The 72,089-nt window shown below is 38.0% G+C and overlaps 2 protein-coding genes and 1 long non-coding RNA gene across 3 annotated transcripts; 2 read left to right on the top strand and 1 right to left on the bottom strand.

Moving 5' to 3' along the window:
• Positions 1 to 15,916: 15,916 nt before the first annotated feature.
• Positions 15,917 to 46,320, top strand: ZC2HC1A (zinc finger C2HC-type containing 1A). Its single transcript, XM_068186312.1, has 9 exons — positions 15,917 to 16,065; positions 27,488 to 27,561; positions 28,286 to 28,402; positions 28,612 to 28,747; positions 31,749 to 31,897; positions 32,769 to 32,868; positions 33,556 to 33,658; positions 45,068 to 45,175; positions 45,835 to 46,320. Exons 1-9 carry the CDS (start codon positions 16,050 to 16,052, stop codon positions 46,019 to 46,021), a joined length of 990 nt encoding a protein of 329 aa, XP_068042413.1. The 5' UTR covers positions 15,917 to 16,049; the 3' UTR covers positions 46,022 to 46,320.
• A 146-nt stretch (positions 46,321 to 46,466) lies between these two features.
• On the top strand, positions 46,467 to 48,159 carry LOC137471776 (uncharacterized). The gene is made up of 2 exons (XR_010997839.1): positions 46,467 to 46,646; positions 47,956 to 48,159. It is a non-coding gene; the product is annotated as an uncharacterized lncRNA (long non-coding RNA).
• A 5,594-nt stretch (positions 48,160 to 53,753) lies between these two features.
• IL7 (interleukin 7) lies at positions 53,754 to 65,502 on the bottom strand. Its single transcript, XM_068186302.1, has 5 exons — positions 64,736 to 65,502; positions 61,123 to 61,265; positions 57,753 to 57,839; positions 56,837 to 56,989; positions 53,754 to 54,897 (listed from the first exon to the last, which is right to left on the bottom strand). Exons 1-5 carry the CDS (start codon positions 64,743 to 64,745, stop codon positions 54,751 to 54,753), a joined length of 540 nt encoding a protein of 179 aa, XP_068042403.1. The 5' UTR covers positions 64,746 to 65,502; the 3' UTR covers positions 53,754 to 54,750.
• Positions 65,503 to 72,089: the final 6,587 nt, after the last annotated feature.

The following is a 72,089-nucleotide window of genomic DNA, read 5'->3' as shown; positions in this document are numbered from 1 at the left end:
TTACAAGAAAGACTCTCTTTAAAAGCATTTCCCCACCGCATAAAAAGAAATTTAAGTCCTTACTTACCTTCTCCTAGGTGAATGCCATAACCACTAGATTACCTCACAATGGGTCCAAAATTATACTGATTATTTTCTTTAAGAAAAAAGACTAGGATTGATAATCTCATCTTCAAAGGGAGCTACTCAAAGGAATTTGCATACTTAATAAGAGCAGTCAAGCCAAAGAAGAGAAAGGCATCCCAAGCTCAAAAAAGGAAACATTTACATCCTTGACAAGCAGGTCTTAGACATCACCTTGTGCTATTCTTATAGGCTTATGTACAGGCACATGACTTCTGTAGATCCCATTTCTATGCCATAACACAGGGTCAGTCTAGGCGTCCTCAAAGGACAAGGAATTGCAAGAGTTGCATCCTCCTCATGAACACAGTCCAAGATTTATTAACTCTTCTCACGGGAGAGATCAAAAGACACAACTGATCTGAAATGTAGATATAACCAACATTTTCAGTCCAAAAACAAGAATAATAAAACATCCTTAAACTATAACTATTCAACTAAGCATTGGTATCCAAAAGCATATTTCCTTCCAGCATAAATATTCCAGGCTAATTTTTGGAGAGGTTAGTGACAAACAGCTGTTTTTGAAGCTGTCAGTTACTCACTGCTTCTCCATCCTAGGGTCTTTAACTTAAAAACACAACCTGCCTTTTTCATGTATGATGCTAATAGTTCATAAAAAATCCCAAAACATCCTTTACCAAGAGAAATATGCATCTGGAAGAATGAAATCTGGGAACTGAAGGAAAACAAATCTACAAAATCCTTGGAGTTAGTCCTTTTCTGACCTGGCAGTTGCTTTTATAGTATTCCAAACAAATATTGTGACAACACTTTTAAAAATAAAGACCTATTCTTCACTAAGAAATGTGTGAAAATACATTTAAGACTAATAGGAAAAATAAAACTTATACAGCTGTGTTCAACAGAAAGATTTATCTCATGTGCATATAAATAGGTATATGTATGACAGAAAAATATACCATAAATCTATAAGTATGACTGGAGAAATTGATGAAGTGAGATACTGAAATTAAGTGGTCAGCTGAAAAAAGAAAATTACAAGTGGGCAATTTCCCTTGACTCCATCTCTCTAAAATCCATTGTTCCCGAGTAGATGTGAGACTGCTGAGACAAATTCAGCTCTTGTCATGTAAATTTAGGGTAATGGTATTGAAGTGAATATTACATTTATTTATTGCTTTTAGGGCAGGAGTCAACTGTACCCTGTAATTTCTGCATCAAATCCATGCTGTAAAACAGATTCATATTTTATCAGGATCTAAATCTGTGCATAGATGCATTTATTCTTAGGGCATTTGCTGAAAATTGCTACTACAAGTCCATCAGTGGAGGGGAGGGGGAAGTGTCCAGCAGTGTACTGGAGTTCCTTTTAATGCAAAATGTCTGTATTCTAGAAAAATTATCCTTAACAGAATCCAGTGAAGATATTTCAGAGCTCACTTCTTTCTTTGAACATATGACTACAAATACTGTTACTGTTTACAGCTGCATGGCTGTATCTGAGAGTAGCATGTTGTTCTGAAAGTTCAGAAGAGCAAACAATGTATTTGAAACACAAACAAAATCCTCATTCTTCAAGCAAAATCTTGATTATTTTCATTCCCCTCATATTTATTTGACATTCAGCTTTGAGACTTTAAGGAATCATGAGGGGGGATAACTATTATTATTACTATTATTATTGTTGTTGTTGCTGTTGTTTTATTATATAATACTGAGTTCATTTTTCTTCTATCATAGATTGATTATGCAAAACTTTTTCACAAAATAGTCACCTAAATCGAACAATGGTGAAATCCATATAAGAGTAAAAAATGAGATCACTTAATGCATATATTTAATACATGGCAACTAATTTAATGTAATGGTATGCATTAGCAACAGACATCTTCTACATGCCTTCAAGTTTTATCCTTAGGACCACCCCACCCTGACTGACATACCCATGAACATGAGTAATGACACCATTCTACATCATCATCACCGTTTTTTTTTACTGGGAAAGGTAAAGAGGAAGGTCTCCTATGCTAAATCCTTCTCTACCAGAAACATGGTGCTTTATTGGAACCTATTAATGCTATTTTCTGAGATCACATGATATCATCAGTACACTTGACTTTCTCATTGTCCAAAACAGGGGCTGTATAGGACAGCAGATGTGATTGCCTTCTAATGGAAATCATTAGATTGAGTGCAAACAGTGAGCTGGTACAACAGAAATTTTACTTCCCTGTAGGACCAAGGGCCCAAGGGCACAAACCTGAGTCCTACAGTTTAGCTGGTCAACACTGTATTTTAGGAGGGCTCATCCCATGCTTGCCGGACCCTACAGACCAGATCTTTTCTAAGATACGATGTCTGGTAACCATTCCGCATTTTTTGTTCACTCAAAATATGCGAAGAGGAAGGTAACCTTGTCAACATCATGTACTTCCAAGTTAGACTTCATTACAGTAAATACATGTGAGATCTATTGGAGGAATACTACATTATTTGAATGCTTTAGAAGAGATGACAGGGGACATTTGGAAATTAAAACATTGATAAAGCAGAGAATGAAGCAGATACACTCAGACTGTGCCCAGAGATTCTGGAAACATGATAAACATCATGCTTCTGGTTCAAGTTTCTGGTTTACAGCAACATTTTTAAGAAAAGAGCAGAAGAATTAGATTTCTTTGCAATGACAGGTCTTATTTGCTGCTTCTATGAGGACCCTTCCTCTGACTTTCCCAGGCTCATTCTTCTTTTTGAAGTGTGTCATTAGAAACTCTGATTCTAGAAGTCTTGGGCTTTGTCTTCAGTCCTGCTGGTCACAGAAAATATTACCTTTCTCTTCCAGCTGGGACTAGACCTCTCCAACAGCAAGTCAGACATCCCAGACTGGAGAATCTTCCAAGAATTACACAGACAAGTCAGAACTTTGTTTTCCTGATTAACTGTAAGTGAACCTTCCCTCTTTGACACTTCATCTTGTCCCATTTCATCTTTTAAGTCTTCCGAGCCTGAGTTATGGAGTGAGATCCTTTTCTTTTAGAGTTTCAGAAAGCCATTTGTAGTCACATAGCAGATGGATGCAGCATAGCATTCACAAGCTATGAAGTCACATAGCAGATGGATGCCTATTAAGATCATGACAGTCTCTTCTTCTTCCTCTTTTTTACAAAAAAACATTTCTTGTCAAGTTTCTCAAGCATTTTGCTTGACTGTATTGCACTAAGGAAAGAACATTTACAAAGCTTGTCCTGTAAGCCAGTGCTCTGTACCAAAAACAATGATAACTTCCACTTCTGGGGACCTGAGTATAAAGGTAGCACAGCCAGTCAGGCAGAACATCCCTCTGGGCAGAGGCTCAGATGCCAAAGAACAGTCGCTTTGGCAGCACAAGCTTTACTATTAACACTTTTCATAAAGTCTTGTTTAGAAGAGGCTACTGCAGAGAGATCTGTTCCCCTCACAGTTCTTGACCAAGTTAACAAACATGGAAGGACCCGCTAATGAAAAACCTACAACAGATTATTGTTATGTTAGTTATGATAGTTGTAATTGGTGACATTTGGCTTTTCATAACCTGTTAGTAAGATTTGGATAGAGAATGATAACCCTTACTAACGAACTTACTGGTTAATTAAGCAATGTAGAAGAGAAAACTATGGAGCAGTCCCTTCATGCCTTACTAAAAAGCTCTGGGCTTGAATGTCTTTGCTGTCAGAAGAAAAAGGAGTACTCTTTAAGGGTGTGCCCAGATTTCAGGAGGGCTGTTAGGCAAATACCAACGTAATTTTTGTAATGGCACTTGACTACATCGTTTCACTCTCTACTCCTATTTACAAGTTTCCTAACTGCACTGAACCTTTACAATTTTAGGAATTCACCTCAAATAATGAACAGGAGCATTTCTGCACAACTCCTTTAAGCAAAATCCTCTTTGAAATGAAGGAGAGGTTTGCATATCAACTAAAAGAATCTCAAATAATGTAAGAAACTGTAAGAATGTGAGGGGACATCTCAGGCTGATGGCTTTGGAAGCACATACTGAACCCACGAAAGGATAAAACAGACCTTTAGTACCTGCTGATAACATGGGGTCACATTTTTTTCTATACCAATTATGTGAGTGTAGCCTTCTTTAGGCAAAATGTCAAGCACCCAGGTCAAGCCTTTGAAGAACAATTTTTCTAGTTATTATTAAGGGGAAAAAATTTTACATCTTGCAAAATGAAAGGTAGAGCCTGAAAAAAAAAGATTCCGCAGTCTGTTTTTCTACCCCACAGCAAATAGATGAATAGTCATAGAAAGCATGATCAAAACACATAAAAATGGTATTTCACATTTATTCTCAAGCAAGAGAAATGTATACTTTTTATTATTAATATTTCTGGAATTATGGAGTTGCTGTGAGAAAAAGGCACAATAAGCTTGTTTTGTTATTCCAATATTCAACAACAATGCAGACACATATCAAGTTACCTGGTTTTCACCTAGTTTTGGTTGGATAGTACTTTTCAGTCTTGCTTATTTAGCATGCAGCTAACTGGACCAAGAAATTTTTTCATACTTTTAAGGATGTCCTTCCACTCACACAAAGGCTTTCTACTGGCCATTTAAAATAACTGTAGCTAAAAGTGATTACTGGGAAAGGAAGAAATTTTGTTTCTAAAAAAAAAAAAATCTTGTCTATCTGAAAATTAAGCTAAAATAGTTTCCTTGCCAAGGCCTAGAATCATATTGCACATAGAAAATCTTCTGTCTGTCAATATCACTCACAAGGCATTACTAATAGAAGCGTAAAAACATAAATCATCTGTATCACAGCAGCATTCAAATTCAGCTTCTCTGGTGTATTGTGGTTTAATGATCCATAGCAGTAATGGGAATATTTCATAAATAAGTAATGCTTTTTGTCAAAATGGTATTTCCTCAAACTAGGAATGGCAGGAGTTTTAAAGGTGCAAACAAAAGCCTTGAAATGGTACCAGGAAAGAAAAATATTTCTCTGCAAACAAAAATTTCTCAGCAAACAAAAAAGGGGAGAATTTGCCTTAAAGGGTGTGCATATGCTATTTTTATAGCAAGTAAAGATTTCTGAATTCACAATGCAAACAGGAACAATGCAGAGCTCCTGTAAATTACTGTATCAAGTAGAATACTGCATGCTGATCCATGTCTCCATAGATATGAAAGAGTGACTTCATCCCTTCTACTAGAACTATGAAATCTGTTATATACAAAAATAGCTATACAGTAATTACAAGCCATTGGCAAAGAAAAACCCAATTACCTCAAAGAATGTCAGTGGCAGCATTTGCTTCTAATTTTTGTTTCTGTTTATGGTAAAATAATAATCATTATGTTAGCAAACCAGATGTTTATGCATCAAGCATATTAACTGAACTGGCACACACACAACTATAGGATAACATACACAAAAGATGACTGATTAAGATAATGGATGATTGAACATATCAGCTGATGGAAATTACATTTGAGATTTCTGTGTAGGACTTTGAGGGAAGTACAGAACTGGAAAGAGCTAAAATAACAATTCAAATACAAGGTCCAACATCCAAAAAGTTTCAGGTCTGAACATAAGGAAACTGAATGACCTAAGAGATATCTACTCATTCATATAACACTGTAGTTCTGACATAGAAATAATAGTACAAGGGGATGTTCAGGTTCTGCCAGGAACTGTGCTGGACTTTTGTGTTTGAATTTAAATATAGAATCACAGGATGGTTGAGGAGGGAAGAGACCTCTGGAGGTCATTTCCTCCAACTCCCTTGTTCAAGCAGGGCCACACAGAGCAGGCTGCCCATGCCCATGTTCAGGTGAATTTTGAATATCTCTTAGAAACTCCACAACCTCCCTGGGAAACCTGTGTGAGTGTTCAGTCACCCTCACAGTAAAAAGCTTTTTCCTGATGTTCAGAAGGAACCTCCTGTGTGCTGGTGTGTGCCCACTGCCCCTGGTCCCTTCACTGGCACTGTTGATAAGAGCCTGGCTCTGCACTCTTTGCCCACTCACTTGAGGTAATTCTACACATTGATGAAATCCCTCTGAGCCGTCTCTTCTCCAGACTGAACAGTCCCAGATCTTTCCTCATCAGAGGGATGCTCCAGTCCCTTCAGCATCCTGCTGGCCCTCCACTGGAAGGCCCAGTATGTCCATATTTCTATTGCACTGGGGTATCCAGAATGGGATGCAGTACTCCAATGCAGTGTGGTACTCACCAGTACTGAGTACCAGTGCTGAGCAGAGCAGCAGAGTTTCCTCCCTTCGCCTGCTGGCAATGCTTTCTCAGTGCAGCCCAGGACATCATTCCCTCTCTTTGCCATAAGGATAAAGACACCAAGACTTGAGGTGACATATCCTGTAGGACTGGTCAGCAGGGAGGGCATGTCTATCTGTAAATATGGGCTAAAGTCTATATTCATCAGGTATGCAAAGTGCTGACTTGTAAGACATAAATGGGGCTTGCTTTACAGTGACTCAGCCACCATGCTCTAAGCAAATCTCCACATTTGTCTGCTTGTACTGCAAGCACTTTGAAACTCACTTAGTCACACATTTATCTGAAGTGCAAACAGCCCCAGCCCCTCAAGACACGGCTGAACAGTCTCCATCTATCTCAACTGCATATGGAGATTTAATGTAGGACACTGGACAGGTGAGAGAACCTGAGGTACTTTGAGATGCTCAAGAATCTCCTTTCACAAGGTCAAATCACATTTGTATGCGTAAATTTGGTTTCAGGAAAAGGTCGGTACAAGTAGTTTCTACTGACTCTGTTGTCCCAAATTTTGTTTATGGTGCACAAAATGCATACAAAGGATAATAGAGACATAGTCATCCAAGCCAGATCAGAAGTGCAAATGAGGAACTGGCCTCATTTTATTCTGCTCACAATACAGAAATCAGTGAGGGAGATAATGAGAAGGAAGTGAAGAACCTGAGGTTGCAGGAGCAATTCTTGAGAGCCAAGTTCTGGAAATAGATGTTTGAATACCTGGAGACAATACTTAGGAAATAGCCTAATCTGAAACACTGAGGGAAAATCAAGCCAAGAAAGTAACACAAGAGACTGATTTTAAAGTATTCAGAGGAGTAATAGAATTCAGTGGGGTTTCTCCCTGAACTACCAGTTGCACAGCATTGCTAAGCCAGGTCTTTCCATTCTATTGCTAATGAATTAAGCCCACAAAAAGCAAGGATTTCACACTGGTGGAAATTGAATTAAGTAATCCCTAAATTCAGAGAAAGGTAGACAGATATGTAGGTAAGAGGACTCTACATTGCAAAATTTTCAGGAAGTGTAAGCAGTATCCCAGAGCTGTAAAAGATTTTTCACAGAATGACAAGGTTGGAAAAGACCTTAAAGATCATTGAGTCCAACCCATGCCCTGTCACCTCAACTAAACCATGGCACTAAGTGCCACATCCAATCTTTTTTTTAAACACATCCAGGGATGGTGACTCCACCACCTCCCCAGGCAGACCATTCCAAAATTTATCACCCTTTCTGTGAAAAACTTCTTCCTAATATCCAACCTATATTTCCCTTGGTGCAGCTTTAGACTGTGTCCTCTGGTTCTGTCAGTTGCTGCCTGAAGAAAGAGACTAACCGCCACCAACCTCCTTTCAGGCAGTTGTAGAGAGTGATAAGGTCACCCCTGAGTCTCCTTTTCTCCAGGCTGAACACCCCCAGCTCCCTCAGTCGCTCCTCACAGGGTTTGTGTTCCAAGCCCCTCACCAGCATTGTTGCCCTCCTCTGGATGCACCCAAGTGTCTCAACGTCCTTCCCAAACTGAGGGACCCAGAACTGGACACAGCACTCAAGGTGTGGTCTCACCAGTGCCAAGTACAGGTGTTAGAATGACCTCCCTGCTCCTGCTGGCCACACCATTCCTGATACAGGCCAGGATGCTGTTGGCTTTCTTGGCCACCAGGGCACACTGCTGGCTCATGTTCAGTTGGCTGTCGACCAATACAGACATTTTTGCTGGCTTAGTTGAAGTTAGATGCACACAAAAAGCAAATCTGAAAATACAAAATTGGGCTTGAAGCTCAGTTTCAGTTCCTTGTTTTTCCCTTCACTTTTAATTAGGCTTTTTATAGAATTAGTTCTCCAAAAGTATTTAAAGAAAAATAAAAGGGAGGAATCAATCAGGAAAGAGACAACCAGCAGTGCCTGCCAGCAAAACACTATTCTTCTCTCATTACTGCCTATGTTGGATCTCTGACTGACACCTTCACATTTTAATTGACAATACTTGGCACCACCTGATACGTTTATGATCTAAATGGCTTTCCCAAATGGACACAAAAATCTACTGAACACTTAAAACATGTTCATGTGTTAAAGACTAAGAAGCCCATAAGAAATATTCATGTACAGAGACACAAAATAAAAAAATACTTATTGAAGGAATTTTGCCCAGCCCATTTTATCTTATTTTATATATAATCTGTTGAGAAAATAAAATTGAATCCCATTTAAAATCAACAAAATCCTCACAAATATCATGGAAGTGGCATCAGGAAAACAAACCAAACAAAAATCCCATCTTAAAATTATAATCAATGTGAAATACACTGATTCTCAAAATCTCTTTTGTGCCCATTATTAAATGAAAGCCATAAGTTTCTATTTTGCAAATATTTACCTCTCTTCAAACAAAAGGAAGATGATTGTGAGTGAGAGGCAGAGGGGACAATTTCAGCTCTTTATTCTGCTTGTGGTTTTTCATGCTTTCATTTCCTCTTTCCATGTCTTACTCTGCCAGTGTCAGTAATGGCTTGAGATCAAAAAACTTCCATAGTTGCTGGATATTATTTTCATAAGTAACAGCTTCTATATCCAAATAGGGTTTTTTACACTCAGTATCTTAGAGCAAATATTAGCTTCATCAGGCTCTGAATTCAAACTGTGTCCCATGCTGTTGAATAAAAACAGAAACCTTGACTCCATTTCTCAGATCAATGCATGTAAATCTTTTAAATCAGTATGAAATTTCACAGTAAGCCAAAGAAGAGAATCAAGGAAAAGCTATGTCTAATCAAATACTATCCAGTGAATCAAATAATCAAAGATTTTTTTTTTTTACATCTCTAAATTCTATAATTTGATCAAATGGCATGAAATATTTAAAAATATATTGTGAAAATTATTCTGACCTAGCATATGTACCCTCTATTTCTGATTTCTGTGATTAGAAATAGAACTATGCCAGAGCCCAGATGCTGATGATATATTCCAGTATGATTCAGTTTGATGGGCCCATTCCCCAAACTGAAAGTATGGACTAATATTTCTGTGTTTCTTGCTCAAGCCTGTGTATATTTGGTGAGTTTATAAAGACATAGAAGACTTCCTGCCAGATGGTAAATTAGAAAATAAAATGCAACATTTTTTTCTTTATATTAAAATCTACAGTAATTATTAAAGTCACTAATGAGCAACCATTCATCACCACAAGTAATGTTTTACAATCTACTATGTGCCAAATGTGTCAGATTCTTCCATAAGTACTCACATGAAGCTGGAAAGATCAGTGGAGTTGTATCATATAATGAAATTATTTTTTTTATCCAAGCATCTAACTACATAGCAAAGCAAACTTATACAGAGAAAGACATCTCAGAGTATCTCAGACTGAGGGCCACCACATTTGCCACAATTACTTTCAGTCTGCTGAAAACTTTCAGTGTATTGATCTATACTTAAAAAGAAATTGATTGAATACCCTATTGAGCTGGGTGTTCGAGAGGCTGGAGCATCATCCCAGCCCCCCCATTTTTATCCCACACTCTCAGTAGATGTAATCACCGACACATCTTAATACTAGAAAACAACATGGGGCATGCAGATATCTAGCATTTGGGAAAAAAAAAATCACAAATCATTACAAGACAGAGGGAATTCTCACCTTGACCATGCACAAATATTACTGGTAAGAGAGCAAGAAAGGCAAAAGAAACAGAGAGAGTGAGGCTGTGGCTTTGAAAGGAAAAATAAAAAGAGACAATCACAGGGAGATCAGCTGCAACTAGAAGAGGCCTGGAAAATTCGCTGACTGGGCTCTTTGTTTAACGTAAAGAAAAGTACATCCAATTTAAGGATACTTGGATTAGACAAAACTAAATGTTCATCTAAAACTAGATGAAACTTTAGTGTTTTCTTTCTTTGCGAAACTATTAGGTAAAAATTATTTAAGAAAGACTTCTACTGGCATATCCATGGCTATGTATTCTCAAAGAACTGCAAACATGCACATTTAGTCATATCTCACAGCATGATAAGGGATGATGTGCACTGCATAATCTGGTCAGGTTTTTGTTGAAGAATAGATGGATCACAAAATCACATTCTGGGAAAAAAAACTGACTATCTTAAGTGATAAAAAAGGAAACTTTTCCATCTCTCTCTTCAGAATATTTTATTCTAAAACAAAATCTAAGTTCAGACAGAATTTCTAGACTTACCATGATCTAATATGACCTGTTCCTCTGCGTAGTGAAGAAATACACTATCAAATTACAATAAAAATATAGATTAATTAGTAATGCCATTTTAGTTTCTTAATTTAAAAAATTTGCCTTGAAGGGTGAAATCACCTCATCTTATCAAGACAATCATGGTACATACGTATAAATTTAATTTTATTTACCATGCAAAGCATTTAGTGGGTTCCAGAAGAGCAGAATGTTTCACCAGCTGGGTGGTCAGTTTGTTCACACAATACACAGATGCACCCAAGTTTCACATGTCTACCTAGCAAAGTCCATCTTCTAAGTGAGCATTTAGGAAAGACAAACACATAAAGTGCTTTGTGGAACTCTCTGGCTTTGCAGAATCAACTTTGCAGCATTGTTTTGTTTCTCAGTAATCTCTCACTTTTGGTTTGTGCTGTGCCCTATAAAACAGATTGTGTCCTAAACGAGCAAGCTGAAGCATGGAAGTGTGCTGGAAAATAAACACAGTCCGGGGGATTTACCAAAAGTCAATTTGTTTGGCTTACGTATTCTGTATTCTGTATTCTGAATTTCCCTCTTATATTTTAAGAACTAGCCTGCTAGTAGAACTGTAAAAAATAACATCCCAACATATAAAGACTGTTATGCAGGTTGCAAAAGCCAACATATGGAAATAAGAAAACAGCAGAGATACTACATCAGTGATAAAGTCATAGTCCCTGGTCTCCTTCTATTACTGGCTACTCAGTTTGAGAAAATCTACCCAATAGCTGGCAAAATAGAATTTAAACTCATATTTTCTTTGTCTTTTGGGCATTATTATAACTCATTTAGTCTTATTTTTTCAGTTTGGACTCAGCTTTATAAATTGAGCAATTTATGTTCTGAGAGAGCAAAAACTCTTTACTCCAGTACTGCTTACCAAGTTTTATTGTGGTTTCTGGTCTCATTCTGTCTAATCTGGGATAGCCACAGCAAACAAAACTATAAAACTGTACTGAAAAAAATAAGACGGTAGATAAAAAGATTGATAGCAAAATCACAATACTCATTCCTGAATATAAATTGTGACTATAACCCACAAAAGAACAAAAGGCATTCTTGCAGGAATTCAACTGAGGAATTATTTTAGTAGGAGAGTAATCATTCTTGTCTGTAGTCCTCAATTAACATTAACTGTAAGAAAAAGCTTATTAGGAATACTTAAATTTTAAAGTCCCCCTGTGCAAGTATATCTGAATTCCCAGAAGCTAGTTACAGTGCAAAGTGTATTAATTAAAATATCACTTTGGGAGATCCTTCTTTATCCAGTGTTCATTATTAACATGAAAGATAGTGGTAAGGTTTTGATTTTTTATGAAGATTTTAGTCATTGTGACAGGGATTCAAATGGCGAAAAAAAGCATTTGAAATGTTAATGAAATTCTGATCATTTTGCAGGACTTAGTAGTTTTTTGACACTTCTGCCCCACAGAAATGATTTGCACTGCTTTGCAAAAACCAAGGGCAAGGTATTTCAAAACTTTGGATCCCGGAGTCTTTTTTTAAAGTGACTAAAGATTTGGAATAGTACACTGTAGGGATTTTTCTATATTTATATATACAGGAAGCTGTATTTATTTCACAGCTCCTCTTGGCCCGTCTAAACTGCTTGTATGATTCATAGCCCATGTCCTACAGCAACCGCCCTTTATCTGGAGTGACTGTTGGACATATGATTATTTCTAAATGTCAGAGCTTTTTCACATTGCATTTTACCAAATATATCCTTTACCTTTCCAGGTATCTCTCACACAAGAGTGGTTACATGACAAACAGGGCTTACACATAGGAAATGAGTTGAGTTTATTATTGCCAGTCAGGCTGTGCCAGCCATAAACATCTGCCGGTCACAAACAAGCAAAAAGACAACTTTACATCTCAGTAGTACACCAGGGACCTGTGAGGCCAGTCCTCCAGTTCTTCTGCAAGAGGTCTTGACAGATTCTGGCAGAAAGATTTGGTGCTGCTCCTTCCCTAAGTTTTGAAATTCAGGACAATTTCAAAACTTAGACCACAATTCCGTATCTCTAGGCATTTGAAAATGCTGACTTATGCAACCAACAATCTAGACTAACCTGTAACTTCTATCTATGCCCACAAACCATAGGGAAAATGTGTTTTTCTAATATATCACAAACTCATAATTTATCTCTTGCAACTTATCCCTGTGGGCAGACTCCTTTTTTTACTAACAAAAAATGAAAAACTATCCTTTTACTGGCCAGCAGAAGGAGACCTGAGTATCTTTGGAAACTGTGTCAATGTTAGGTAACCTCTCTACACACCTGCTTAATGTCTGAGCATACCTCAGACTGATTTTTACCTCTCTTCTTTTGACCTCTTTCTGGAGTTTGGGCACAGGTAAGCATGGCTGTGCTAGTGTTTGTATTTCAATTCTTTGAAACAAGTTTGAGTAAGGAAGAGATAGCTTTTGCATTTAAGGCTGTGTTTTCCTGATTCTCAGAGACACTCAGGATTCTGAACACTCAGGACAGTATGTGTTCAGACTGCATTACTTTTTAGAGGCAAAATTTTCTATTATCATTGCTGACTCCACAAAACAACTGATATGGAAGAGGAGCTAAATATATGCTGGTGCCTACAGGCTTACTGTAGCACAGCAAATGTAACCTAAGATGTATTCATAGAAATATTCCCAGCAGAGGCAAAGAAGTCTCAGTGATGCAGTAAGATTACTTCTCTGGGACAGTTTAAGATTCTGATCACATATGAAATATGAACTAACATGGAATAGGCCAAATAAAGGGTACCATGGTGGCTATGGAAATGGAAAGCATAGCTTCTGAAGACAGTGCAGAAGAGCTCTATTTTGTTTAGGCTAACAAGCCAAATACTGAAACAGAATGGACACTAATTCCCTATAAACGCATGAAAGAGATAAACAAAATACATAAGCCAGAAATAAATGTTGGCACAAGCATACATGACGCTAACTAGCAATTAATAAATTTAGCATATGGTTTGGAAAAAAAATTCCTAAATTTTGTAGGAATGTCATTGCATCAAAGATTTGAGTTTGGCACAGTAAGTCTACAGAAGGAAAACACGGGCTTGGGGTTTTTTTCAGTATGAAGGTAAATTTGTGAAGGCATTAGTGTAGCACAGTGGCTATGATCACAGAGGACTAGTCCCCTGTTCCCCACACAGACACCACAGTTAAAAGACAGCTCCTTTTCAGCATCAGGAGTCCTTTAAAGTGTGCTGTAGAGTTATAGTTGTACAACACCATGTTCAGACACCAGCCACAAGAGCCAAAAGAACCTTTTAGTTTTGCAGCAGAATCCTGCTCTGAGGCAGGTATTGGCGATTCCCTTGTCTCTTTCCTTGGAACAGACGATGCATTTGGCCAAGCGGATCCCATAGACCATATCAACGCCAGAGACAAATATCTATAGACCGGGCTGGGGAAGTTGACACTTACCTTGGATGTGAGGACCACACTGCAGACACTTAAAGGTAGATGACCTGAAGTTATTATGCCCCTGTAATATATATGCCCCTGTTTTCAACAAAAATAACCCAAAATTTCAAAGAGAAACAATAAACAAAACCAAACAAAATTCACCTCAAATAGGAAACCCTTCACTAAACTGAGAATATCTTCTCCTCCCATTTTGAATTTGCAATCCACATGTGGAAATATCATGAAAGGAAGTGCACTTCTGGTACACTATCCTAATGGTAAGCTTATCAGGAAATGCTTGCTAGCTATAGGCTTATTTAAGTTCTGTGTCAAAGATTTAAAGGATCATTTGCAAAGTTTAGAACTTTGCAGCTTGGTGGCAAACTAGTTACTTCTGGCATGGCCTGTAATTTTATAAGCATAAACTCTAGAGACCAAAGGCAAATATAAAATGTACTTTTACTAAATTAACTAGAAAAAAATGCAGCTGGAATTACCATATGTACCCAAGCTTTTGGTCTCAAATGATGATTTTAATAATATATTAGTCATGATTTACATGCTGGCTGTTTGGCATGCAGCATCTAGGTCTATTTGTTCTGTGCTAAGAGGATGCAGAGATGGCAACATGACCATAATTTCCAATTTAATGTAGTTTTTATATATTTCTTTCTTTGTGTTGCATTCACAGATGTGCTAAGGACAGTAACTGTGATTCTATGGACAAGTGAATCGGTATCAACCAACTTGTCTAGCATAAGAAGAGAAATTATCTGCATGTGCCTGTAAAGACAGCAGTAATTTCTATATGATTTATTGTACTTTAGAAAAACTTTATCAGTTGCTCATGGCATATTTCCACAAGAAAGACAAATAAAAGATATTAAGAAGTAATTCTAAAATAATGGCTTGAAGAAAGAAATATTGAAATGCTTTGGTTGCTAAAAATGTGGAGACCTTTTGTAAAAGGATCAGAAGAATTTCCATACGTACCAAGCATTATTTATATTCATTAGCCAAAGGCAATTTAGTAGCACTATTTTCCAAAAACATTCATACTCAAATGCTATCCTGTAGCAGGAGATTCCATCAAGATACTAATGTTTTATTAGAATCTCTTTCAGTTAAGAAAATAACAGGGTGGGGGAAAGGGTGGGGGAATGCATTGTCTGCAATTATTTTCAGGACTTCAACCTGAAAACGTTTTTTTCGGTGCTCTTCCTGCAGTCATCCTAGTTTTCTCATTAGCAAGGGGACACCCAACAAGGCCACACATCAGCACCCATCTGTTCAGCTACTAGGTGCTGAGGGTGGAGGGTCCCTGGCACCATCCGAGTTGCTGCCCATATCCATCCAGAGACGCTGGATGCTTTGTCGACTGCACGATCATTTCTCCTTATGCGCTTTGCTTTGGTCTTCATGTTCAAGGAGGGTCGTGGGGTCTTCCTCTTAGGAGATATTAAATATCTACCTGGACTCGTTCTTGTATCACCTGCTCTAGGTGATCCTGCCTTGGCAGGGGTTTGGACTGGATGATCCCCAGAGGTCCCTTCCAACCCTAACGATTCGGTGATCCTGTATTTCATGTAAAGGCGCCGCTCTTGGAAGGAGATCCCTGATCACAGCATAACCTCAACCTATGGGCTTCAGACCCGTCAGATCGCACCTGAGTCAGAATACGCCTGGTTTTTGCAGGGAGATGCTCAGACCCGGCGCCCTGCTCCTTTGGGAACCCAACCAGGGGGCAGCCTAAGGGCGGGGAACATCGCCGGGGCCCGGCGATGCGGAGCGGGGCTTGCGATCGCCGCTCCGGGCGGGCAGCGGGCGGGCGGGCCGCCGAGGCGGAGCGGGCGGGGCGGGGCGGCGGTGCCGGGGCAGAGGCCGCCCGCCCGCCCGGGGCCGCGGCCGCCCGTCCGGCCAATGGGAGCGGCGGTTGTTGGCGGGCCGGGCGGTGGCGGCGTTGCCACAGCAGCGGCGGTCGGAAACCGAGCCCAGCCCGAGCCGGCGGTCGGGGCGCGCCATGGAGGGGCTGGAAGGTGAGCGGCAGCGGCGGGGCCGGGGCGAGGCGGGTCATTTGTGTTACGGCTGAGGCGAGTTCGGGCGGTGGCGGCGGTGGGAACTGGCCCGGGCAGCGCCTTGCCCGTTGGCGGAGCCCCCGCGGCCGGCGAGCGCCGCGGAGGGGGCAGCGGACAAAGGCGGGAGGCAGCGGAGCCCGCGGGGCCGGGCGGCGGCAGGACCGGGCTCCCCGCGCTTTGTCTCGGGCGCTGCTCCGCTCCCGCACCGGCCCCGGCGGCCCCTCCCTGCGGCGGCCGCGCTCCGAGCCCGCTCGCCGGGGCCCTGCGGGCTGGGTGCGGCGCAGCGTGCGGGCATCTCTGCCAGGAGCCCTTTTTTTTATTTTTGCTAACAGATGGCTAAGGTGGGTGTTAAGATCCGCTTATCATGCTAGGGGAATGTTCAGTGCGGTGAAGAAAACTAGGTATGAATTTGCTGACAGGGTATTTTCAACTTTATCCTGTGCCGGTTGAATTAATGGAAACGTTCTTGCTCTCCAAAATGATAACATCATTTTCATCGGTGATGTTATCCGTCTTAGCATAGATATCAGCTTGGAATTCATGAAGTTACGGCTTGTAATCTGACCATTTTTGTAGGCCTGTCATTGCTGCATTTTGCAAGCTGCTTTAACCATACTACTTTAAAAAATACCTGTTTCGAAAAACTATACCACAGTCATTAAGTCTTCCATGCTCTACTTCTCTGGAGGTAACTGAGTGCTTAAATAGCAGTAAGCACAAACTAGCCTTTGTTCTTTATCCCTTCTAGAACAGTTGGAGAACTAAAGTAATTTTCACAGAATACCTATGTTCTGTCTTTAGTAGATTTTACAGTAATCAGACCCTGTTCTTGAGCCTAGTGACTTCATTGAGACTCTAAATTTGGACATAACTTGGCATTAAAATCCCAAGAGTTTTCTTTGAGTCACTTGGCATTCTTTGCTGACTCTTAATGCCTTTGAAATTTGAAACATGGTGTCCGGTGTTTATCAAATAATGCCTTATCAGGCATTCCAGCTCTCAGAACAATGGTATGTTACCTCTCCAAAAGGGAAGAGTTTGCCTTAATTTTGAGTAAGCTGTGAATTTGACTGCATTTGAGACTGTACATCATCTGCAGCACATCTATCAATTGATTTGGCTGTATGCTAATTTTACCAAGGCCAGCTATACTTGCCGTGTTATGTAAGGTCTAGCACTTTAATTACTGAGGGTAGAAGAAAAGTATCTACAGAAAACAGCAGAATCCTGAAAAAACTTGTGATATTTTAATAAAATTTGTCCAGTTCCTGACTTTGTTGGAAATTATTTATATCGTGTTTGTATTTCAGGAGGTACTGGGAGTGGCAGGAGCTGCTAGATCATAGGTGAAATGTCATGTTTTACTGAACCTTTTCTTGAAAGTACTTTCAAAAGCTAGAGCTTGTCAAAGCATTTTTCTATCATGTGAAATTATTCTTCTGAACGCTTGAGATTAATTTTAGAATAGCACAGGAAATAAGTTATGTCTAAAACCCCAGCTGTCCTTGCCTTGTAAACATTCATATCTCACACTGTTATCCACTGTCCTTGAATGCAGAAGTTTTTGAAACTGAAGAACAATTTTCTGCATTTTTATGGGTCATATTTTTATTTTTTAAAAACCGCCACAATATAAAATACTTCCCTTTCTGCTTCAAAACATTTGAAGCAAGTGGGTTTGCTTTTATTTACAGCTTTTCAGTTTAGGCCGTCTCTGTTCATTAATATTAACTTCGGCTCAGATTAAGTTTTTGTAGAAAGGTCACCCTAGGACAGAAAAAATGTAGGCAAAGCCAATATTAACAATAATAATAATAAATTATTTCATTGGGTATTACGTTTTTATTCATATTATTGCTCCATCGGCAACTCAGAAGAGTGTTGCTGGTTGCCATCTTTGATTAAATTTATGTCTGGATGTGCAATTGCACAGTCATACCCATCTGACATAGAAGTATGGGCAGTTTCTGAAATCTGGCTCAGCCTGCTGCCTCATTATATTAGTGCTTAGTAATATAATTTCCCAGAGCTGGCTGGTGCAGTAGGTGCTTGGCAGCTGTATGTGTGAGGGTCATGGTTATGGGGAAGGGCAGGACTTTATCTGTCAACAGCAGCCTCTTGGTGTGTCTGTGATGGTGGAGGACCTTGTCAGGCTCAAGATGCTTGTCCTGGACTTTCCAATCTCAGAAGCTGGTGCTTTTCCTTTGCTGAGGATCAGCATTATAGGTGAAAGATCTGTTTTGCTTCAGTTTACATAAGCACGCTATTAATAAGAAAGAGCTCTACCCAGTTTATAATGATCCTTTCCAAAACATGGAGTGATGAATGTGTAATGGTAGGCATGTGGAACTGCATTAATGACATTTAAAAAGCTAAATAATATTTTCAGTGTCACAGTTGCATTTTCTCACTATGTGCAAGTTTAAATGTTCTGTGAAATGGCAAAGTAGGTTTCTATGTCACTTAAAAGTTTATTGTAAAATTTACTTTTGTTGCCCCTTTGAGGCTGTTGCTCTATTAGGTTATTTTTATCAGTATTGTTATATTACTAGATTGAGTCAAATTTGTACCTTTAAAGGTTTGTAAAAGTAACGAGTGCATGCTTGTCATTAGAGGTGACAAATCTTATATTAAGTTTAAAGTTGCTAGCTGAACATTTGTTACTTTGCAGCTTGCATGCTGTTTGGCTATTTTTTTCAATTTTTATTTAATTTAGTGATGAAAATAGAGCGATAGACGGGCTCTGTCTGACGATGTAGTGATCTCTAAGGTGAGCTTAAAAATCCATTCATGAGTAGTTCACCATGTGCTGAATCTCAGGACCGTTTTTGATGGATTAACATGTTCTTGTTGCTTTCACTGCTGGATGTCAAGAAAAAAGCTGTCACACTGGCGTGTTTGTTGCTCTCTGTTTTGCTTGAGCGAGATGGAACCAAGCACTGAATTCCTGACTTCCAGAGCAGTCCATTCCAATGGTGGTGTTCGATCGGCTTCTCTCCAGTCTGTTGTTTTTTCTGGGAGGAAGCCGATCAGGAGCAGCTGCTTGAGCCAACTAAATGCCACTTCCCACACTTGTTCACAGCCCATCCCAGCCTAAGGGGCAGAGGTGCCGCTGTGTCCGAGGGCATAAGTCCAGCTCTCTGTGGTAGCTAATGGCAGGGCTTGCCCAGCCCCACGAGCAGCCAGGGAAGGCTGGTAGTGGCTGGAAGGGGCTGGTGGCTGTGGTCAGGAAATAGCCTGAGGTGTCAAACCCAGAGCTTTCCCTTGCTGATCTTCGTAGGGACTGCGCTCTGAGCAGCCTGGGTGTGTCCTCGAGGTCTCTCTGTACAGCATCTTCTGCTGAGAGCTGGGGTCTGCGCTGTGATAGCAGCTGTCCCTGGACCCTGCCCTGGCCAGTGGAATGTCTGAGATGTCCTGCTCCACCCCTAACAGTGGAGGATGCAAGATCTCTCCTTTGGGGTTTTATGTTAGTAATGTGACTCTTGAGAGCAAGTGCTTATTCTTGCTTTGTCAGAATTTCAGAATGCCCAGTCTTACTTTTTTCCTTAATAGTGTTGAAAATTATTGGGTTTTAAAACAACAATAATATTAATGTGAGTGTTCTTTTCCTTTTAGAGTTGATCTTTGTCTTGCCTCACTGGATCAATGCAACAGCTTCCGTAATTTGGTGGCCATTTTCTTTAGCTCCATTTGACTTCAGACTTCAGCTTTCATTTTTTTTAATAGGTCTATCTTTTGTCCAACAGAAAAAAGAATTTGTTTTATTGTACACTGTTCTTAAATCTGCAACTTGGAAACTACTAAAGATTGAAATGCAAAACTAATATTAATGTAAATAATTTTTAATAAGTTATTTTTCTCTGGTAGCCATTGAAACACAAAGATAAGTGTGTCTTTGCACTGAACTGATGCTTCACTGGGCATACTTGAACCTCTGTTAAATGATCTGAATTTGACATTTAGCACTCTTTAACTAGTCAATGTATTTACTCTCTTTAAAGCGATCATGTTTCTATTTTTTAAATTAGTGGTTATCTTACTTAAGGAAAAGTCCCAAAAGCTAGATTAGGCTGATACAATTCGGAGAAGTGCACTACCAGAATATGTTTCACCTTTAAAGGAGAGGAAGTGGGCAGGAATGTGTGTAGACAAGAATTTGAATGTTTCAGATTAGTTTCTTCAGTATCTTAGAAGTAATAGATTTTATGCCCATTTCTATAGACTTGTTTAGATTTCTTGCATTTTTAACTTAAATTACAGAAGCTAGATTGATCTACTAATTGACTTCAGTTGGTTGAATATAGTGGAAAGATGAATATATTTTACCTGCACACAACATGGTGTGGTTGTCATCAAGAGCAGGTGTTGCATTTCAGTGAAACCTGGTTTCAGGAGTGTGGTAAGCACTTGACTGGAGCAGCTGAGGAGTGGGCTTACTTTCTAAAGAAATCCTGTGGGAGGGGCAAACTAGGAATCAATATATTATAAATTAAGTTTATTATCAGTTTTTTTTTTAACACATCATTTTTTGCCAATTAAGATTCTGATAAGCAAGCAGCCTTAGGTAGGGATTGCTCTATCCAATTACACTTGTTGTAGAGCGCATAAGCCCAGATTTGCTTTGGGGATCACTATGGCAAAACAGTCTTGGTTTAAGGCTGGTGTGAAGAGGGCAAGTCTTTGCCTGACTGCCCTCACAGTGATCACAGTGCCTGTAGCCTAATACAGGAGAACAGTGTGTTTATGAAGTCAAAGCAGAACTGTGTAACATTTACATAGGTTTTGCAGGTCACACGCTTTCTAGTGCTTCTAGTTGATCTTAAAGATTGATAATAGAAAGCCAGATGATGTATCCGGAATTCAGATCTGTCAAATAGTGCTGCTTGTTTGCCTTTGGTTTAGTTGCATTTCTGCAGGCTTTGCAGGGGAAGGTTTCATAGATTTTTCTGGGTGACTGTCATGACTGAGTGACTCTCTAGAATGCCTGCATATTTGCACTCAGTATGGGAACAAATGGGAGGAATCGGAGGTCTGCTCTCTGTTGCAGGGCTGGGATCTAGTTGGGATCATGTGTAGGTGGTAGGACAGCTCACAGGACTGCAGTGCTGTGGTGGATGAGTACAGGCTCTTCAGGAAGAACCAGCTGGACGGCAAGGGGGGGAAGTTGCCCTTTATGTGGGAGAGCAGTGAGAATGCAATGGAGCTTTGCTGTAGAACCACCTGGGGGAGTATGAATCAGGGTTAGCAGGCAGATCAGTGTAGGAACAGCTGTTGTGGCTGTCTGCTAATAGCCACTTGATCAGGAAAAATATGAGGTCTCCCTCAAAATTGGAAGGATCAATGTATTCACAGGCCTTGGTCCTCCTGAGAGACTTTAACCTTTGAAGATAGATACTTCAGTCTGCTGGAGGGACAAATCAGTAAGGGGAATGCGTTGATGACAAACTCCTGACCCAGGTGATCAAGGAGCTGGCAAGGGGAGGCAGTCCTGCAGCACTTCATATGTACAGATGTGTGAGATGTAAAGGTCAGGGGCAGCCTTTCCTCCAGTGACTGTAGGATGGTTGAATTCAGGATCCTGAAAGGAGGGAGCTGGGTAAATGGATCTCAGCCCAGAGTTCAGGAATGCAGTCTGTGACTTTAGGGATCTGCTTGCAAGAGTCCCATGAGAAACAGCCATAGAGAGAGCTGGTTATTTTTAAGGATGTGTAATGTGACTGGCACGTTTTCACATTGAAAGCAAAGAAGGACAGGCAGTTATAGTAAAAGGGAGTACACCATGATGTGACTTGTGTGTGCTGCTGTTACAATCATTCTTGACTGCATGGAATTCATTTCTCAGTCACCATAAAAACCTATACAGAATCCTCCTCCAGGCTGTCACTTTGAGGCAATGGGTCTCACCTTGATGTGTTATTTTCAAGAAATGCAAATGAAATTCACCATCATCAGACTCATTCATGTTCAGTGCAATAACAGGGTTTTTGAAATATAATGTATTTTCACTTTCAGACTGAAAAGCTGATACAAAAATGTGCAGAGGTACTATGAAAGTCTTTTTAGTTTGAAGGATTGGATGCTACAGTGCCAAAGTGTTATCTTTTGGAAGCAGAAGTGACAGGTTTATACAAGAGTGTCAATACAGGAGTACAGGAGAATTCATGAGGCTTTCCTATAAAATTAGGAGTAGATAGATAAAAGTAGATTGATTTGTTATTTGTTAGACAATTGGCAAAACTTAGCTGCTTAAAAATGTCAAAGTATATGAATTGTTGAATACTAAGAGGCAGGGCTTACTATGATTTCCTCTTCCTTTGTCTCTTTCCTGCAAACTGCAGAATAGCACAGGTGAGAAGGGATGTGCTTGGTGGGGTAAAACATGCACGACATCATTTATCAAGCAGACTTGACCGAAGTATGGCAAGTACTGCCTGTTGATAAGAATTGCAGTTGGTGTATTCGCCTTACTTGCGTTTTCATTTCAAAATTCCTTTTGGCAAAATAATGCAAATTTGCAAAACTTTGATTGTTATTGGAATACTTTTTTCTTACTTTGGTACATTCATATTTTCATTATGTTATTTAATTCTCTTCAAAACTGCTTTTAAAAATGAATGCTTTAAATATAAAAAATTAATGCTCTAATTTAAAGGAATGTTCAAGTGTCTGTGCAAGACCTGGTCTAGTTGAAGGTGTTCCTACCAACAGGAGGGAGGTTGGAACTAGATGATCTTCAAGGTCCCCTTCTAACCCAAACCATTTGTGATTCTGTGAAGTTCCCTATCTGTGTCACTGCTGGTATAATTTTTAGGTGGCTCTTGCTTGCAGTATTTACCATTGGTTAGGCTATGGTTAGTTAGTGTGTTGATTAAAAGAAGTATAACCCAGTCATTATTGATTATTGGACATATGTTAGAGACTGGGCAGTCCTCAAAGAACCAGATGCTGTGGCTTGATGATACAGATTCTAACTAATGTGAGGAATGAACAGCATTTTTTTATTGTACCATAAATATGTGGAACTCTTAAGTGACAAATACCTTGCTTTTGGAGATGAGAATGGAGTTATGCTAAAAGCAATAAATACAGTTTTGTAGAAGAATTTGGCAAGTGCTCTTCAAGTGATGACTTTCAACACTTGCAGATTACTTGCTGGCTTCAAATAGGTACCTAGTCCCAAGGCAGGGAATTGTACCAGGCTGTTTCCGCACGTTTGAATTCAGAGAGGCTTGATGATTCTGATTATCACAATTCTGTGGCCCTAAATAGTTTAGTACTGTCACTGCTGTTGTTAAATAAAAGGTTTTGAAGGGCAGTCAGATTTTACAGCCTGATGAAATACTGTTATAAAGCGTAGTCTTGTTTCTGCCATTTGTATCTAAGTACACACACATTCTTGGGTATATAAAGCTCTCCAAAAGAGAAAAGTGTAACAAAACTTCAGTTATTCAGCAATACTGGAGGCTTCTGCTCCCTCTAGGTGTGAAGTCTATTTACACAACTGCTTTATCTGTAAACATGACAGCAAGAAAAAGTGACTGTGACAGCTATGGCTGTGACTGTGTCAGATCAAACTTGTATGTATTGATGGGTCCACACATTCTACTGAGAAAGATAAATAGAACTGGCAGCTTGCCCTTTCTGCTGTAAATCAATTGTGCTATTTGAATATGAGAGAAGAGAAAGAAGTTGTTCTCTTGAAATCTAGGTTTCAAGGAAGTCTAATCTATAATACTGAAAGCACCATGATACATCTGGAGACTGTATAGCTGTAGTGTCAGTCTTAGTGGTCCACGCAGACTTTGCAGCTAAACTCTTCAAGATCACAAAGTATAGGCAACTAGACTGTAACCATACTCAGAAGGGATGTGTACAGTAACTTGTGTAGGTACAAACCCAGTGATTTGGAAGTAGAGCTGGAGGAGGAGGAACTCTGACAGGGGTTGTTTACAGACATGAACAATAAGATTATTTTAGTCCTGCTAATAAGCTTCCAGTCTGGTTAAGTCAGATACCTAGAATCATGTTAGGTTGTACACTGTGTTTTTGTCTGAGACCTGGTCTCAAGAAAGCAGTAGAACAGGATGTAAAGCTCAGTATCTTCTGAGCTTATCTCATATTCTGTGGTATTCACATAACAGTTTTGATAATATTTATCTTTTCTCTGGATATGTTTTGATTAGATAAACAGTAATAATTATTTCAGTCCTTCTCCAAGTTAATTCTATCCATTCATGTTTAATACAGACATCTAAACTGCTGGTGATTAGCAGTATTAAATTTGGTAAAAAGGTAAAGAAGTGTAGCTGCTGTATAACCGAAATGATTTTTTAAAGTCCTGCATTGCTGCTAAATTTACAGACTGAAGAAATTTGCCATGACACTATCTTACTACCAATTTCTATTCTCAGAACAATTTCTCAAGCATATCCTCCTGTTTCCTGATTTGAGTGTTCCTTTTTTTTTTTTTTTTTTTTTCCTTAACCTCCTCCCCACAGTGCATCCCAGATTTAAAAACCATTTTGGTTAACTTTTTTTCAGGAAAAAAATTGCAGTAGATATCACACATTAATGTCTTTTTTAAAAAAATATGCAAAACAAAGCCAAAATTAACTCAATTGCAACTTCCACAATTTGATTCCCATGTCTTACTTTTAAGTTATCAGATTTCATGTGGATAACATCTCTAACCCTTCTGTAAGGGAAGACTCGTGGACTCCTAGAAAGAAATGTTAAGGTTTTGTGTTTTGGGGCTTTTTTCTCTCTAAAAGCGAGGAAAATCACAGAGGAATTAAGAAGCTAAAGGGGTGAGTGTGCTCCTTCATAAAGGTTGGACTTGATGATCTTAGAGGTCTCTTCCAACCTCATTATTCTGTGATTCTGTGAAAGGACTCTTGGCTTCCCATTTTCAACAAAACTTCAGGAACTTCCATTTTTTAAAAATAACTTCCTTATGTGCTTTGAGTCTGTGATTTGTGTTACACAGGAGGTGTTGGCAGTAGAAATAGCTCTAGGCAGATGTGATTACCTGCCAGCAACAGGGGAGGGTGGGAATGCTGTAAGGAAATCCAAGTCTGTAACTGCAGCTGCTCTAAATGGTAATTGGCATTCCTTGTGCTTTGGTATGTCATATGTAAATACTGCTCTGGCTATCGAGTCCGCTTCTTTTCGTGTGGAATTTAAACACCAGCTCAAATTCTAGAACACAGAAGAAAACTGGGACATGTCATTTCTTTTACTAAGGAAGGTATTTGAAAGAATTCTTTTCTCAGCCAAATTCTTAATCATATACCGTATACCTTATGTCAAAATCACTAATTCTGATTTATTTCAGCTAATTTATTGAAGACATGAACAGTGTTACTTGGTATGTTTGGGAAATGCCTCTCTCACTTGTTTCTGCAAAGCTGAGGGTTGTATAAGAATGATGTCATAAAAAGAAGTTGAACTCTTAAGTAGAAGTGAGTTTGCAGTGAAGTAGGTTATCATTATTAAGAGTGCTAGGGACTCTGAAGAATGAAGTAATGAAATAAACAAATTTGTGCATATTTTGTATTTTTGAGTGGACTAATTGAGAAAAAGTTAAAACCATTGCTGCTTACCCCTCAGATCAGTGGTGAGGGCAAGTTCCCAGCCATCTAAGCTTTGTACCAGTGTTCATGTGCTCAGGCTGGTGGATTTAAGAAAACAGATCTACAGAAAAAAAATTGGACATGATTTTTTTTAAAAAGAGTTTGAAAAAATACAGTTAAAAAACAAGTTCCTAGTAAATCTTTATTGCATTCAAGTATAATTCAGATGCAAGAATAGAAGAAAATCAATATTCATCTGCATGTTTTGCATTTTTTCCTTCTTCTCGTACTTGTGTGCATCTAAATGCACAGATATTTAGATGGCACAAAAGGAAACTTGATTATTACTTCCATTTGTAAAACTTGGTTACTGTCAGTGCAATCCTGCTGTGCTGTGGTAAGGAGAGGCATATTCATATCTACATGGAAAAGGTAAATTAATTAAAAGTATGAACTAAATGTTTTAAACTGCTCTTTGCATGTGAGTTATGATTCTTAAAATGCATTGTGCTCCATAGTATGTTGATACAACTAATACATTGCATGCAGTTAATTATTGGGGGTGAACTTGCTTTAAGTAATTGAAAAGATCAGAAATAGACAATAATTGTTTATTGGTAATACAGATTTCACTCAGTTTTAATCTTTGCATTTGGGCAAAAAAGATTTTCAGTGGGAACCATGGTTGCCTGAATCTGTTTCTTTGCTGTGAAACATTTAATTAAATTATTAATTTTTTTAGGACTGGTCATACCCTTTAGTCAGCAAGTGTTTATGTTTAGATGGAAAGCAGTTTTCCACTGGGAAGCTGGGAACAAAAGCTGATCAAATCATTGACCATTGCTATGTTGATATCTTTGTTCATTTAAGATGCTGGTTCATCTAAAATACAAGTCAATTCGAAGTGTTTTTTACTTTAATGTGGTGTAAATAGAGGCAGTTGTATTGTCTGCAATAGATTGAGTACAGAGAAAGCTACTAGTATGTCTCAAACATAATCCAAATTTACTGTTTCTTTCTTGATGTATTCGTTATATAAAAATATCCCTGTATTCCTCTGGTATATTACTAGATATAATAGATGCTTTTTATTGGGAAACATTGCAGTTTTTCGTCTCTGCCATGACTCTGTTGCATAATGCTTGCTATATAAATATATTTGCTTGCATAGGCCTTGATACTTTGACTTGTTGGTCTTTTGTCTGGTTCTGTTGATCTGCTGTATGTCAAATATGCTATTTACGTTTTTGTTACCAATGCTTGATTAGCAACATCAGAAATACTTCTGTAACCCATCAGTAAAAATCTGAATAAAATATGTAGTAAAAATAGCATCAAGACTGTTTTCTTTACAAGAGAAAGTTGAATAGTTTAACTTAGTAGAGCAAAATAAATGATGGACCGTGTCTTTTCTTTATTTGGTACTAAATTTGATGTTTTCCAAAGACACAGAAAATACCCACTAAGTAGCTTTATTCTTGGTGTGTGTTTGAGCTGTCATTGGGACTTAAAAGGGATTTTTTATTTCCTTATTGATATGCATCCTTTTAAGGGAGTGGAGTTATGTATTATAAATAAACAGAATTGCTGGTGACATGTTGCTGGGCCTGACAGCTTCTAAAAGTACCTGAGGACTTCGGTATATTTTTTGCCTTTCTCATCTGCATAGCCTCTGTGCAAGTCAAAGGATGTATACTTTTACAGTAACACTTGTTATTATGTCTAAGTGTATATGAGGTTAGCATTTTTGAAATAATGTTTGTTATTAATTTAATCAAATTTTCTTAAAGAAGTATGTTGGTTTTTTTAAGGTGAGGTTACAGTGCAAACTGGAGATCTGTTGCCATGTAAGATTTGTGGAAGAACTTTCTTTCCAGCAGCGCTGGTAAGTGGTGTGAGCACTGTTGGCTTTTAGATTTGATAAGATGATATGAAAGTTAAGCAGTGCTTACTATAGCTAAATAAAATAGATCTAGGTGCTTTGTTTTGGTAGGGGTTTTGGTTTTACTCCCCCCCCCAAGTAATTACTGATTCCAGTTGTCTCAGGCTTGAAGCTCCTTAGAAGGAGTTTAATTTTCTTTTAAGATCCTATCATTTTCTGAAATACAAGCCTCTAAAAGCAACTTTTCTAGGGTTACAGAAGCAATCCTTGTCTTCTGTAGTTTTAAGTCTCAGCTAGTAAATGAAGTGTTTTGTTTGCCATTTCCAAAATTCTCTTCTTCACTGTTAATAGAAATCGGTCTGTATTTAAATGTGAATATGAATTTCAGACACATATGATTTGTTTTGCCACTCAGTGCAAAAGCTGCCTACCTATCCTCAGTTTTTTTACATGCAAGGAGCAAATGTAGATGCCTTCTACTTTTTTTCTTCATTTGATCACCCGTGTTTTTGTGACTCTGTATATACATCCGTGAATTCCTGTAGTTCTGTTTTAAAGGTAGTGGCTGGCATAAATGTTTGAGTGAAAGCAGTCTGAGCTTTTTCATCAAGAATTGGAGATTTTTTTGCTAATTTTTTTTATCAAGAAAGAGGGAAATAATGTGTTAGTGAGTTCTGTTTTCAAAACTAAGTTCTGTATTGTCTTTTTATTTTGCTTCTGCTTACAGAAAAAGCATGGGCCCATTTGCCAAAAAACTTCTGCCAAGAAAAGGAAGACATTTGATTCCAGCCGACAGAGAGCAGAAGGAACTGACATTCCCACAGTAAAACCTCTTAAGCCACGGGTATATTATAATTTACTCTGAATATGAGCATTTTAGGCATACTGTATATGCATTTTAATTAGTCTTATTTCTGCTGGCAGTTTATGTTAATTAGATCAAATAAGATTTGGAAGAAATCTTAACTGTGATGTTATGTACTAAAACAAGGTGGATACTGAGCTTCAAGTATAAACTTCAAATATACAGAGCTTTCTTTTTTTACCTCTTAGCCAGAACCACCCAAAAAACCTTCTAACTGGAGACGAAAGCATGAGGAATTTATAGCAACTATTCGAGCAGCCAAAGGACTTAATCTTAAAGATGGTGGAAAACTCCCTCCACCACCTCCACCATCATATGATCCTGGTATGTAAAATAGTCAAGTTCCTTAGAGATTTTTCTTTAAGTTAATGTGAAGAAATTTGAATTGAAAAGGAAGTTGTTGGAATAAAACATTCATAAGTTCTTGAAGATGACTTACTATCCCAGTGCAGATGCTGGATTGCAACTTTGGGTCTCTGGCTCACATCCTGTGTAGCTTTCAAAGCCCATGACTTTGTTTTTAATGTGCGGAAAGAGAGCTGGGGCAAATTTGCAGCTTGCTACTGTCTTGTAAACCATAGGCTGGACAAACTGTTTCAATACCTTATTTAAGCTCACAATAGCAGCACTGCTGCCTTTTTGATTAGCTGACACCCACAACGTATTGACGTTGTGGGAATGCACTTTTCTGTTCTTCAAATATAATCTCTCCCATTTCTTGCTGAATTCACATTTGGTTTCGTGTATGCAGTGTATGCCTTAATGCCTCGTGTGTTTTGGGCATGTGACGTGTGTGGAGTTCGTATTAGCAAGGGCAGGACAGTCCTTGGGTATCTTCGAACTGAGACTGGGTAAAGTGTTCAAGCAGTCTGATGTGAATGAGAAGGAAATACACTTTTTATTTAACTTCTGGGATATGATAATAGGTTGAAGAATATATTTCTTCCTCTTGTCCTAAGAGCTAAACCATTTGATTAGCTGAATGGCTATTTTCAGAAAGATTGGGTAAAAACATGTGTTTGCTTCTGCTCGTCTGTGGTCAAGTGAGGATGTGAAGTGTTCCCTACCCTGTTTCTTTGCAGGAGATGTGTTAATCCAGTATTAGGATTGTAATGATGCATTCATACTAAGAGGCTGTATTATTCAGCATTCTGTACTCACAATCTTGAAAAGCCATATTTTAAAAGCTAATTTTAAAAAGTAAAGCCATCTTAAAGCCAATAGCAAATGCTATGGATGAGAATCACAAGGCTTGATCATGGAAAGAATCATTAATAATCTATATAGCATATCTATATCTAGTTGTAGTTGGTTTTAGTCTCCTGGCTTCATCTTACTGCAGTGGGTAAGACTGAGGAAGAGGAAACCAGGAATGAAGAGACCATACACAAAATCATCAGTGCGTATTATTCTTACAAATACAGGAGGAGTAGCTACTGATGCTCCTTTTCTATTTATGTAGAAGAGTGGGAAGACTGTGAGCGTACCATGAGTGTATCCATCCTCTCCTACTCAGCTCTGTCTTGGACACTCTTGTTTCTAACAAGCAGCGAGTCTTTTTCCTTTTAATGGAAAGAGTCTCATATTCATATTTTCTACTTAACTGCTCTGAGCTAGCAAATAACCAATATTGCTTCTTCTTTTCATCTCCTCTCCCACTTCTTCTGAGGAAGTGCAGAATAGCCTCAGGTTAAGAAGGACCTTAAGTCACTCTGAGCTTGACTGCATATGTGTACTGCCCTCTTATTTTGATTAATTTTTGTTTTCTAAAGCTTACATTGAATCCTAGGGGTTCTCCTGGACATTATGAGCAGTACTTTCAGATAACCAAGTATCTGACTGGCACTGTGTGTTTTACCAAAGGATGAAGATACAATTCCTGATTCTTAAGAGTATACATTCATCCTCTCTAGTCTGATACATTTGTGGGCTTTGAAACTTTTCTGTGGGAACTGAGCTCTGCACTAGCCAGAAATGGCATGTTATCTAGGGGCTTTCACAGCTGCCTTTTTTTCTTTTTTTTTTTTAGTTTCTTTGGAATAATTTTGGTTTGACTACATAGCTATTACAGTTCTATTTCTGATTTTTTGTCTCGTAATGTGTAGTTTATGTTTGAGTGTTCTGACAGTAGCAGACCCTATGTAAATAAATAAAAAATTGTTGTTACCCCATGAGATTCCCATGCTGTCACTTCTCTGTGCTCTTCCTTTGTCCTTAGCTCACACTTCCTGGGTCACAGTTCATGGTTTGGTGGTCATTACATCATTTAACTTACTCAAAACTGTTTATAAATATTTAAATGGACGAGTATTTAAGCCAGATCTACTGCATTTGGACTAGTAACATGTAATCCAAAACTTATTTTAGATTTGATAGTATCTAATTGTAATTTTGGAGGCAGTGACTGTTGAATTTCATCTCATTTTCTTCAATACATTTGTAAAATGACCTAGAAACCCACTAATTTAACCTTCTTTGATGGTGTCATGTTTTTTTTAAGTTGATGCTTACGTGGTTTTGAATGCTCTAATCTCGGACATACAGCATTAATATCTCTGGACACTGAAATACCCAGTTGTCTGAAATTGTAGTCCAAAAATATCATTTTGCAAGGGCACTGTATTTTAAGGTGTGTATTTCCAGCATACAGATGATATATCTTTTAATATTTTAAGCATTTATGTAGCCCTTTCTGTTTTTTCCATGAGAGTAATATTTCCTGTATATAATACTGTTTGCAATGTAACTAAATAAATTTTGCAAAAGTAACATCACCACCAGTTACTTTCTTTTGTAGGTCTCTAGAGATAGCTCCTAATTTTGGCTGATTTTCTTGTGATTATTTTTATTTGTTAAATTTCTGACTTTTTATACTGATCACTTCCAGTGTTGCAGATAGCATTTCTCAGTTCTTTCAAATTTGTCAGAGGAAACAGATATGTTGTCTTTTGCTGCTTGTGTGGGAAAGGTTTTAATATATTCCCATGTCTTGAACAAACTGAACTATTTGTGATTTTAAAAAAATTGATTTTGTTTGTGTAGCTTCTTTTCTATGTCCTTCCAGCTGACCTCTTTGCCATGTCCTTGTACCTCTTTGGCTACCGTCTCTGCAGAATAGCATCTCTTAAAGTGTTTCTGATTTTGCTTAGGTTATTTTTAATCCTCAGCTACTCTTACCATCAAATGAGAATATGCTTTTAGCTAGCAATCTGTATTTCATTTTCAGATTCAAAAAGCCATAATTTCCCCTGGAGGAGAGGCTGGTCTTTAAAACACTTCCATTTTTAAAACAGATAATTAATGTTAAATGTTTATGTTTTTAAAGATTACATTCAGTGTCCATACTGTCAGAGGAGATTTAATGAAAATGCAGCTGACAGGCACATCAATTTCTGTAAGGAGCAAGCTGCACGTATTACCAATAAGGGGAAATTGGCAGCTGATACCAAAGGGAAGCTTCCTACTCGAACACAGGTGAGCTGTAACACTTTTCTTAACTTGTAACTTGCATTCAACATCAAATCAAGCTTGTTAAATAGTGTGTTGCTTTTAAAAAGAATTAACTATTTTATTCTGTTATTTTATTATTTGCACTCACTGAAATTAAACACTAAGCATGGACAAGGCTTTTGCTTTCTTAAACTGCAGAGATCCATAAGTCGGATGGCAGCAGTTGCAAAATGAAAACCAGTCATAAATGTAATTGAGAAATGTGCAAATGACAGGTAAAGATAGCAGGAGGAAATAGAGATGCAGTTTTTGTAAAGGAAGTTGAATTTCTGTTATGCTAGTTTCTAAATCCAATTGAAGACTTGCTTAAGGGGCAAACAAAGGTACCTGACTACAGGGCAACTGACAGCAGTACTGTGGCTAATTAGAGGCTTTAGAGGGATTCAGGTGTATTACACAGTATTTTGAATCAGTGCAGGGACTGGTCCAGACCACATGGGCGAAAGTAAGATTTGGATTTGAAAGAAAAAAATAATTCTACCTTTGAGTATTCTCTTTTAAATTAATTGGTAATGAGATGACACTTCTTATCTGAAGTTTAATTTAATTCCAGCTACAGAAAAAGTTAATAAAAGCTGTAGAAAAGAAAAAAAATGCAGAATGACATACAGTTGAACAACAAAGCCACTAAGTTAGAGAATGTTTCCTGCTAGTATAATCTCTAAGTATTAGAAAACAGACTATCAGAAACTATTTGCATGTTCCCATACCAGAAACAGGTTACTTAGTAGGAAATCATCACCTGTTCTCCCACAGTACCTGAAAGAAATACCTGTTGTGTTATATAGATAGCTTGATTTAATTGCTTAAATTTCTAGGTTGTATTTTGTTACAGTACAAACCTGCTCCAGTTAAGAAGATGCCTTCTGTAGGATCAACACCATCACCATCATCACGCTTACCACAGCCAAGTGGTGTTAGCAAAACTGTTGTAGGTATGAAATGAATGTTATGAATTGTTCCATGTCCTTTCTGAATAATAGTTCTCAAACTATGCAGGGAAAAAATGTTTATTTGATATAGTGATTTGTGAAATATCATTTAAAATAAATTTGGAAGGGGCACTGATTGCCATCTATCTAAAAAGACTCTTGAGCATTTAGGATTCTGGTTTATGTATCAGGTCAAATTTCTTTTTTTCTGAATTGAATATGAAAAATCATTCAGTGTAGTAAATGCATGATTGTATTGAGTACTGATCTCTCATGCCTAATTCTGTAACTAATTTGTCTGCTGAATGTGATCATAAATTGGTGAAAATACATAGTCAAGACATGTAAATTAGAATTATGCAAACAGCAGTCTAATTTGGGTTTCAGATATCATCAGATATCAAACATATTCTGTTCGTACATTGACTTTTCTTCCCCTCTTTTTCTGAGCAAAGTATTTGAGATATAGTATGTTTTCTTAGAATAAAATCCTATGTCTCGATTATATATTTTTGATACATTTCTTGAAACATTTTCTTTTTGTACTATCTTGATATTGACTCATATCTCTGTATTTCTAAAACTTTTGTTTTGAATTTTGCAATTAAAATGTTTTTTAATAAATTGTATCATTTCAGCAGCAAAATCTTAAATTTTCTTGTATTTTCATGCTTGCTTTTCAACTGCAAGGTGTCTCTTCAAGTAAAGCACTGTCTTCATCCAGTGGGAGCAAAATTCAGACTTTATCACCAGCTCATAAAAACTCACTGGGAATGGTGAACCCACAAGCTGGGTGAGTTCCATCTAATGTTGTCATTTGTGCTTTATTTCATGTTTTTGTTGTTCTTGTTCTAGAAGTCTCTGTGGTTTGTTTCACTTGCTTTTTATTTTTTTCCTATGAGCTTCAAAAGTACAGTGTTTTACATTTATCCTTTATCTGTAAATATAGCTAATGTTTAAGGAACATTGGAGAAGGCAAAGGTTTTATCACATTGATTTAACAACAAAGGAGATCAAGAGATAAAAATAAAATATATTAAAAATTACAGAATAGGTAGAAGGGGTTGAAGTGATGAATTTTTTCTTGATAAAAGAAGGGTCTTAAGAAAGCAGAAAACATAAGGCATAATTTCCTGCACTGTGTGGAAGTAGAAGAAAGAGGCTTCTGCCATAGACTACAAGGCAATTGTGACAGGATCTTCTCTCTTAGTACAAAAGGATGGAGGCTTTCTCTCTTCCCTTTCCTAAGAGGCAACAAATGAATGAGCACAAATAAGACAAAGCCAGTGCACTTACAACAGCAAGGAGTGCTGCATGAAGATTGTTAGCGTTCAGTGTAAGTGCTGATGTGGACAAGGCTGTGACTCATGTTTTGCTGGAGGGGTAGACATTTCACAGAATCTCATAGAGAAATCTGTGGAGGAGATTGAAGAAAAATAGTGCAATTCTACAGAAGTTTGAGAAGTACCAAGGAGCACTGAGAGCAGAAAACATAAAAGGAAGTGATTGCAATTATAACATTGGTGATTGAAGAAGATTTATTCCTATAAAAATGAGTATCCAATTGATGAAGTCTGTATAATGTGAAAAGACCCAATGTCTTAAGTTCATGAGGAAGAAAAATAACATCCTGAAAACTCATTTGGTTGAACAGCAGTTACAGAAAACTAGAGATTTTTAGTTTATCACTCTTAAATTTTACAGTTTATGCACGAAATGTTACAGTTTATGCATGAATATGAATTACAGCTCTGTCATGCTTCCCTTCTAATGTCCTGTAGCATCAGGATTCAATTCTGCCCCTCCTTGCTCTCTCTACTCATGATAACTGTTTCAGACATAGGTCACGTGCAGAGTCTGTGAGGTTGACAGATGGTATTTTTTGGGTTTTTTTTTTTTGTTTTTTTTTAATTTCCTGCCTCTCCTGGTGTCTCACTAGTCTTTGGTCAGCTTCACTACCATTTGTAGGTATCTGTGCTGTAACTGTCAGAAAATCTCAGCCCTTTATTCACTAACTTTCTTTATTTCTCCATTCTTAGAAGTTGAATTAACACCTAATGATGAGTGGCAAACAAGCAGGTCTGCAAACCACAGTAAAAGAAGTCAGCTGATTTAATTGAAGGCTTGTTTCTGAGTCCAGTAGTGTAACTTAACTGTCTGGGAAAGGTTTTTTCCTGTTGAAAGTTCCTATTGAAGTCTGTATTTGTCAGTGAGGATGCAGAAATTTTGGTCTTCACTTGTTAACTAGGAAGTTCTATGTAATTTTACCAGTCAGTTGCTGTTGCAATAAGCATATGAAATTTGGTAGAAAAGAAATACCTTGTGTTCCAGCTATTCCTCAGAGATCAGAGGGGCTGAGTGCAGCTTGGCTTAATTTCTGATTATAACCAGTTAGGCACTATAGCTGGTTATGTTCAATAAGAACTTTTACAATTCCAGATTCACGAATAAGGTCGTTTACTGTACCAGCAGATCATTAACTCATTAGATTGCTGGTGATAAATGCAGTAGATCTACAAAATGTTGTATAACTGTTCCCAGCTATACTCTTGATGCAGCCAGAGGCACAAATCTTACCAGAGAGTCATCCCTGCTTTGGGGACGGGAGAGGAGGAGCAAGGCGGTTTTGTATGAAGTAAGGTCATGTTCTTATACTCTGAAAATGGAGGATTTCAAATACCAATTTTAGACTTTTTGGAAAAGTGGAGGTATGACTACTGTCAAATATATTTGGTTACCAGTTGCTGTGGTCCTAGTTGGTGGAGAAGCAGCTTTTTTCTCATTTTCATATTGTTTGGTGCATTTTTCAACGTGTTATCTTTGGATACTTCTGGCTGTATTGGTTGTAACAAAGGCAGCACAGATCCCTAATAATTCAGTATCATCCTCCACCCAGGTGAGGGAGCAGTGGAGGCCATGTGACATTACTCCTGTCAGCATGTTACCACCTCACATCATTATCTTCCCAAAGGACCAGATTTGTAACAGAGGCTGGTTGTGCATGAACGAGGTGGAGTGAGGCTGATACCAAGGTCTGGGTGCACTCCTGTGCTTCACTGAGACGCCATTGGGCTGTGAGACCTCTGCCTCACCCCAGGCATCATTCACTTGTTAAGCCTTGCTCCAGCCTAGTGCAAGATAAGCAAGTGGCTTAGCTCACATTTTTTCCTCAAACAGCCTCATGAATTCTCCACAAACTCACAGCATCTCTGTATCTTGACATAATAAGTATGGCAATTTTCCACAGTTGCTTACTGGACTTTGTTTTTGGGAGTCTTCCATTTTCTCCTCTGTTGCTTGGAGAAAGAACTGTGACATGATGCAGCCAAATAGCAGCTGGGGAGATGTTTGCCCAGGTTCTCTCTGTTTATGCATTCTGCTAAGCACAAATAGATGGCTTCTGGCTGGCACAGCTCTCAAATCTGCTGAAAGACAGTAAATGTTAGCTTGGCTTATAACCCCAATTGCCTACACAATTTCCAGCTTTTAGGAGTATGGGTGCGATGAGTGTGTTTCTGCCTGCATTCCTTCTCATTGCTCTAAAAATCTTGTTGTCTTCTGTTTTCCAGTTTGCCCTTATGGTATTTGCTGCTCATACTAACTAATCTTCCACAGGTGGCTGTTACATGTGCCTCATTCCTCATTGTATCTGTGACCTGGCATTTATTTTTTTTAGCTTCATTGTATTCACTTCTGGGGACAAATTTGTCAGAAATTATCTTAAAGCAAAGAGGTGTAGGAGCCAGTAATATCATAGAAAAGTTAGGTTTGTCAGATTAGTCACTGGTGACAATTTTGACCTTAATCATCTCAACTTCTGCCTTAGTACTGGGGCATGAGGGGGAAATACATTGGGTTCTGTTGAAATACCTAAAAAATTATACCAAAGCAGGGACTGATTCACTCACAGTCAATGTCCTACATGACAGTGAAAATAATTAATACGGCAGTGACAGATTTTAAACATTAAAACATCTTATAATTTAGGCTATAGATATATGTGGCTAGAATTACTTTCTAAAATAGAAGAACTTTTGAACATTACCCTTCAGTGGGTTTAAACAAGATTTACTTCTTTTACTACATTTATGATTTAAATGTAGAATGAAGCCTTAGTGTGAGATCTGGGATTCTGTTACACTGAAGTCAGACAGAGCTTATGCTGGAAGATAAGATGTTATGCTCTTCTGAATTGTTAGTGAAACAATTTGCTGAGCAGTGTTGTGTGCGGGAATTTTAAAGCAATCTTTTAAATGGAATGTTAAGCAATTAGTTTTTCTTTTCTCCTTGAAAAATATTAAAGAGCCTACACACATTATTTTTACTAGGTTAAATTCCAGGTTTTCCTGTAAGAGACAAGTTCCTGCAGTTTGCATTCAGGGAAGCTGTAACTTCTGTATTTTTTTTAGGTATTACTTCAGCATGTAACCTTCCATCTTTGCCTAGATTGTTGTAATTCTGGATTTTCCAGAGGCGTAATAAGAGAGAGACTTAATAGTAGAATTACAGTTCTGTTGTGCAATATCAAGGATGAATTCTGTGTACCAAGTGTTGGGACACCACTGCCTTCTGTGGAGCCGTGGTCGCCGTTCGTGCAGGGACGGGAGGGGGACGCTGTGCTGAGCGCGCAGTGCTGCCCGCGCCCGGCAGGTGGCGCTGGCGCAGCGCGGGCCGGGGCTGGGGCCGGGCCGCGCCGGGGGAGTCCCGTGCAGGGAGCGAGCTCGGGAATGATCGCCCGTGAGCCTCGTGTGCCGCAGCGCAGCAGCGCACACTTTTACTTTGCGTGGGCAGAAGTGGAACCCTCTTTTATTACCTCAGTTATTGTAAGTTACTTTTATTGTGCAAAATCTGAATTCTCCTGTTCTGCTCCCCCAAGTAGAAGACTACTGAGAAAACATAGCACAGTATCCATCAGCATTATTAAGGTGTGTTAGTGCCAGTGAGGCTTGCTTTGTACGTGTAGATCGGGATGTGTCTGCTGAGTTCTGCTGTGAGTTTTCTTTTTCTGCCTGGACAGAGTAAGGACACAGACACTCCTTCCAGTATGAATGAAAGTGTTGCATAAGGGCATAATTTCTGGGTCATACAGAAGCAAGTGAGGAGTAGCATGTGAGTATTGTAGTCAGTAGGAAAATTTTCATTCATTTGGGTGAAAATAGGTTTTTATCTTTCTGATACTGAAAAACTGAGAAAAGGAAAATTAATTCTGTGTGAGTTATCTGTCATTAGACTTATAATTTTGATATCATGTTTTAAACCCAAGTTTGATATGTATTTTATTAGAGTATACAGGTTAGAGGTGTCTTATATTTCTTGAGGTATGTGGCAGTTGTAGTAAGCTGTCAGTAATCAGATGTTCAGGAGAAAAAAATTGGGTAGATTCTTCCTAATCTAAGGGTAAGCAGGTGAACTCCACACAGGTGAACAGGTGTGAAGCAGGTGAACTCCACACCCACATGCAAACCGTTTTGCCCATCACAACCTGACACCACTGTTTGTGGCCAGAGAGGGATCTTTTGACTGTACAGATTGTCTGTACACATTTCATTTGTGAACAGTTATGTTTGGTTTTTTTTTATGAGATTTGGAAATTATATTATATGTTTTAATATTGCAAATTAACTCTTAGAAATTAATTTTTAATTTATGTTTTATTTTGGGGATAAAACATACACTTTAATGTTAATGTTACCCTCCTGGGAATCATGTCTGCTGGTGACACATCCACTACTGTCTTACAGCTGAAATACAATATGAACAGCACATCAAATCAATAACAGTAAATTTTAAATTCCACTTATATGTTTGCCACAAAGCATTTGTAACCTTTAAAAAATTATCTTTTTAAAACAGTTTGTTCCTTTTATGAAGACTGTAACTTACAGGGCTTTGTTCAGTGAAATCAAGATATGTAAGTAGCTGTCTTAAAGACTGATGTATTTCAAAAGATTCTTGTGATCATTTTTTTTTTCATCAGAACGTAGAAGGGCTGTCAGCTTTGGGTTTTTGGTTTTGTTAAGGTGTGAAAGAATACTGTAGTGCTTTGTTTTGACAGTATTATGACAACTTCTAGGATATTTGTTTGGTGTTCTACTTGGTTTGTGCCTGGAGTTTATAGATTATGCTGATACTTTGTTAAAGTTGACAAATAACTAAGAAAACCCTGTTGGGTTGGAGTATTTGTCTTACAGTGTCAAAGACCTCAGTCTTGCTTCTCAGTTTCTTGGGAGTATGTAAAGAGTATATATTGGGTCAAACCAGGAGTTACTTAGTTTGAACTAGAACATCTGTTTGGGAGGCTATTTGTAGGTTTTCCTTTATGATGAGAAGATGATAAAAATGCAGACCTTAACTTGAAGATCTGATTTTCTAATCTAAGTTGTGATTTCTGAAAAGCTACAGTTTTCCTTATGATGATATGTGGATTTTTTTTGTTATTTTGTTGGTTGTATTTTGAAAAATGTTTTTTAAATGTGATTTTTGGTTTATTCTTTTTGGTTTGGATATGTTATCCATAATACTAAAAAAAAACTATTAAAGTATTGGCTGTGTATGTAGTACTATCTATTTTGAATGGGGTTTTTGTTATTAAAACAAAGCTGTTTTTCTTTTAGGCTGTCCTCTGTTCTACCTTCACAAATTAAAAAAAAAAAAAAAAAAAGGAAAAATTTTTCATCTTTCTAATTACATAGTTGCACATGTATATCTGTTAAACATTTCTAATGTTTAAATTTATTATGACTTGTAATTATGAGCCCCCTTTTCTAGATGTGTTGTATGAAAGCTGTTCTTAAAAGAAACCAAATGTGAATATATTGTGCAGACTTTGAGGATAACTGGCATTAGTGTTTTGTTTGAAAAAGAATTTTAAAAAATGTTTTGGAAACTTAATCCAATGTCTATGGAATCCATTCTTCATCAAAGCAAGAAGAAACCCTTTTGTTTGCTGGATAATTAAATTTTTTTTGTTTTACTTTTTTTTGTTTTAAAGTCAATGGGAATTCTTTGGTAATACAAGTATTGAATTGTGCGTATTTAAATTTTTTTTTTGCGTAACTTGAATAGCAATATGGCACTGTCCTTATGAGCACCCCTTTATATATTTTAATAGTAAGATGGACAAGTTAGGCCCACCACTGCGAACTGGAAGAGATGTGCAAAGGTTTTATAACACTGATACAAAAGCAGAGAGTACCATCAAAAGGCCAGATGAGTTGTTGCCTGTAAAGAAGTAAGTATTACAAATCAGTGTGGTTTATCTATTTTGCAAAAATGCTTCTCCTGAGCAGAAAAGCGTGTCCTTGACGAACATCAGCTGCCCAGTATGCCTTCCGTATAAATGCTGTGGGAGAAGAGTAGATGATATAATTAGTATCAGAGTGAGGTAAACAGCTTCATAGGACAGGGAAGATGAAGGTTTCCCTCAGATTTGATTTCTTCTGTTAGTGCTTGATTACAGATTAAAAGTAACAAATTTGCGTCTTGATTACAGATTAAAAGTAATGAACTGGTGTCTTTCTAAACCCAAGATAAAACTGATTTGCATGATGCAAAGCTGAAGTAAGCATTTAAGCCTGATAACTGTAGAGGTTTTTGACAAGGTAAAATTGTAATTTTATTCTCTTAAGATCAAATACTTCTCTAACTCCTACATCTGTAAGGTAGCTGTGATGGTCCAAAAATATGAGGAATGCAGACTTTGTAATGAAAGGTAAAGGCTTTGGTTAAGTCTAACTGACCTCAAATAAAGATTTCTGGATATTTAGAAGTCTTTATAAGATATCAGTTTGGAAGGAAGGTTATTCCAATTATTCTAATATTTTAAAAAGGAAATAGATACTAAATTTTAGTTAAGCCTTTGTTATATTTTGGAAGATGTCAAATTCAAATAGGCTGCTTTTTCATATTCTAAAAGAGAAATATTAATGAATTATGTGGTACGTACATGGAATATATTGCTTTACATAGTAGAAATGTTTCTGAATCTCTTAATGCTGTAACCAAAGCTGTAGTATCTTTGAGACAGGGACAGAATATTTGACTTTGCTTTTGAAGAAGCAAAAGCAATGAAAGGAATGGGAACTCTTTTTAGACAAACAGAATTTCTTTGTTTTTATTTGCTCCTTTGCATGTTTGGTTACCCTGTGAACCATCAAAAATTAGCTCAGTTTTTCATTTTATAATATCTTACTAAAATGTTGAAAATTTAGCTTGGTGAGTTACTACAACTCACAAATTTAAGCGACTTGGTGAGTTGCTTAATATAGGCCCTATCCATAGAGCAGTGATTTGATTTTTCTTCTTGACAAAAATTCTTTAAAAGTTATAGGCACTTCTGCTCTTTATACGATCACTGTTGTTCTTACTCAAATATATACTGAGTTCAAGAATTAAATCTGCCTTACTTGAAGTAGGTTATTCAGTATATTGCATGCCAACAGCATTCAGCAAGTATGAATAGTTCCTAACCATTCCACCAGTGTGGATGGTTGCAGTTTATGGGAAAAGTTTCTGGACTTTGGGATGCATGCCATTAGTCAGCAGAAAGGTATTTATGACTTTGCACAGAACTATGAGCTGTTGTGGGTAACAGTGACAGCTGTCAAGTATATCTGAAAACAATCTAAGAAGCAAGATTTATATATCAGTGTTTTATGATATAATTCAACTAAATCATGCATGCATGCATAGAAAAAGACAAGCTTTTTTACAAAAAAAAAATCAAATTATTTCTATTTTTATTTTGCAAGCAGTGGTAATTCAACTAGATGTACAACATGAGCTACTTTAGGAAGGGAAGTAACTTTCAATTTTACTTCTTTTAAAGTAGCTAGTGGATAATAAAGAGTTCCAGCTAGTGTTGGTACACAGCGTCATCTGGTCAGGCTCTATTCACACTTCATGTGATACAATGTAGAGCAGGCATTTATATAGCTTTTCAAAAACAAAACACTAAACCCAGCCAAACAGGAAAAACAACAAAAGTGGACAAGTATATAGAGAAGGCAGAGATGGGGCAGATCAGAAAAAACCAAGCTGTGGTGGGACAAGTTGAAATAACCCAAAATATCTGACTTTGTTGGAAGGCATCTATCTCTGGAGATCAGATCGCTACTTAAGGATGCAACTTCAAGATTTGTCACCAAACATAAATGAAACCTGATGCTAATTGTGTGTCTAGATTTAGGCTGAATAAAGTTGTAGACAGTGGCAGCCTATTCCTTGTGTTCATTTACTCATCAAAAATGTCAGAAATCACAGAATAATTGGAAGGGAAGGTTTCTGGTCTGAAAACATATTTGAGGTTTCTTCTATATTTTTAGAAAACTAGTTGTGGAAAAAGACTGCGGAAATACGCAGAAAGCTGTTTTAAACATCTTGAAATGAAGATGTCCTGGTCAACGTTTAATGAGTCATGTTTTTTCTTTTAATGAGACTTTGCCTCCTTTATACGGGGTGAACTGTGCACTTTGAATGTGGCTTTTCAATATTTTGATTTTCTCCCCTCCCCAGCTCAGTCTGAATGGCCTGAATGCTGTATTAAGATACTGATTTCTCTGAAATTTCTTTAGTATGTGCCTAGTACAAAAGCACCACATGAATTTTCAGAGTACTTAGTGAGATAAGGGTGTATGATACAGTTGAAATACTGGGAAGAATGGTGGACTTGACATAAGTTTATTTCAAATATCCAGGACTCCTAACATGATGTTCAAAACTGATTCAAAGTACACTCTGAAGAGACTTCAATTTAAGAAATTAATGCTAGTAGTTTTGAAAAAGTAGTATGTTGGTCCCAAGGTGAAAATGCAGAGAAAACTGAGTCAGTGATAATTTTGAATTTTTGTTTTTTAATTACTTGGAGCTGTCTAAACAGGAATTGAGACACAATTCTATTCTTAGCTTCATTGCCTGATCGTCCCTGATCCATAATGATCCCATAATGTTTCTGTGTGTGCAGCTGATTTTTTGTTTATATGCTTTTCTGTCTTCCATAACAGGTAAAGTAACAGTCCAGTATGTTCTTTCTACTATAGAGGTCAAATGAGTTTTACTAAATTATAAGCAAAGGTCTCTCTTCATTGTATAATGAGATGGGGAAAATAGCACAAGATGAGTGTTTAGCATCTGTACATCATAGCAGTGTAATTTAGGTTACACTTAGAACTTTTATTCTAGAATTCTGTAACTTCTGAAAGGCTGACATAACTTCTAGTAAGTTTTAATTCTGATATAACTGATGTAGTGCTTGTCAGTCTGCACAGTATTTTTTTTTTTCAATTAAGTCCATCTTTAGAATCTCCTTGCAAAATAAGGGGACAGACAGGAAAACTAATGGAGAAGGTTAGTGTCCTGCCCAGTGATCCATAATCTTTGATCATTCCACTCTACCTGGTGCAAGTAGAAGGCATTCTTGTTAAAACTTGAATGCTTTAATTAGATATCATTTCAGTTTAAATAATCTTGCATTTAGTTACTGATTTCCACCTTTGTGCTTAATTATTTTATCATTTCTTCACTGGTTGAAGTGATAGAAGGAGCTGAAAAGCCATCTTTATTCCATGAGCATGACATAAGGGAGAAATGTTTTATGCAGTATGTCTCTAATTCAGGAGTTATTACATGTTCCTCAGTTGTGTCAGTGTTGCATTTGAAGTTATTGGAGTTGAATGTATTTCCTTACATGTGGTTTGAAAACCAAGACCAGACAGTTTATAATTCTTAAAGGAGCAGTTAGGTCTGAAGGGGCAGAATGGTCTCTTGCTCACTATTTTTTTAATGGAGTCTTGTTTTAATTTTTTTTTTTAATGTCCTTGATTAAGTCCCAGCTTAAATTATATTTATGCATTAGTGTTCAAGAATGAGAACAGAAAAACTTGGTCGTGCACAAGATATCATAGTCTGAAAATTTGCCAATGAAGAAGAAGTCCCAGTGAATGGTAATTCTTTTGAGCAATGATGAAAACTTCTGTCCTTGATCACTAATGATAAAACAATGCTGTGGTAGCACATTTTTCTTAAGATTTTTATAGAGGTGTACAGAGAGAAAGAAAAACTATTTTTATTTTTATTCTTTGTTTTTCTCATGTAGAATGTGTTTAGAGAATTGTTTACTTGGGGTGATTACTTGATTAGATTTTAGTGAAGATTGTTTAGGCTTGATGGCTAATTAAATGTACTTGTATCTAGACTCTCAAGAACAGAGTTACAAGTTATGAGTAGTTAGATATAGTAGTTAGAGAAAGTAGGTATGTAGTTTTAATATCTTCTTTTATATGGTATATTAATGTATTATAACATATTTATAATAAAGAAATTACTTAGTTTTTTTAACTAATGTTAGACATCATCATTTCTTCCCATTAAGTTCACCTACATTTTACAATACAATGCCCCTTCCAATTTATTTTTCTTAGTGCTCCTCAGATTTTCTCAGGGTATTCTGATGTTTCTCTACTCATCAAAGCCAGCAGCAAGATGTTCTTAATGTTTGGGATATGCTGATCATTGTATACTGACTTCTCATAATACTCATGAGTCCTGAGGGGAGCAGTTTCCATATCTGTGTGGTCATACTGTTGACCCCAACTTCAGAAACACTGTGACAGTTTAGAAAAAATTGAGGCCGTAATGCCCACCTGGATGCACTTTCTTTCTTCTTCTTCTATTTATATTCATAAATATAATTGTGCTTTGAAGAAAAAGGATTTACAGCATTATCTAAGAAGAAAAAAAGTCTTGTTCACTCCATATTGGTCACAAAGTATTGAAATTATGGTATCCTTTCTACAGATCTTAAACTATTAAAACCTTCAGTCATCTGCTCTCTATTTTCCTAAAAGACCTGCCAGTCCTAAAAAGTGACTTAGAATTTGTCAAGGTAGACATTAGAATGTACTGAGCAAGCAATAATGCAGGACCTACCTGTTAGGTAGACACATGAAGGAAGGGACTTGCTGTTTCATGTAACTTGTCATTGTAAGGTTCAAGTCATAACAGTTCAAATCATGCAAGTTCATGCTAAAGCTCCTCTGTCTGCTGTTGGTAGGAAATTAGTTACTTTTCATACAGTTAACTAATGTACAGTTAATTGATGCACTTTTATATGTGTTTATATATATACATATATATTTGAAAATGCATATTCTTGTATTTATTTCTCTCTGAGTGTATAAATCATCAGATATTTCTTCTATTTTAGAGGTGCAACAAAAACCCGGACATCAACCCCTCCTAGTGTGGCAAGAGCCATGAGCACGGGTGCTTTGACAAACAGAAGAAAAACTAGCAATTCAGACATTTCCTTAAGGTAGCTTTTAACTTTGTGGATTTTGTCATTAATACAGCTTTTATTAAAGGGGATTACTTACTGCAGGAGAAGTTGGGGAATGTATTATTCTCTGCAGTTAATAGATAATATTATTTGGCTTGTATAAAGTGCTCAATATATTTTGCATGTTTATCATCTAACAGCACACCTTTGTCATCAACTGTCTCAGATGTGCACAGAAGACCCTGTTGGAAATGTCAAAAACTGCTTGGGAGCTGTTGAAAAAATAAGCAAATATTATTTCAGTAGAAACTGAATTAAATCTGCATGCTGAGCACAAAAATTGACTTGTCCTTTTAAAGGGTAGGATGAAAATTGTATTGCTAGTTTAGCCTTCCTTTTTTTGACAAGCTAAGTTTTAACTTTTTAAACACTCCAGTTAATGTAAGTAGTCAGTGAAATATTTGATCCTGCTCTTCGAACTCCGATGTTTTTTGTTTTCTTGAGGGAAGGTGGGTATCTGGAGATATGTATGGGAGCCTGGGTAGCATTGTATATAAAATATACCACTGTAAATAGGAAGGGAAGGAATGAAAATGACAGTAACAATAGCTATATTCATTGTAAGTATTAGACTAATTTTACATTGTTATACTGAACTGACTTACAAGGAATGTTTTTCATCTGGGAATTTTCAGGTCTGATGGGAAAACTGGGTATGACAATGGAGACTGCTCATCCTCAGTGAATGGAGGAAGTGCAAAAAGCAGTGAAGGAATTTCACCTGTACAGTTATCGAAGTTCTGCCATGAATGTGGAACAAAGTATCCAGTGGAATGGGCGAAGTTCTGCTGTGAGTGTGGAATTCGAAGAATGGTTGTGTGAACACATTCTTTAAAGCAGAAAGAAAACAAGAAATTGGATCATCTGCTATGTACTGTTGCATGGAAAGCTTGAGTACTCTATCCAGTTAGACTTCATGCTGAAAAAGTCAAAACATCACTTTGTAATTTTCTGAGTGCAATCTTCTGGTTACACAGTTATTTATAAACAATGATATATACTGTATATAAAAATAGCAGCTACCTAAAACTGTGCCATTCAAGGAAATACGCTTTACTCTTTGTTGAAAATATTTAAAATTAAGGTAAAAATGTATTAACTAACCTAGGTAGCAGAAGAGGTTCAATGTTATTTTTCTTTGTAAATCTTACAAGGCAAAGGATTTTTTAAATCTCTTATGTAGGGTAATACTTACCTATAGGGAACTAGCCATGAACAACTTGGGCTTCAAAAATTTCTCTGTGGAGGCATTTCTTTCATCTGTGGCAGTAATGAAAACAACATGAGGAATGCCTTATAAATTCCTAGATAGAAGTGTAAAAAGTTCAGATCTTTAAATTCTTTAACAGTAATATGCTAATTGGACTTTCCAGTTGAATCCTAGGATTTTTTAAAGAATCAAAGTGGAAGGACTACCTGAGAATTTTCCTTGCATCTAAGAAGAAAGGCAAGATTTTCCTTTTGTGGCTTTCCATGTTGTGTTTTTCAATAAAAATACGTTAATATTTTTATGTATTTATAAGGAAAAATATGGTATTAATTTTATTATTATTCATTGTATTAAGTTCATTTTGTTTCAAAATACTTGTCTTCCTTCTCCTGTGCTCCACCATGACTAGCATATCTAAATGTGTTGTGCTTTGTCCTGTTTCCAAAGGTCCTGTTCATTTTTTTCTTTTCCCTCATTTCCTCAAACAAAGTCGAAGTCTATGCTTATTCTACCTAAATGTTGAACTCTTATTTTGAAAACAGCCTTCTTGATGTATCCAATACCAAAAAAAAAAAAAAAATAGTTCTATAAAAATGAATGCTATTAGAGTAGTAGATCTTGATGTAAGTAGTGAGTCTTTTTTATTCTTATTCCCGCGAAAATAGCACAGCTTACACTTATGAATGCATAGGGGAGTAACTGTCCTTCACTGCTATACGTGTCAATACCTTAATTTTTTTTTTTTTGCAATTTTGTGTATTTCTGATCTCAAAACAGCAGTTTCTTCAAGATAGTAATTGACTTCACATTAATCCATTGGGAAGAAGGGAGAGACTCAAAGTTGTTGGGTTTTTTACTAATTACACAGTAAATTAGTAAATTACACATTTACTAATAAAACCATTCACAAGCCAAATCACTTCACTTGTATCTTAATGTTGTAATTTATTTTGTGAATTTTTGCTTTGAAGTACTTGCACCATCTTCATTATGCGTGACAGAAAATATGAAATAACTGTGCCTTTCCCACAGTAAATACATTTTTTTTCAGAAACTGGTACTTTCAGCTCACAAACACCATTACTCTCAATTAATTTAATTTCTTTACAACTAAAATATAATGTAGTGTTCCATTGTAGTATTATGGTTGTTGCTTACATTGTCAAAAATTGTGATTATCAATGGGGCCAATTTAGAAGAAGGCATGATTGAAGAAAAGCATCTTCAAAGCAGATACTAATCTAAGGGTGAGTGATTTAAGAGACTTGATGTAGTTATGTTGCAGGCCACAAGCTATTGATGTTTTAAAATTAGTTCAGTGAATGTCTTGCACTTTTTATACAATTTTTTTTCAGAAATTATCCTTCATTCAGTGTAGTCTTTTCACAGTTGGCAAAACTGAGCATTATAGGATGGATGACTGATAATGATACTTAGAGCTGACAAATCCTAGCTAGTTTATTTTCTAGTTTAGATTCTAGGATCCATGTTATGGCACATTCATGTCTGTATTTGGAAAAACTGGAATTCTGCATTCTTTCCATAGATAAGCCTGCTTTGGAGAACTTGCCCTGGACTTGAGCCATGGAGGTCTGCAGACTGACGTATTGTGAGCTGAGAGTCCAACAGCAAAGATAGCAGTTCAGAATAGATTTGATTAGATAGTGAATCTACTCTTACCTGATAAATTTGCAGTTGTTTCTGCTGGAAAATGCATTTTTCCATTTATTAAAAATGCTTTCTACAAAGGCAGTAGTATTTATTATGGCACTAAATACCTTTCAGATCTTCCAGGATTATTATAACTGTGGGAGAAAACATATTGACTCTTTTTCCTTTGAATTGTAGGTGGCAGATCTCCTAATTCCAAATCAATACTCATACAGTTACTGTATTTTCTGCTTTGTGAGCTGTTTGTGACATTCTTTGCTTTCAATGCAGCATTTAATAAATTACTTCAGTAACACATTATTTGATTCTTTTACACTTATGTGATTTATCATGAGGGTTAGATAGGGGAGGAATCTGAATGTAAAAATAGGTTTTTAAAACTGATCTTTTAATTTGGCCCTACAAAGAAGATCTATGAAACATAATTGGCTATTGATAGTAACACTGGATAATGTGTATGGTTGTGATCCACAGTAAATATAAGCAGACAATTAAATTCTTTTTGACTGTGTAGTTTGGTGCTGTAGGGTAAGACTTACGAGGCCCAATATGTTTTGTGTTTATCAACTGAATAATATTTTGTGAATATCAACTGCGTTTATCAACTAGTTTTGTTACTGAATGACATAGGTTTCTGAAGTCTGTGATGTTACAGACCCTAGCCTGTATTACTGAAGGTATGAGCACAGATCACTGTAATTCCATCTCAGTGGATGTTTGTACAAAACAATGGACTGGTTTTCATAACGTCCTCAAAGAACTGAATGTGGGAAACAAATTTGTTAATATTTAAAGAAAAAAACCCAAATTTGTTATATTTAAAGAAAAAAACGTTCAGGGAGTTGGACTGAATTTTCAATCTTTAGTGTATTACATGTGTCAAGAAGTTCCCAGATTTAATTTATTGGTGATCTACATCGAAGCCCTCTTGCTCTAGTCTTCTCTGCACCCTTATGCCTTGGTTTTCATGGGAGGAAAACACATGAGCTATGCACTGTCTGTTTATACTGAAATTTAGTGATGCAATTGTTGTGATGATTCCTATACCAGTGTCTAATCCTATGACAGATTAACTGTCTGCCATTTTATCTTCCTAATGTTCTTACTAAGTTCTTCCATTCATTAAAGAAGTGGGGGGGGCGGGGGGGGGCACAGTGAAAGGTCAATGGTAAAATTCCATGTAAAGTAACGGGAAGAGACTGGTTTTGATGTTTGGCCTGAGGGAGTTTGCATTCCCATTCTACTTTTGTGATTTTCTCTTATGCAAAGGACCTCTCTGTGCCAGGAAGTAGTGCAAGATCATTGGAACTATGCTGATAGAACTGCAGTGGAGTTACGAAAAATGCTAGCTTCAATAGTAAAAACAGCATAGCATAAAGCTTAATCTCTATATAATGTATTTTACATAGGTTTATATTTATGCATGATGTCCACACCCTAGGTAGTTTCAGAACTGGAATCTCCAAATATGCAGCAATTAAAATATGTGTTTATATGAATAATTAGTCTTGCACACCACTGCAAGGAGGTGGGCACAGGGAGATGCTTCACCCCCATTTCAGGTTGTAACTATAAAATGAACATATAGGCAGAATTTTTCAAATTTGCCAAAGAGACTTGAAGAGCCCTTGAACTCCCTGGAAGGAGGGAGAAAACTCCACCTGAGAGTTCCCTGGCTGGGAGGGCGTCAGGCAGGGCGAGCTCTCCGCGGTGCTCCAGTGCTGAGCCTCTCCCGCAGTGCTGGGGCAGCGGCCACTCCAGTGCAGCCACACATCCTGTGCCTTCACAGGATGGGAACTCCAGATTTTATTGTAACACCTGACCCAGTCTTCATGCATCATGGAAGTGCTCTGTCATCTGCAATGGACTAGCTTCTAATTTACCATCACAGCTGAGAGCTGGTGCCTGAAATGCAGGGAGAGCGTTTTCGTGATGCCTGCTTCACTGAGTCAGTGGAAGGAGATATGACTGCAGTACTTTAAATAAACAAGATAGGTGCACACTGATGTAGACTATGTAAATAGTCTGCATATGAAATTGAATGGTATTGTCTATGTATTACAAAGGTCACAAGACGTGCAAGTTTCCATCACATAGACTTAGTATATCTGCAAGGAACAAACCTGTTGTGAGTGTTTTTAATCTTGGCTGAAAAAATTGTGTTTAGTAAGAGCACTTTTTTCAATTTTATTTCTATCCAGTTTGACTAAGCTATGAATAGTTATATGGGTTGTACGAGAAGGTAGAATTTTCATCTTTGGTAAAATTTGTTTTAGTGACTCTGGTGAAAACAGTTTAATTGCCTTTCATGTGCAGCTTATTCCAGCTTGTGATTGTTTTGTTGCTGGTTGGTTTGGTTGGTTCTTTTCCATCATGCTAAGTAAGGTTTGAGTGACCTAATTGTGTTGTTTGAAGAAGTGTTAGGTAAAAGACTTCATTAGCTGAATTCAGTAGTTACTTTGTTGATATTTTTGTTCCAGTATTCACAGTATAAGAGATTACTCTTGCATACTAGTTCATTTTTTGATTTGTTTTGGGTTTGGTTTTTTGGTGTTACATCAGTCCAGAATAATATACATTTCTGGAGGATCCTTTTTAGCCCCATTCTACATCATCTTGCCAGAAAACAGCTTCTTCACGTTTTCTCTTAATAAGTGTTCGTTCTTTACAAAAGTAACCGATAAGGATATTATATTTCCCCAATTAGAACATTTGAGTCAGCAAATCAAATACTCAGTTTAATATGGCTAAATATTGAACCCACATTCTAAACAGAAGTGTATGGTTTACCATAGTTCTATATTTCAGTTTGGCTTTCTGGCAGAACCATGGATTTGGGTGGGATCTGTAAAGTGCTGAGTACAGTACAACTGTTACAAAACCTACTTTATGTGATTGCTCTAACTCTTGGTGTTCATCCTTCAAATGACATTTAATATGTTTCTCTTCATAAGTTTATTTATTAATGTTCTATGTTTTTAAATGCTGTGTTCATTCATGTGTTGGAGGTGATTAATTTTTTCAGCATTGCATTTATTATGTTTGCCTTGCCCCTGAGTACGTGGAATATTTGTTTGTGACCATCCAGTGAGGGTTTTTTTTTGCCAGAATTCCTTGGTTTGTTTGCCTCTTATTTCGTATTATGTTTATTTTAAAGTGTCAGTTCTGTTTTAATTAATAAATGTAAATCACCACCTAATGCTAATTTGCCACTTGTTAACAATAAAGCAAATATGCCAATAAAATTTCTTGTGATGCGTAATTTTTTGTAGTCAAATGTAAAGTTATCAATATATAATATATATATTATATATATATTATATTTGTAGTCAAATATTAAATTATAGCATACAGGTAGGTAATATAATTTCAGTCTTACTAATATTGTGATGCCTGATCTCAGGTACACAAAGAATAGGGTTTTTTAATTGAGTGAGATGATATTTGGATTTCTAAGTCACCTTTAAAAACATACCAGATATTTAAATCAATGTGGTCTGCTTATATAAACTTAACCCTGTATCTCCTCTATTTCCCCAACTATACTGAGAATTTAGTTTATGTAGAGCCCATCACTGTGACATCTGTAGTATTTTTTTTTTTCCTTAATAATAAAACTGTAAAGGATAGTAAACTTAAGCTTGATGTGGGTTTGTTCTCCTTCATGACATTAGAGCACTGTTTTGTTACAATAAGGGTTTGGATTGCTGATTTTTTTTTTTTTTTTCCTAAATATGGATGAATAGAGATCAATGTCTCTTTTCATTCCTTTTTTTTAGGGGAAACTTCCTTCTACTGAGCTCTTTGGCTTACTTGGAGAGATATAGATTTGAAAGGTAGACTACTGAGTGGAAAAGGAATTGACTGAATGGATACACTGACCACAGCTTTCTGGCTGTATCTATGTCCAGGTGGAGGCTGGTATCAGGTGCTGTCCATCAGGACTCTTGTTTTGGGACTCTTGTTTTGGTGCTCTTTTAGCATCTTTGTCAGTGACACAGTGAGATCGAGTGCACCCTGGGCAAGTTGAAGGACAGGATACCATCCAAAGGGACAGGACTGCCATGACTTCTCAAATATCATGGATGGTGATTTAGACACTTCCTCTGCCAGTTCCCTCAGAACCTGCAGATGTATTACATCAGGTTCCATGGACTTGTGCGCCTTCAGGTTCTTCAGATGGTCTCAAACCTGAACCTCTTGCAACAACATTGTGAAAATCCTTTTAATTTAAATACCTTTTTTTTTATCCTTGACACCTTCCCATAAATTCCATGTACTTCTAAATCATGGTTTTGACTCATATGATTTCTTTCCTGTGGCCAAATAAATAAATAAATGCAGAAGTGAAAGTGACAGGGAAGTAGGCATGATGGTGATAATACCATGCACAGTTTTCATCCCTTTGCCATTCCTGAAAAGCACTTTAGTGCCACATTTGTAAGTCCAGGAAACCTGAGGAAGTTCTCGAATGGAAGGAATAAACCAAAGAGCACAAGGCACTGCATTTAGCAGTTAGTGTTTGCATGTAAGCAGTGACTCAGGAAATTTAGCAACAAGAATCAGATAGGCAGGTTATTTATTAAAAGAAGTAATCAGAATAAATCCACAAGTTCATAATCACTTTATTTAAATTTCTGCTCTAGATCTACTGATCTACCCTTGGTCTTTCGCCCAGGGTAGTCCTGGAACTGCTTTATTTCTCTCAGGACTTAAGTTGTGGACTGCTGCTTACGTAACTTAAACTGACTGACCTTTCAATTTTGTAGTAGCTAATAACTGCATCTGTGTATTTTTGCTTTCATTCACACTGCCCTTTGCTTGCCAAGTGGTTATTAGGAAATCAGTGCTGGCTTTCAACTGTTCTTGAATTTCCAAACAATATCAAAACAACTGTTCTTCAGTCTCAGAGACCAATTAAATCTGCAGTCTCCTGGGTCGTCTTTCAGAAGAAAGGATTTCCAGTGAAGTCCTTACAATTGAGGTTACATTATCTTCATCTGCAGTATGATACTGGGAAATGTTTCCTTTCCCTGTTCCATAAAAGATTTATGGGTTGGGGTTGATTTCAGTTTTTTTAAGTGTTTGGAGTTAAAGTTGTGATCTCTTACATGAAGAGCTAAAGAGAATATGTGAAAGTCTCAGTCACAGTTTACAAAGTTACCACTCCTGCCTCATCATCACCATAAATACATAGGGGATTGGAGAGTGCGTATTTCAGGAAAGCATGACATGCTTTGCTCTTAACCTCTTCCCTCTTAGACTCAGTGCAGCAATCTTATTCTAGTCAAATACATAAAATTAGTGTTGTTTACAATCAACTGAGCAAACAGTGCTTTGAAGCACATCCTACTGCTTTTTCAGGTGTTTGTTCTGAATACCAACATTTTTACAGAGTATTACAGAAAAATTCTTTTCGCACAGATAAAACAATTTATGTTAGTTTACTTTGAACCAGGAAACAACTGGCTGACTTAACTAAAGCTTTCCTGAAGTATTTAGTCCAAGGCAGATGGCTGGTATGGAAATGTTTACCTAAACTGGGCAGGTTACGAGCAGCTAAGAAATGGGTACTTTAAGACAGGAATTCCCCAGCTGGGCTTCGAATGACTGACTATCTCTGAAAAAAAACCTAAAAAAAGAGTCATGGTAGTCAAAAAGTGAACAGCCCAATTTCATAGAAGACAAATATTTTATTACCAAAGGAGTTATATCAAAGTAAGAAACTGCAAAAGAGTAATAACTATAAAAATACTTCTATTTATTCAAAATAAAATATGAGCACTTTATTAGTTAAATGCCAATATATTATTCTCTGACAATATTCACATATTTTAAGTCATGTTTGCCTAACATCTTAAAACATGTTACATAAAATAATTGCATATGAGAAATCACAATCTGAAGCTAAGGAATTCTAGCTCCTCCTGCAGCCAACTCTGTGTTGATCAAATGAATGAGTGTAGTGCTGTTTCCAGTCAACTGAACAACTTACATTCAGGCACCTTTTTCTTCTTCCACAGGATTCAGTCTTGCCTGTGCTTCAGCCAGCAGAAGCATGCTGCATCTCTCAAAAAACAGTACCCTTCCTAAGTTTTTCAAAAAGCTAACTTTTTCCCTCTTTATCCAAACCTAAATCATTTAGCAGACCCATCAGACCCACACCAAAAACACTTCTGTGTCAGGAGAACATATCCAAGATAAGCTGCTGCTTTGGTAAATTGTTACTTTTGGTCCTTGGTGTGTTTTGCATAGATATAAAGAAACCAGCTACTTTTTCATACTCTTTTTCTTCACCTGCAGATTCCAAGATGTTTTTTAGAAATTCCAGTAGACATGCAAGTGGCTGCTTTCATATGACAGTATTATAAAGTTACTTGAAAAATCATGAAATTCAGAGTAGTTTCCAGAGCACAAAGGTTGGACACAGACGTTTGCAGAGTTCTTTGTTTCACATGCTGGTCTTCTAGTTCCACTTCTTGGACTTGAGCAGCTTGGTTCAAGCCATTTCGGTTTCTGTCATCTCCAGGAACAAGGTACAGTAGCCTTCCATCAGAATTCTGGCATAAAGTGTTCATATAAGCGAGCAAGGTTACTGGAAGAGTGCATATAAAATGCAAAGTTACCAAGTAATGCCACTTTGAAAGAAAAGAGCAGGATTCACCTGGAATCACCTGGAAATTAATTTTTCAAATTTATTCCAGCAGGATCGAAGGCTAGATATATTTTCTTTCAGTTCACAAACTTCTTGATTACATTTCTTTTTGGACTGTTCACTTGTCTCTGTATCTTCTATTCTAAATACTTGTGAGCAAACCTGAAACAGAACAGATTGTCTTGTTATCTGAGAACTGCTTATTCTATTCCTTCTTTCTATAGCCATCTTTCAAAGCAAACCAATTGCCTTACATCTGAACACTGGAGAGACCCTGCCCATGGGACTGTGAGAATGTGGCTTTAACTCAGAGCAAATAAGGACACCTGAAACCAGTGTGTCCAACTAAGAGCATGTAAATCCTCCATCACAGATTAAAATTTATCCTCCATTGTCTGAAGGACTGAGAAAATAAAGCCAATTAATTCTCAGGGACTGTATGTCGGGATGACCCCAAGACTGTAAAAGTCCTTGTTCTCCCAGCCCGTGCAGCCAAAGAAGGAGTCAGGATGCATAGGATTGGCTTCTCAGGTTGTTTATTTTCTCTTATCTATAACATTCTTTCTCTGACTTGCTGAGCTCTGTCTAGCAGGTCGGCCATGGCATTCTGTGTGCTGCCTCGGGCGGTGTTTACATTTTATGCTAAAAACTACGTGTCCTATGTTTACAATAATGTGCCAATATCTATCATTTATGTTAGTGTGTCTCTACCTTAAACCAATAGAAAAGTGTCACCATCACAGCAAAACATGGAGGGCAAGAAGGAGAAGAAGGTCAGGACACGCCCAAATCCCTCCATCTTGTCCCCTTGAACCCCATTCTAAAAACCCCAAAATTCCATTCTTTTTCACCCTGTGTTAATTCAACTATCACACTACTCAAACCCTTGTGGCTTGTAATTCCTGATACAAAGTTGGCAACTTTTTCCACAGGCTAAAATTGAAGCCACAGGTGTTTTTGACTTCATGCCAAGGTCTCTGAGCCCCCTGCCAGGGTCTCAAGACAGCCAGCGCAAGCAAAGGGATGTCCTGGACTCCAACAATTAATTTGTGAGCCAAACTTTGACTATATGTGCTGAGACTAGTGGAACAAGACAGACCAGTTCCAGGTGCTGGTGCTGTGCCCTAGTGTTCAAGATCTCAGCCAGACAAAACTACTGTGGTTCTTGTTCATATTCAATGACTGCTCATAATTTTTTGCTAAATTACTTTAATTGGTCTTTAAATAAAAGCAGAAATCCATAAGGTTAGGCAGGAGTTATGAGGGTGACACTGACTTCTTTGTCTTGACTGGGATACCTTTAAAGTAAGGCAAATGTTGGATTCACCAGAGGTGACAAAGCAAAATATAGACACCAATATTACTTTGAAGATCTCGTCCCAGATTGAAAGTCTCTCCACTTCAAGGAGAAAAAGAGCTAAATTAAGCCTTCAATCCATCCCTTTAAGCATTATATTTTTGGTGCCTATGTGGAGACTTTTTGATGTTGGTTAATATTTTTGTGTTCAACAGGTAACACTGAGCCACACCTAAAAGAACGCTCTTCCTTTGCTACAGTAGTCAGTAGATTACTGTGCTACATTTAAGTGGCACCTCAAAAAGAAGATTCTGCCAAATACTAAAAAACCAAATATTATTATACCTAGTTGTTCTTGAATTTGAAAGATTGTGGTTAAAATAAAGACCAGAGAGAATCTCACCCTAACTGTTTGTGGAGACAAACCAAAATAAATGTTACTCTTGGGATTAGTGAGAAGGTACAACTCTGACTACAATCCAGAGAAGTTTAAATGCCTTCTTTGCACAAGTCTGGTCCTTGTCTCTCACTGGAGAATTAATTAAGTGAAATTCAATTCACTACTGAACCAGAGGAGGAATCTTCACCATAGCCTTCCAGATGATTTTCTTAAGTCTTTGCACTGGGCTTAATGTCTATTACAAGACAAATGCTATACAGAGGAAACTTCCTCTGGCATAGAACATGTGCCATGTGCAAGATATTTGTATCTCTTAGAGGCAGATGTGCTAATCTGTGTTGAAAAGCTCTAGAAAATAAGGCAAATATTTAAACTATTGCACACTAAAGTTGAGTACAACTCACCTTTTCTTTTTTAGGTCTTTCACATTTACACTGTAGAACTTGTAATGTCCCACATGAGACGAATGCTGCTTTCTGTCTAAAGGCCTTGCTGATTCTCTGCTTATTAAAGAATCTGAGCATGTTGCATGCCATGGTCTGTAGTGATTCTATTTCCTGTCAAGAGAGCAAGGAAAAAATGTCCTGAAAAGTTTGTGCACCAATAATTATTGGTAATGTTGGTTTATCTTTAAAAAACCCCAAACTCTCCTTCAATTACTATTGGTTTCTCTTGCTTTCATAGTGCAAGTCTTTTTCAATAAAACACATAACTAATCTGACTTACCTGCCATCTTTTTGAGATATTTAAAGCAGGAATTTTTAGTATAATAATAGTAGCATAAGGATGTTAGGGAGAAATCACAGCTGTAATCAAATCAATTGATGCAGTTAGGAAAACAAATGATTTATGCAGGCAGTGCCTTTATCAAGTCATGATAAAATCTGTAGCAACAGCTGACAATTGTGCTTTCTGGCATTTGAGATCTGCCCAAAATACTATTTTAAAGCTTTCAGGTCTGAAGTGAAAAGCTTAGTTAATATGACTTTCTGTAGAAAAAAAAAAAAGAGATTGGGAAATTGTAATGTTTACTTCCATTGGCAAAAAGAAAAGTTTCTCTTTTGTTTAAAAAATACAGAAGAATCTTCATAGTCGGGAAAAAAAACCCACATTTTGTGGACATGGAATTGCTTAATTAAATGTTTAAAATATCACTTTACTCAACACATCATATAATTCCAGATTCAAAAAACAAACCATCCTGAATACTGTGATTTTACTCTTAAAACAAAATACTACCCTATCATCTATTTTATCCTGGACTGTACAAAGAACTCATTTGCGTTTGTATTCTCTACATTCTGAAGAGTTAAATTTTACCTCAGTATCATTGCAGAAAAACATTTTGATATTTTCTTTTTTTTTATTCTTGCAGCACCTGTCACGATTCTCTGCAGACATATTTACCTGTAAAAGATCATATATGTTTAGGCATGGAAGTGCTGTGTCAGTGTTCAGTCACCCTCACAGTCAAAAGCTCTTTCCTGATGTTCAGAAGGAACCTCCTGTGTGCTGGTGTGTGCCCACTGCCCCTGGTCCCTTCACTGGCACTGTTGATAAGAGCCTGGCTCTGCACTCTTTGCCCACTCACTTGAGGTAATTCTACACATTGATGAAATCCCTCTGAGCCGTCTCTTCTCCAGACTGAACAGCCCCAGCTCTCTCAGCCTTTCCTCATCAAAGAGATGCTCCAGTCCCCTTCAGCATCTTAGGGGCCTTTTGCTGGACTCTCTTCAGTAGCCCCATATTTCTCTCATACTAGGGAGCCCAGAAATGGACACAAATCTGTTCAATTTGAATCTTCATATTCTATTGCCTTGTTCTTTGGAAATTCTGAGACATAAAGCAATGTTTAAATCTTACATTTGAATTGTAACATTGAATACATTGAATACGTTTGTCTCAATAAATAAATGTCGCAGCTCTAAACAGATGGTAGCACTCACTTTGCATATGTAATAACAGAAGATGGCTTAAGCAACATCACATGGTCTTTTGCCTGATTATAATATTTTATCAATACTTTATCCTCTCTTGTAGTTTCTTCTTCCTCTTTCACACTTGTCATCAAGATGACAACAGAAGACAAATCAACAGAAGCTCTGTCTTCTTCAGCCTGTATCCAGACATTCCAGTTAAGCCAAAAGGCTTTAAAAAATCAGCTCACTAAAGTATTGTTTTAGCTCTCTGCACTTAGCCATGCGTATGAGCACATCAGACAGTTAATTCCTAAAGTTTTTCTGCAGAAATTGCCTGTATTTCAGAAGCTCACCCAAGATAAACAGAACTTTATCCAAAAAGTGTTTTTAAAACCAAGAGTTTAGTCAGACAAATATTCACTGACAAAGGAAAAAACCATAAAACAACAAAACCAAATTAAAAAACCCAAACCACCAACATCAGGAAGCTAATGCACATCTTTTCTTGTACCAGAACAGAAACTGCTGCAGTTACACAGTACCAAAATTTATCATGATATGTATGTGTGTGTATATATATATATATATATATATATATATATAATCACCCTAGAAATTATATATCTGTCACTTCATTTGTAAACTGCCATGAAATATTTCCATCCTCTCTAGTTTCTTCAGATTACCTTTAGTATAATGGTCAGTAACCACATCTGAAGGCTTTTTATTGGCTGTGTCTAAACCAACCTAAGGGAACTCCTGACCTCAGAAAAGGCATTAGTGAAAATTTAATTACCTTACAGAGACCTAGTATATGACTCACTATCCTGCTCTGCAGCAAACCCATAGTTGCTCCAAACATCTGGCTGAGGAGCTGAAAGCTGTTGACTGTGGCTCTGCAGTTGCAGCAAAGTGCCTACTGGGCAGTTGCTGTCACACAGCACACATAATATTTGCTGTTAACTTATTGTGACAGTACACTGATTACAAATAGAAAACAAATTTCTCTTAAATGAGGAAAAGGAAAGACAGAAAAAATGAAAGAACTTGCACAGTAGTTGCTTGTGCATGTCTTCTAGGAAGTAAAAGCTTCAGAGCTCAGTATATTCCCTTTAGTTTTCACAAACATTAATTCGTGAAGGTTTTATTTATGTATTTATTTTGATAACTCTTTTAGTTTTCATACAGTCTTCTACAAAAACCCCTTGGTCTTAAAATATTGCAATAATATTTATTGCAACTAAAAAAGAAAAGAACTTTCAAAATGTATCTGGAATAACGGCATTGCTTCATTCCAAACCTTGGGGCACCGACTACATCAAGCTCCATCCTACAATAGGACAGTGGCAAGGCATTGCCCTATCCAGGCCAGGACAGTCCCCCAGCCTCCCTGACCCTGCATCTTGAGCAGGGCTGGAAGGCACCTCATGGATCTCCACCACCAGAAGGCACCAAGATCTGCCTCCCAGAGGGTGTTATTCCTTTGTATCATTTTCTCTTACAGGTCAGCTATCTTCCAACTGCCCACCAAGAGAGTTTGGTTTTGTTCTCGAGGGAATACTTGTCTTTGTCAGAAATACAACAGCAAACTAAAGGGAATACTTATCTATTCTAATAAGGCCATTAATATTCTCCCCAAATTTGATGCTCATTCAGGATAAAGTCATTTATCTGCAGAGAAATACTTTCTCTCTTCATAATTTCAACCAACATAACATGATCAAAATGTTAAAAGATCATTCCCTGATCCTAAAGGTATTTTGTTTCCAGATGAGGGTTGATGTGTCTTGGGTTGGAGACCACTGCCATAATACTCTGAAGGATGGTGGTAGTTTCGTAAGTGTGAAGAAATGCAATGACTCCTGATTTTTCCCGTGGAAAAAGGCTGTATATTATTTGTATTTCATGCAAATAGATCTTGATTTAAGACGGCAACAGTATGGTGAATTCTCATTTAGTGACATTCTGTCAGGAAAATCACTTTTTTTGTGGGAATGCCTCTACTAATATGACTGTTTTAAGTGTTCCCCCATGGAAGTGTTCTTGACAGATGAATTTAATTGCTAATGATTCATGAGGAAGAACTGGAAGGTAAATTTTGGGCATGGACTGGTAAACTGTTAAGAAACTATTTTGCAAACCTATAATAAATGTGGCTGATAAAGCCATAAAGGAGGAGATTTACACATGAGACTATTAAATTCTTCTCTGCTGCCATCTAGAAAAGATAATTTTTGTTGGCTAAATAGGATATATTAATAGGTACAAAGAAACCTATTAAGATACAAACAAATTTTTACTGTCATATGAATTTTGTGCCTCTGTGCACCTGTACTCAATGGACAACATAAAACTTCAGTCAAGAACTCTAATTAGTAGAACCAATTAGGTGTAATAGAACAAAGGTGTAATGCTTTGTTCTCTTGATAAAAGCATACAAACAGAAGTATTCATGAAATTACTTTAGAAAAAAGTACTTTCTAATCAAATATATGATGTATGGCCAAATAGTATATGTGTCTAACTACATAATGCACAGGCACAAAAAACTGTATCACAGTATTTGTACATGCAATGAGGTACTATCCACAGATTTCAGAGATTTTAAAGACACTGAATTGTTGCACCCCCTCAAATAGAACCACCATTCCAGCATAATATGTGACTTTAAATTGGTCTTTTATCATGTTTCAACATTAGAGCTTTTATCATTAATTGTTAGCATCTAAAAACAATCAACATGTTTTGGAAGCCCAAGAGCTACTACCTACCAGCTCACTGATGTCGTGACTTAGTATATTCTCATACTTCACACGGATTTCAGTTGTTTTATTTCCCATTGCACAGCTAGATGCATTCACTGGAGACAGAACAAGGAGCAGTGGCAGAACTGGGAAGGTAGATCTAAAAAAGGCTGGATTGCAAGAAGGACAATTAGGTACATGTTAGTTAATGTCACAGATTGTGTGCTGTATTAACAAATACATTCTGTAATCTATTAAAATAGCTTAAAAGGGGTCTTTGTACAACAAAATGATTTGTGCCGCGCTAGAGGGAAGGATTCACCTCCAGATTAAGACACTCTTTGGGTGTCTAAACTCCCTCATACCCCAAGATGATTCAGCCAGTGTGGATAAGAGCCTACAACTGTTGAGCTGACCAGCTACTTGGTGCGTGCTTGGGCTGAATTCATACTCAGGGTTCACTGCAAGCACTGAATTTTATTAGACCATAACCACATCGGACACATGTAGAGGCGTGTTTTAATCATATACGTTTAGACATTCAAGTGTTTTAACCTGCAGCTGAATCTCATCTCAACTGCCCATTTTTCCTTTGATAACTTCTACAAATCCCCCTGAACACATCTCTAAAACAGAAGTCTGTTTAAACACATGTTCAGGCTGACCAAATGTACAAATCTATGCTACTGGCCATAACATGAGATGCAACACAACCTTCTCTGCAAGGTTTTTGCAATCTTTTTGAGGAAACTTCACTTCCCATCACTTTGTTTATCCCTTTAGTGGACTGTCTTCCTTTGCTTTGACCCCTGGTCTTTTGTCTTTGCATGACATCTAGGAAAACATGAGTTCTGTGAGGGTGGGCAGAGAAAAAATACCAAAACATCAAAAGAGCCTGAAGAGACTAATAGGAGGCTGCAGGTGACTCACCTGGTACTGGGAATGAAGGAGACCAATTTCATGATAATATGTGATTAGGAATAATTGGACTCTGGCTTATTGTTAGTCTGGCTAAGATAATGCTTAAATTGAAGGTTTTGGGGAAAAAAAAACCAAAAAAACAAAACAAAAAAACAAACAAACAAAAAAAAACCACCAAAAAACAAAACAAACCCCCCCCCCCCCCCCAAAGAAAAAGGTATAAATTTATGATGGAGGACTAGCAAAGATCACAGCAAGTTCCTGGAGGGGTATGCAGTGTTTCCGCCCATCTTCATCACTGAGTAAGAACAACAACTGCATACGGAGCAGCTGTGGGATAGCAGCCAGGAAAGGAAGAGAAGATGCCCTGGCCTCAGCTGCTATTTTCCTTCCTTTCTGGCAAGGATGGGCTGTTAGGTACAGCCAGTCCAGCACTCAAGAGATGGGTTCCTCTGGACCTGGGCATCACTAGTAAATCACAGCCTCAGAGAGGAATTAAGAAACTAAGAAAACTGCAATAAAACTTGACCGTAATTTGCATTGACCCACCTTTCTTCTGCAATGCAAGAACCACAGGCACACCACATGCTCACTGCTAATAAAAGAAACACAGTCCCTTACAGCCCATCCCAGCCAACTCCCACCACACACAGCAGACTGAATCCTCAAAGAAGAATACATGCTTTTCCTGACTAGTGGAGCCTTCTCTTTCTGATAGATTGCATATGAACATGTGGTTATGTACACCTCTGAGCTACAAACAGGACTGGAAAAGTTTTACCTGTACAAGCTAAATCACAGAATTCTTGAGCAAGCTGCCTGACAAATTCTAATTGGAAATTTCATGGGCTGAAAACCAGATTTTCTGACCTTTTCATACACTGATCAACTGAGGTCTATTAATGTCTCAAGAAATCTAGCCTGATGAGCTAAGTGAATCTAAATGGATCCTACATGTAGTAAATTTAAGAACTCTGTAACATGACTCTATTATGATCTTCAAGATCCAAGTGGACACACCTGACTTCCACAGAGCTTTATTTCTGTAAATCTCTTTGCTAACTATATCTCTGTTAAGTGGTTTATCAGTTTGAAGGACAAGGATTTAGTATTTTGAAAGACACTTACAAAAAACATTCAAAAACTCAATTATAGGGCAACATTTTTCCAACCTCCCATTGCACCTCTTGATTCCAGTGCAAAAGATGAACCGCAATGCTTGTTCACCAATAGGGTAATACAAACAACTTGGATATGCTGCTTCACAAACATACTTGAAGGGACGAAAATAGCAGTCCTCTAAATTAAAACAATCTGACTCCATCACTTTAAACTTGGCTTGTCCAGCCACAAGTAGAGATAAGAGATATTGTACAGATTGCCAATCATTTTAAATGAGGATATTACAGAATAAAAGTAGGTCACGTGTTACACACTTATGAAGTCCCTTGAGCCACTGAAGGATGGTGATCAAATTTTTTCAGATATTCCTAAACAAGTCCTCTGGAAAAAATATTAGACAAGTGTCATAAAAAGTTCTAGGAGATGTAGACGGAAAATTGAAAGGGATTTTCTTAAAGTTAGGTAACTTCGAAAGAATGGGAGTTTATGGCACTCCATATGGCCAGAAATTCAAAAGAAAGAGAGCATTTCTGGTAATAACCCATCTTTCCAGTAAACGCCCAGAAACTCCTAAGTCATATCTGGAAAGCCCCAAAAGTTCTCCTAGAAAAGCCAGGAAGAGCTAGTATTCCAGTATTTCCACATATTTAAAAAAAAAAAAAAAAAAAAAAAAAAAGAAGAAACCAAACCTCTTGGCTTTTTAACGTTAAAACACCCTCCTATGCATACAGCCCGAGGCACGTCCTTCGGGGCACCCAGCGGGATCCTTGCAGCAAAATCAAAATTGGGGTGGGTGCCGCACAACCCGGCGGGCTGCTCCCTCTGCCCCCTTCCCCTCTCCGCATCCCGCAATTCAGCGGGGAGCGGGTCACTGCCATTCTTTTCCCTCCGTCCCGCTGCACCCGTGCGGAGGGGCGGACGGGCGGGCGCTCCCGCCCGGGGGCGAGGCACCCCCGGCGCTGCGCCGCACCCGCGCCGGCTGCACCCGCGGGCCAGCAGGTGCCCACGGGAGACAGATGCCCAGGGGAGGCAGATGCCCACGAGAGGTAGGTGCCCACAGGAGACAGATGCCCACGGAAGGCAGATGCCCACGGAAAGGCAGATGCCCGCGGGAAGGTAGATGCCCACAGGAGGCAGATGCCCACGGAAGGCAGGTGCCCACGGGAAGGTACGTGCCCACGGGAAGGTAGACGCCACGGGCGGTGGGAGCAGCGCGGATCGGCGCGGAGCAATGCCTCCCGCAGCTCCCCCGCCCCACGCTGTCCCGCTGCCTCTGCCATTCCCGAGCTGCCCTTCCCGGCAGCAGGCGTGATGGGAACCGGATTCTTTTACTTTCATTCTACGGGGAAAAGAGAAAGAAAAAGAAAAGCAAAACTGGGAATTTCCCTGGCCCCCACCAAGGGTTTAAAAGGCACCGGGAAGCACCGCGCCGGCAGAGCAGGCGGGACGGCGGGGCTGACGGCTCGGAGACAGCGGAGCAGGTGAGCAGCCAGCGCGGCCGGGGGTGCGGAGCAGCGCGACGGAGCGCAGCCAGCCCCGAGGCAGGTGAGGCGGGACGCCTTCTCCGGAGCGGTGCGCTGCGGGGCGCGCTCCTTACCATGGAACATGGTCCGTGCGGAGGCTGTCGGGGAGCTGCGCCGACGGGTCCGCCGTCATGGTGGTGGCGCCGCCTCGGCCATGACGCCCGCAGCCCGCGGAGCGCCGCGCAGGGGCCGAGAGGGGCCGCGGCGGCCGGGCCGGGCTCAGCAGCCCCCCGGCGCCCGCCCGCCCGGGGGGGCCGCGGCGCTGTCCGAAGCGGCGGCGGGACGGCCGGGCTTTGCCTTTCCCATGGGGCTCCGCCGCCCGCGGGTACTTTCACTTTCTGCTCCGCCGCGGCGGTGCTGCCCGCGGGCCGGCGGCGGGCGCGGGCGGCTGCGCGGCCCCCGGGGCGGGCGGCATCCCCGCTCCGCCGCGGCGGGGTCGGGAGCGCCTCGGGCCGGGCGGAGCGGCAGTGGCGGGGCCGGGCTGTGCCGGCGGGGGTTACATAGAGCCCCGGCTACACGCCCAGTGCCGTCTGTGCGGCCGGGGAGGGAAGGATGGGTCTTGGCACTACGCGTGGAAAGAGCCGCTCATCCGCGGGGAGGATATCCTAAAAAAAAAAAAAAAAAAAAAAAAAAAAAAAAAAAAAAATGTCACTGCGTGTTGTGGAGTGGCTTTTTCAGAGGAGAGCTGCTTAGCTTGAACGCTGATGTGCTGCCCTTTCGCTCCCTCAGCTGCCCTTGGATGGGTTGTGGAAGGCGAGACTGCCAAGAAGGCTCTGTCTCTGGTCAAGGGTTACCCCAGGCGGTTGGCATGGGCTCAGAAGCAAAAGGTGGATGGTTTCTGCAGAGTTTGTTGTCTACACCCTTTCCCCCCCACCTCCCTGCTCTCTTCCCCCACAAAATGATTTTGTGGAATCTGAAAGGATTAAAAAAGAATGGTGGATGGCTCAGGAAGGTGTTTCAGCCTGGAAGACACCCAAATTCTGAAAGCAAACCTGTAGAAAGGTGTGTTTTTCTTGGTAAATTCAAAATGCAAAAAATTTCACGTGCAGTTCAAAAGGCTTGGAATGAAACAGGGTATGAAATATCTTTGTAGTGTCCCCTTCACATCTCCTGCCCCGAAACTATCTGAGTTTTGAGTTCTGCTTTACTCTTCCCGCTCTGCATGAGCACAGAGAGCTGATTCTATAACCCCTCTTTCTTCTCACAAGAGTGCTTTTCTACGGGGAGATAGATATTGAGGTGTGAATATTAAGGAGAAAATATGTGGAATGTTCAGGATAGTTTCCTCCCATTCTCTTGAACTGAAATTGTGCTGCTTCCTTCCTGTCTGAGGAGGTCCTTAGTCCTCTTTATTGTCTGGGAATTAGACTCTGCTTTAGAATGGCTATACATTTCTCATTTATTTTTCTTTGGAAAATAATTTAGTCAATTCTTCTTCAGAAGTATTCTGTCAAGATTCAAGGGAGAGGAAGTTTTCTACCCCTTCAGCTTCGAGCTGCTAGATTTTACTAATGATTACCCATGACTACGATTTGGACAAAGAACAGGGATCAGTGTCAGCACAGTTCCACACAAGGAGCACCTGTACTTACTTCTTCCTTAAATGAGTGCCAGGTTGGATGTGATGTATTGTTTAGTTCTTGAATTTGAACAAGGATTTAGCTTCTTTCATGACTAAATTATCTAATTCTTATTGTGTCTTAAGTTGTCACTTTTTTGCTTGTTTTCATTTACTGTTTTCTTTTTTCTCTTCTGTCAAATATTGTCTGAAAACATCTCTGTGCTTTTCAATTTGCTGGCATGTGTGACTCAGAGAATGCCACAGGACTCTCCTTTTAGGGGGAGATTAGTACCTGGTGTAATGCAAGCATATTGGTGACTATCTGTTCTATGGTCTGGTACTTAGAGACTCGCACTTTCAAGAATGAAATGTTTTGAAAAAGCTGCACTATGAAGCTTCAGTCATGCAAAACTGTGTCACCAAAATCAACTTTCCTTCTAGGCAAGTAGTTCTTCCAATTTCTTACAATAGCACATGTGTGTTCACAAAATGAAATAGTTTATGCAGATTGTCAGGGTGCAAAATATAAAGGAGAAACTTCTTTAGCTTCTTTATTTATGTTAGTTTTCTGGCTGAAGCATCAGGAAAACTGATAATTGCTTCAATTTAATTTTTTTTCTTCAAATAATGTAATTGATGGAAGAAGTCAGTATAGTAGATTAATGCATTAATGGAAACATGATGGAAAGGTGATGCTGGAATCTTTCACAGGAGTTTTGCTCTTTTCTTCAGTAGTGGCAGGATTTTTTTTTTTTTTTAAGATGAAGTCTGGTAAATGTATGGAAAACTTTTTATTCAGTCAAGGTGACAAATAGATGGTGTGATCTATACTTTGCCCCATGTCACGTGTTTAGATCCCAGACAATCCCTCTTATGTGACCTAACCCTGGACCATGGCGTAAACTTGTGATAAAGATGTTATTTGATGTATTTGTATGTTAAATATTCAAACTTTGTCTGTAACTTTTATGTGGTTTTAAAAATATCTGGAATCACTACATGAATTTTGTTTTCAAAGTGTTTCTTTTAGTGATTTAGCAATATTTGGTGGTTTTTTTTCTGAAAAGATTACCTGCCAAAAGATCATATTCAAGTGTTCAGAAGAATTCTGTATTTTTTTAAAGGAAAAACACACATCAACCAGTTGAAAAATTAAAAGAAGGAATTTAAGATTGATTATGTGAATATTGTCTTAACAACCCATTTTAATCAAGTAATCATGAAAAGAGTCCTGAACATATAAAAGTCTATCCCAGCTGAGTCCTACCTTGTTTAAATGACTGGTATCACTTTACCTGTTTTGCATAACACAGATGAAGCCGAGCTGTAATAGAGGCTTCTCTCTCTGGAGTGGATTTAAGCTGCAGCTTGTCTGGGGCTGTGGGTAAAACCTTTGGTGGTAGAATAAAATTGAAATATTTCTGTAGAACTTCTGAGAAATTAGGTGTCCCACTTCACTTTCATACCTTGAGAATTTACAGAGCTGACTGTTTTAATAGGATATATATTAGCTTTGTAGATAATTTGACTAAGTAAGATTCTAAATAAGCAGTGTCTGGAAAGACGTAGTCTAATGCAGGGCATTACTGCGTATGTGTGTCATTTTCTCTTTAGCTCTATTTTTCAAAATAACTTTTTAAACCATAAAAGAGGGTACTGCAAATTGTGTATCTAACAAGTGAAAGGCACCAGTAATTTTAGCTGTTCGTGTATGAATGTATGTCATGTTCAATACATTTCCTGAGGACAGTTTCTCTAAACAAGTTTAAATTTAGAGATCCAGCAGTCTCCTGACATGGTCAAATTTATTCTTAGAAAAGCAGGCATTACATATTAACCTCCTCCAGAATACTAATATTGCTACATGAGAACTACATGATTGCAAAGGACATAATTTCTTGTTACAATTCAGTTCTCCAAAGACTAAGTACTTCTGGGATTGTTGCTGTCTTTCCCCAGATGTTCCTTGTCAGCTTGAAAAGCTCTTTTGATCATGACTTTAGATTTGACTTTAGGCTGCTTGAAAACTTACAGTACCATTAGTGAATTATTGTATTATTGTTTAACTAGTTAAAAAGTTATAAATATTTTTATGTCATTTTGGAATAAAAAGTATGTCACAGTAGTCACAAGCTGTTGGAACTCAGGAAAGTGTGAACACTGTTATGCTTTTATTTTTAAGAATAAATATGTCTGATAGTTAAATTTTTTGCAACTAACTTGGTGGGGGGGGGGGGGGGAAAGAGACATATTGGCCCCTACTCCTTCCACTAAATAACTCTGAACCCATAAGAGAATCCCTACTTAGCTGGGATTCAGAGTTATGTTTATTGTGCACCCAAAACTCTCATTGATACTCAGGTCTGGGGAATTCTAATCTTCTGCTGTATTTAGGCAAGACCAAGGGATCTAATATTACCATTGCACTAGAAAAGCCGTTTTTATTAATTATTGTTGATACTTTTTGTGTACAAAGTGTTTGTCCTGTCACTGAGGTGAGTACCGAAAAGACCACATGAACTGACTGATAAACAGGTTTTAGTGTGGAATAATATCTTATGTTCATTCAAATGTAGTGTATGGATCTCTCTTCTTTGGCAAAAATTAAAGAAAAAACTATTTCTGGAAAACCATTAAGATAAGATTTGTGGACGTGTGGGAAGCTCACAGGAATGTTTTTTTATCAAGCTGCAGAATAGAAGCGGTAATTACTTTCTCTTCCTGTCTTGCTGTGCAGGAAGATGCCAATAAAGATTTTATCAAGAGCAATATGGCAAATAAGTGTATTTTGAGAAACCACCACTATGAAGGGGAGGTGTCCCAAGAGCAGCACTACCAGTGTTGAGGAGATGGTGGCAATCGAGCTCCTCACTCCTGCCTGCTGAGGCAGTGCCCCGGAGCGCAGTGCAAGAATCAGGCTTTGCCCCAGCTTCCCCAGAAGAGTGTCTGCTGGTGCCTGGGGTGTGCCCGAAACCCAGCTGGGACTGTGCCCCTGGGTCACATCATCGGCTGCGGTCAGCTCCAGCGCGACAGTCCTCCTCACCACGCGAGGTTTTGAGCTGATTCTTGTTTGTTTCATCGCCTCAGATGAGGCTGAAATATTCATTTCTCCCACATTCAAAAATTATGAAAATCCTGTTCCTGCTTTAGTGAGGCACAGAAGAAAGAAGGGGCTGGGTGTTGGTTTCTGTCAGAGCATATTCTTTTACTTTTCCTACTTTGACATGTGCCTTTCTAGGGAGGAGGGGAGGTCTGGTAACAGCAATAATCATTGCAGATATTAACCCATATTGAAATTATGACAACTTCATTGTGTTTCAGGGTCATGAAATTTCCTTTGGTTTGGTGTTGTGCTTTGAAGAGTTTATTTTCCAAAATTATAACAAAATATTTTTTATTATTTGAGTGAACCCATGTGTCTTAGTGGTCTTTCCTTTTACAAGGTTATATATACAAGTACAAAAAAGCATTTCTTGAACTTTTTAATTTTCTCCTCTCCTTCATTGCCCATTATTTATTTTGAGAAAATGTGTTTAGTGAGTTGATTTCAGTCAAGCTGTCCCTGAAATAGTACCCAATTTCTTCCAGTTTTTTAGCTTTTCTTTTTTTTTTTTTTTCCTTTTAATATGCTTTTAAATTTTTTTTAGGAGAACTGGAAGTCTTCCTCCTGATTTTAAAGGCAGCCAGAAAATCACCCTGAAAAGTGACAGCAACTTAATTGGAGCTACTGTGGTTGGGAGTAAAATTAAATATCTACAGTTTTTAGAGCCAGAAGACTACCTGAGGAATGAGTGTTGGGTCTTAAATCTTGGAAACATAATACAGATGCTAAAGGTTATTTTATCCTTGCTCTGGATTAATAAATGTCTGTGTTCGATTACAGTTCTGATGAAGGGTTTAGGTCTATTCTTAAATTAATTAAAAGACATTTTTTAATCCATCTGAATGAGGTATGGGGTGGGGGAAGGGTCGTTGTTAGTTTTTCTTTGGTTTTTCTTGTAAAGTCCCTTTTCTGATTAAATGTTTATTTTAGGAAGAGATGTTCCACAGAACATCATGTTCCTTCATACAAAACATAAAGCTGACTCCTTTCTCACAGTGTGAAAACTTACTTAAGCATGATTAATTCTGTGGACTTCACGAGTTTTTTATTTTACTAATCATACCTTTCCAGCCTTGGTATGGTTTTACTTGCTCAACTTTTACTTGATTTAAACCCATCCAATTAGTACCCTTTACTATCAAGAAGCTGCATTTATTGCATGATGGTAAACTACCCTGAAGAGGAACCCTGTTCTTAAAACTAATTTAATTTTTAAAAAATCTATACAAATGGTTTGAATACAATACAATGATTTTAAATAGAGAACTCTTATTCTAAGTGTGGATTTTGTGAGCCTAATCCTGCAACCTGTCCCTGCTTATCCCAAATTTAACATACCTAGCTTAGATGCTTATTTGTAAGTAAAAGATTAATTTGCAGATTTAAATCTTGAACTTTGAAATTTCCCCTTTGAAGATTTGAAGTACTTCTTACCTTTCTTTTGCTACTGTCTGGAGTTGCCCTGAAATAATTCCAAACACATCACTGTCTTTGAAGATTACAAATTATGTTGTAGTAGTAGTGGAAACCATTACAAATGAACCTTTCTTCCTTGACTGTGCAATCTGTGTGTGGTTAGTGCGGGAGGGCGTGATTAAGAAAGAGAAAAACTACAATTAAAATATGATCTATTACTGCAGTTTGCCCAAAAAGCATCACCTGGCAAATCAAAACAGTCAGTGCACGCTGAGACTTGAATTTCTTTTTTAACAATGTATGCTTATATATTACATGAAGATCTAGCCACAGTATTTTGTAAGAACAGTGTGCAGGTACTGTGTTTTTTGGTTTATGTATCCATTTTAAAGGGCTGAATCTGAAACAGTGAATGGATATGTGTGTGCTTGTTCTGAGATGTTTGGGCCTTTTATTGCCTTTCGTTTGTGTTGTCTCCATCAGCAGAGATAACACCGCCACTAAAAAAGTGACCTGAAATTATTCTAACCTACAGAAAATGGATCAAATAATGATGTGAGCTATGAAATGAAAAGGAAGAAAGGAGTGAGTGCCAGTAATATATAGTTTTATATTCTTTTAAATTACATTCCCAAATTGTTCCCAAAATATTCAACAGTGACATTTTTCAGAATGATGATGAAGACTCAGGCTAAACATGACTCTTGAGACTCTCCATGCCCTGCATCCACAATTACTATTGTCTAATCAATCAGTCTTTAACATGCTGTTGTGATTTCAGAAACATATTCTTGAATGTCCCACCTTGCATTGAAGATTTGGGTCTCTTTCAAGGTCTTAAAAAGGCACGTAATTATCAAGAAACAACACCAGTAGGAGATGCAGCTAATAAAGGTTGGTATATTAATAGTAAAGGCTTCCTGATTCTGCAGTTTTTAACCCCTTCCTCTCTACAAGTATTAAAGAAATATACTACAAGTATATACTATATAGAAGAAGAAGAAGAAGAAGAAGAAGAAGAAGAAGAAGAAGAAGAAGAAGAAGAAGAAATATACTACAAGTATTAAAGAAATATACTACATCTTAGTTCTTAGCCCTGGCTTATTTGTTAGAATTCTGGGCCATTTTGTTGGAAGGAAAAATAATTGGCCAGTAATTCACAAGTTATTTCAGAGTTCCATTTTGCCAAGTGTTTTATTTGATGTGTTTTTATAGGGGCACTGAGAAGCTGTGGCCTTTTCTCTGTGTCTCACAACCAGCATTATCTGTTATCTTTCCTGACCCAGATGATACATTTTAGTGTCTTTTCTCTGTGTATGGCTAAGATTAGGGCAGGGCTGTGAGCGAG

Source organism: Anomalospiza imberbis, chromosome 1 (assembly GCF_031753505.1).
Source record: "Anomalospiza imberbis isolate Cuckoo-Finch-1a 21T00152 chromosome 1, ASM3175350v1, whole genome shotgun sequence".
NCBI classification, from domain to species: Eukaryota; Metazoa; Chordata; class Aves; order Passeriformes; family Viduidae; genus Anomalospiza; species Anomalospiza imberbis.
Note: the sequence above shows the minus strand (reverse complement) of the source record. Positions and strands in the feature narration are given on the sequence as shown.

Bases quoted from the DNA above. Each gene is read 5' to 3' on its own strand.
- IL7 (XM_068186302.1), bottom strand. The intron at 57,840-61,122 runs GTAGGTAGTAGC...GATCTTTTACAG, and splicing joins GTCACGACATCAGTGAGCTG to GTAAATATGTCTGCAGAGAA. The intron at 56,990-57,752 runs GTAAAATTTAAC...CTCTCTTGACAG, and splicing joins TTTTCTGCAATGATACTGAG to GAAATAGAATCACTACAGAC.
- ZC2HC1A (XM_068186312.1), top strand. The intron at 28,403-28,611 runs GTATATTATAAT...TTTACCTCTTAG, and splicing joins TAAAACCTCTTAAGCCACGG to CCAGAACCACCCAAAAAACC. The intron at 33,659-45,067 runs GTGAGTTCCATC...CTTCTATTTTAG, and splicing joins ATGGTGAACCCACAAGCTGG to AGGTGCAACAAAAACCCGGA.